At 38.4% G+C, this 72,089-nt stretch overlaps 1 protein-coding gene and 1 long non-coding RNA gene across 3 annotated transcripts; both read left to right on the top strand.

Moving 5' to 3' along the window:
- The first annotated feature begins 28,491 nt into the window (after positions 1-28,491).
- Positions 28,492-41,014, top strand: LOC132109649 (protocadherin-10-like). Of its 2 annotated transcripts, none has more exons than XM_059515908.1 (5): positions 28,492-31,496; positions 32,263-32,321; positions 32,499-32,605; positions 37,779-37,936; positions 39,688-41,014. In XM_059515908.1, the coding sequence occupies exons 1-5, from the start codon at positions 28,950-28,952 to the stop codon at positions 39,739-39,741; spliced, it is 2,925 nt and encodes a 974-aa protein (XP_059371891.1). In that variant the 5' UTR covers positions 28,492-28,949; the 3' UTR covers positions 39,742-41,014. The 2 variants fall into 2 exon arrangements, with proteins under 2 accessions (XP_059371891.1, XP_059371890.1); XM_059515907.1 differs by having other exon boundaries at positions 37,779-38,132.
- A 2,953-nt stretch (positions 41,015-43,967) lies between these two features.
- Positions 43,968-44,736, top strand: LOC132110129 (uncharacterized). The gene is made up of 2 exons (XR_009424593.1): positions 43,968-44,195; positions 44,505-44,736. It is a non-coding gene; the product is annotated as an uncharacterized LOC132110129 (long non-coding RNA).
- Positions 44,737-72,089: the final 27,353 nt, after the last annotated feature.

Below are 72,089 nucleotides of genomic sequence, written 5' to 3'. Positions count from 1 at the left end.
TCAGATGTGGCATGCGTTTTCAGCAGCATATGTCAATGTGCATATAGCCGATGCTGTTTAAAAAGAGTTCTGTGTTTATGTCTTCGTTCTCTGCCAGCCCGTCACCTCTTAAAGAAAAAGCTACGTCCCTGTGGACCAGAATACTGCATTATTGAACAAGCGATGGTGGGAGAAGTAAAACTTTGAATGAAAGATTTACTGGAAACAGAGCAAACAATGAGATACCCTAAAAGATCTGTGTAATTATGACTCAGAGAGAGATGAACATTTGACTGTAGAGTATCATTGTGTGAATCATCTCTCATAAACACATCTGATGAATGTTATTTGTTGAGCTCATCAAATGTGATTCAGCATCTGGTGTGAGAACAATTCTTCTTTCTAAGATAATAGGCAGATATGAAGAACTACGATCAGCAGACAGGAACTTTTCAGTCCTCCTCATAAATCTTTGTTCCTAACTCACTGAGCTATGGAATGGTTCTTTCTGGTTTCTGCACAAAACCAATAGTAGTGCATATATGATGTTTAATTGTGTTTTGTGTTATTAGCATTTAGCATGTTGCTACTCTAATGGAATACAATCAGAGATGTGTGTCATACTGAACTTCCAGAAATTCCAATTCCTGAATCTGAATTTGGTCACAAACAGCAAACAGAATTACTATTTTAATGTGAAAATAATAGATAGACCAATAGATAGATAGATAGATAGATAGATAGATAGATAGATAGATAGATAGATAGATAGATAGATTGGGTTTGGAACAGTTCACATGCAGTTCACTCGGTGACTAACATAATATTTTGCTGCTTGAAGCTTGATGTGTCTGTTGAAAATCCCCCGAGACTGCTGAACTATCTCTGTATAAACAAGTATATAGGCAAATAAACAGTGATAATGCCATTTCACAGCAGTGTCACTACACTCTGTGCTTACCAAACAGAAGACTGCAGGAAAAATCATGGCTGGGTGCCCTGCAGTTTGAGAATTTGCTGCCTCTTAATTTGGCCAAATTGTTTTTCTCTAGAGAAAGGTCATGGAAAGGTCACTAGAGATTCTGCACAGCGGTGTCAAGAAAGCTCATGATGACACTGGTACTTGATGATTTGCTTTGTTTATTTTTAAGATTTCAGCATTATCCTGACTGCAATGTGGATAAAAAGATGTTAAGAAAAGGGATAATGAGACATTTAATAGTATGAATGACCATTTGGGTAATTTTTTTTGTCTCCAAATGCAAGCCATAGCTGTTAACTTACTTGTATGTTACTGAATGCACTTCTGATGCACACTGATAAATTATTGGTGTGACTGTTTGCACTTATTTATATATATATACGACTGGCAACATACTGCAGATGTTTGCACAACAGAAGTCAGGTGGAGACAGACAAAATGCATATTTGACATCTGAGACATAGCCTGGAGGGTCGAGCTTGTGTTTCAATGTTTGTGCGGTGACACTTATGTGCAGGCGACCAGGCTTCCAATCCGGCTTGTGACATTTTCTGATCTCAACCCCTCCCACTCCTCTTCGTGCTGGTTCCTCCCTCCACTCCCACTGTCTGACTAAAATGGCAAAAAGTCCAAATGCTACAATGTTATGCATGTTACAATCAGGTTTTGACATTAACTTTTTTGCTCACCAGCCACCATGACTAGTGTTTTCCAATATTACTTGCCACTGGCCACAATTTTGTTGCTGGACAATCACAAGTTGATTATGAAAATATGACATGACTTATAATACATGATTTACAATTTGGTTACAGGTTTTCACAAAATCCAAATGTTTTATAAAATCTTGCTCCGTACAAATATGGGTTGCTTCTTGCAATTGTCTGAACAAAAGCAGCAGATGGGCTTATTGTAAATGTGCATTATTATTTTTTTTGTCAGTAGGTGGCATTTCTTAAACAGAAATATATAATGGCGTCCTTGCTAACTTTGTAATGTAGAGTTAGCCAGTGGCTTCATCTCGTTTTATTGTGTTAGTTTAGCTAAATCATCTGCTGAAGCCAATTGCAGATATAAATATCCATACATGCGTATAACTACGGTTAAAGATGCACTGTCAACTCGCTCTCAAGTGTTTACAGACTGGTTGTGACAGTTACAGTCATATGTTTTTGTAGGCTTTGTTTATTTGTGTGTGTGTTTCTCCTCTACTACAAATATTATAACTAGGGTTGTCAGATGCTTAAAAAATATATAATAATAATGAAAACATTTTTAGTTAATGTATTCAGTTCATTTTTAAGGAAATAAAACAATATGTTCTTTTATTTATTTATATGTTTTTTCCATAAATACATGTATAAAAGACACTGGCCAGCGGTAGAGTTTTGCAGCAGTGCTCTTCATCTTTCACACACTTTTTTTTCTTCTTCACAACACTCTCCTATTCATCTTCTGCTTCCATCACACTTCAGAAAGCTTCAGCCTGTGTTACTCTCATTTGTAATTGTCTTTGGATAAAAGCATCTGCTAAATGAATTGATGTAATGTAATGTAAATAAAGTTTAAAAATAACAACAAAGATTTATATATATATATATATATGTGTGTGTGTGTGTGTGTGTGTGTGTGTGTGTGTGTGTGCGTGCGTGTTTGTGCGTGTGTGTGTGTGTGCATTGTGTGCACACTGTACATTCTCTGTACATCTTCATAAATTTATTTGTGCTATTTTCTATTTGTTATGATGTATTTTACTAATGTATATTTATTATTAGTATGCATTTGTGTTGCATTTGTTATTATACACCAACTCTGCTGTCACCAGCGAATATCCAGCATTGCTTCTGACTGCGTTAATATGTCCTTCCTCGACAAATAACAATGCAAGATTCATAATTTGCTGTTTGCAACTGAGAGTGTGCTAGAAACGTGTTGAAGCATTTTATGTCACCGTGTTCAAATCACATCTGTACAGGATGTCATGAAGCTTCAGGGTGAAAAGTTTATGTTAAAATCTAGTAGATCAGTGTCTATAGCATCTACAGTGGGTCGATTTTACCTGCCAGCAGCACAGTATTATTACCATCCGGGTGCAAATAGCATTCTCCATTAATAATATGGACAAACTATAATGCGTAGCTGTATTTATGGGTGGAGAAAAAAGTACCCTGCTCTGTATCTTCTACATTTAGTTTCATGTACTATGGTTTAACGATGTCTGTAATCTTGTTTAATGTCAGTTATAATCAACCACAAATTGAGCAAATGCAATCTGTCATCCTTTTTAAGCCCTCATCCACACCACCTGAAGATCAAAGGTCAGACATGATGAATTACAATTTCCTACTTAAGATCAAGAGCAGGATACACATAATGACTCCTCTCGTAGACCCTCTCATCCCTCCCTCTGTTTTTCCCCTTTCGCCCTCTCCTTCTCTCTATATCTCCTACTAAACCATTTGATTAGTTTGAAAAGAAACCATACTTGAACAAATTGTGGCAAGAGCCTTTTGAATAATACACAAATAAGGCATATCACTTTACCTGCCAAGCTGTTATTCATCCAACAGGGCTTCATTCCTCATGTTTGGTCTACAAATAAAATCAGTAAACACTTTCTAGATACAGAACAAACATATTTTTGGAGCCATGATGGTGTAATTATGGTATCCACCACCAGGGGTTACCATACTATGCTAGCCTGTCAAACCTTGACCCCTTGGTACATAAGCAGGCCTGTACCTATGTTTAGAGCTGATGTCCAAAAGCATTGAGGCAAACACACAAGGTGTGTCCTTTCTGAATGGGTTGTGTGTGTGTGTGCGGCAGCCGCTGATGTTCACAGTAACAGTTTGCATCAGGTTAACTCAGTTGTGTGGCACACACAGATGACATCACAAATGTGATTAACGTAACCTAGGCCTTGAAGCAGGACAATTACCCCTCAAATCAGCCCCATCAGTCTGGGGATCACCTTCACATTACAGGCTTTCTCCCTATTAGCTGTTCTTGTGTTCTCACTTTCTCTGTATAACATGCAGTTGACTGTGATCAGCAAGGATTAACAGCTCCTGAATGCTGCTTGACAGCTATTAACATAGTGACCACGGTTAACGTTCTGTCACTGACCCTCTCATACTAACTCACACATAAACACACACAGAAATGTATACCTTCACACAGAAAATCTACATTGCCTTTACAGAAGACTCTCAGTCTAAAACTGAAGCAGGAGGCTGCATGTTTTTTAGAGGGTGGTGAGAAAGACAGGTGATGAAATATTCAACTGTGAGCTTCACTGATTTCAGTTTAATCAAGAAAAAAAGATACAGAGCAGAGGTGTGTGTGTGTGTGTGTGTGTGTGTTTCAGAGAGCTTTTCCCAGGATTTATACAGAAAATAAAAAGCCCTCCATATGTGTTGAAGTCATAAAGTCAATAAAATGGTAATGTTTAGATATAGTTGCAATTACAAGAAATATAATTCTCTATTAATTACTTTTTTTTCTCTTCCATATATTTTTAAAACAAATTAATAGTTTTATTCAGCAAAAATGCACTCAAATTGATCAAGTTACAGTAAAGCCATTTGTAATGTTGCCAAATATATTTCTAGTTTATTTTAGATAAATGCTGTTCTTTCTTATTAATCAAATAATCATGACAAAAAGTGTACTACAGTTTTTTATAAATATATATATATATATATATATATATATATATATATATATATATATATATATACACACATATATAGCAATCATGCGAATATACTGAAGAAAAAAAAAAATCGTATTTTTATCACCGTTGAAAACAATTGTGTAATATGTGTACATATGTATTTATTTATTTTTTTCAGAATATTAGCATGATTGCTTGGGTAATGGCTGCTGATAATTTAGCTTTGCCTTCACAGGAGTTCAGAAATATTTTACAATATTACTGTTTTTAATGCATTTTAATGAAATAAATGCAGTTTTGGTGATTGTTAGAGATTTAGAAGCATTTAAAAATCTTATCAAACTTTGATCAGAAGTGCATGCTTTTACATTGTGTTTCTCACAGCTAGGGGAAGTCGTGGCCTAATGGTTAGAGAGTCGGACTCCCAATCGAAAGGTTGTGAGTTTGAGTCCCGGGCTGGCAGGAATTGTGGGTGGGGGGAGTGCATGTACAGTTCTCTCTCTCCACCTTCAATACCACGACTTAGGTGCCCTTGAGCAAGGCATTGAACCCCCAACTGCTCCCCGGGCACCGCAGCATAAATGGCTGCCCACTGCTCCGGGTGTGTGCTCACAGTGTGTGTGTGTTCACTGCTCTGTGTGTGTGCATTTCGGATGGGTTAAATGCAGAGCATTAATTCTGAGTATGGGTCACCATACTTGGCTGAATGTCACTTCACTTCACTTCACTTAGCTTAATGTCACTCATTCCTTACATTGACTTTGTTTCATTCATTTGTTTTATGAGTTGTAGTTGCATGTCTACTTCATCAATATTCCCCACAGACCCTTATATTTATCTATATTCTTCACATTACACAGACTCACTCATCCTCACTGATCTCACTAATCATGTGAAGAGCGGCATATACAATCGATATCTACGCTGAGTGCACATAAGAGCACATCTAAAGCAGTGCTAATATGCCCCCAGCAGAGAGAGCGAGCGATCTTGATTCAAACATTATTCTTTGTGTGTGTGATTTGTATGAGTGGCAAACAAAGTCAGTAAATTCGTACTCTTTGCACAGAGTCGAGTTCATATAAATCTCATTTGTCACAACAATGGAATATTTCGGAACTATCAGAAGAAAATCAAGCATAACCATGCTCGGCCCTGTATTATTTATCTTATTTCCCTTCGTTGTCCCAGGAGGACAACTCTCAATCATATGCACACACAAATCCTTGAAAAGGCATTGTTCATGACAAACTGGGAGGTTTTACGACTGACATATCTGACAAAGCGTGAGTGCATTGCTTCTTCTTTTTTTTAGGATTTTTACAGTTGCAGGTTGAAAAGGTTTTTTTGTTTTTTGTTTTTATCTGCTTTTAACATATGCTTATTGGCATTTGAAATTCTCAAGTGCAAGATTATCTCACCCAGCCTTTCTTAACGAACAATGCTTTTTGTTTCATAAGGAACCACTGAGTTAATAACAATTTTCTTTTTCTTTTTTCACACATAGGACCCCTCCTAACATAGACACACTATGGTGAAATGACACCATTGTCCTGCAAGACATCACATATTCAAGACTTTGCTCTGTGGAAACAATTTGAAACAGTGAAAATGTGAAATCTAGTAGATGTCTAAAGTAGATCTAAAGACTACAAGCTTAAGTTTGAATCTGAGTAGGTGTTTTGGCTATCAGCATGCTTTTGCTATTTATTCTCTCTCTCTCTGTCTCTCTCTCTCTCTCTCTCTCTCTCTCTCTGTTTTGCTTTTGTACACATAATTGATGACTTATTTGTGCTGAGTCTTGTTATCACATGCACAAAAGTAAACATTTTATACCAATGGAAATGGAGCCCCAACACACTTTCCTCTGCCATCTTGTCCCCTGGTCCCTTTTATTGTTTCACAATCTATCTTGTTTATCTCTTACTTCACCTCCCAACTGCATCTATCTGCTCTCTCTCTCTTTCTCCATATATCTCTCTTTGTTTATCTCTGTGAGACTCTAGTCAATGAGGTTCTGATATATCCAAACAATTAGCTGGGGTAGAATGTTATTTGGCCAACAATGACTCTAATGCAGCTATAAGAAGAAAAGCAAATTACCATTACACTCGAGCCTCGTGTCATCTAAACCTCGGTCTCTTCCTCATTTTTATTATTTTGCTCACCCTCAAGTCCTCCCTCTTTCAGTCCATCGTATAAGATGGGACTAGCAGGTTTTTTTTTTTTACCCTTTGCTTGGGAATGAAAGTCTCTTTGCCTGGCAGAAAGCTGCAGTTAGTCTGACAGTAACACAATGCCTGTTCATACACATCATCAAGCACTGACTCCCTTCCTCACAACAGAGTCAGAGAGGGAGAGAGAGAGAGAGAGAGAGTGATGATTGGGTGGGTAATGGGAGATTGGAGCATTTTTCTGTGGACGTTAATGACCCGTTGTTTGTGGTGGTGGTGATGAGTTCACCTCATGGTGACAGAGTGTCTTATTGCGAAACACTCTGTGTGTGTTCCATGCTGCCACTGTAGTATACATTTTTTCAAGACAATTTTTTTTTTTTTTTAAGTAAGGGATGTTTAATTAATGGATAATTTACACCCCCACGTCATTCCGAACCTGTTTGACTAACTTTATTTTACAACAATACAATACAGATATTTTGAAGAATGTTGTTAAGCAAACACTTTGAAACACATGCACTATTTCAAGTTTTTGGAAGCCATACACTGCAGTTCAAAGGTAGGGGATGGTAAGATTATTTATTTATTTATTTATTTATTTATTTATTTATTTATTCTTTTATGCTCACCAAGGAAAATATCATTACAATTTAAAATAACTATTTTCTATTGTAAAACTGAGATTTTTAATCAGCCATTAATTCAGAGTCACATTATCTTTCATGAATCATTTTACTTTGCTGATGTTCTGTGCAATATATATATTGTATATATATATATATATATATATATATATATATATATATATATATATATATAAAACAATAAAATCTCAAATCAGTGTCAAAAGGAATTTTGTATTTTTTTTTTGTGACAACCATTTTTTTTTCTTTGATGAATAGAAAATTGAAAATAACAATGTAAAAGTTTGTTTACTGTCACTTTTGATGAATTTAATTTTGAATATATTGCTGAATAAAAGTATAAAAGTTATAAAAAAAATCTTACTGATGCACAACTGAATGGTAGTGATAGATTTGTCTAAGAAAGAGACAAAAAATGAAATTGTTATTCATGAAAAACTTGCTTGTCAGGTTTATGCTATAAACATATTTTGTGTGCTACAACTTTCTGAAAGTCTAAATAATTTAATAATTATAACATGACTGCGTGGTGAACCTATGAAACTAACATTAATCAAAATAAAACAACTCTTGTGTTGTTGCCCAGATAAAATGACAGAGAAAAGATAAACAAAACATTTTTGAGTCTCCTTCAAAAACTGCTCAATATTTTATTATTATTATTATTATTATTATTGTTGTTATTATTATTATTATTATTATTATTATTATTATTATTATTATTATATAATAATATAATAATACCCTCAATCCTTTTTATCTTTTTTTTTGTTTCTCTCTTTACCTGATGTAAAATTAAACATGCTGAACTTGAACATGCTGGTGACAAGGGATGGGGAAATGGAATTTAAAGCGATGAGATGTTTAATGCTCAGAGAAGTCCTCTATCTATAATAGTATTTTCTTCAGTAAAAAAAAGAAAAAAAAAATTATGTCTTCTGATTTAAGAGATAAATATGTACAGATCAAGCATCGTTTAAGCAGAAACAGTACAAAGCCGTTTTTAACAAATATGTAGGTGGACATTAAGGAATATGGATATTTTGGCCCAATATTGGGGATTTTTTTTGGAATCTCATTCAGACAAGTAATGCTAAATTTCTCCAGATCTGTTCTGATAAAAAAACAACTCATCTTCCTCTTGGATGGCCCAAGGGTGTATTTATTTAAAGTATTTATTATTAGCAGCATTAGTATTTAGTTTGACACTTAGTTGGGGATGCTGTAAAGCAGCTTTGACACAATTTGCATTGTATGAAGCACTATATAAATAAAGTTGATATATATATAGTTATTAATTTACTTACCTCAGACAAAGAGAAATTAATCTACTTGACGTTATGGGCTTGGGTGAAGTAGAGCTACTTCTTTCATTTTTGCTAAAGTAATTGCACTTAATTTCATAGTTTTCAGTCATATGACTAGCACAGAGACCTGAAGGGGAAACATCCACAAAACTGCACCACAGGCATCTCAATTTTCCTTATGTTTTATTTACGAACCACATACAACACCTGTCTCAGTATTAGAGTAGGACATTCTAAGACACGTCTAATGGAATACAATATTGAATGTGCCCTAATGTTCTAAGACAGAGATATAAAAATGATGAAAAATACATTGGTAACACATTGGTAATACATTGGTTTACATAAGGTAAATCTTATTGGTTAAGCATACTAGCTGATGTATCTAAAACATGAACACAACTGGGTTCATTTGCTTTCCTTTATAAATAAGGTGTATACTCATATTAGTCTTCCAGATTCACTGTCTCAATCCATTTAGCAATATTAAGCATTTTGTTTGTAATAGTTTTCAGCAAGTTAACGTGCTGAATTCTTATTCTGGATGCATCTGTGTCCATATATATTATACAGCAATGAGGTGTACTCAATTTGAATATTTTAATATCAAAATTTATGAGAGGAGAGTATTAAAATGAATCACGCAATAATTATTTACTAACGTTTGCACTGGTCAAATTACTGATATTTGAGCCTTTTTTCACTGGAACATGTTGAATAGATTCACTTATCAACTTTAAATCGTAACAAAAGCTTTATGTTTTTTAATCATGCTGACATTGCCAGCAATGTTTTGACAAAACTATTGTTGTACACTTGAAATATAGACAGCTTTGTTGATTACAATAAGAGATGTTTTGATTTGTTATGTCAGGTTGCTTGTTTGCAGCTCTTTTTTTTCCATAAAAGTATATGATTTTAAAACTGAAATGAGCTATAAGGATGATAAAACGCTCGTTTGTTTGTTTGTTTTGAAAGGACATCCAATTGAGCAAAAAAGATCATGTTTGCACAAAAATAATACGCAGCATTATAACAGAGAACTGTTTTCAGCATGATAATAATGAGAAATGTTTCTTGAGCATTAGAATGATTTCTGAAGGATCATGTGACACTGAAGAACTAAGAGCAACTGGAAATTCAGCTTTGCCATCACGGGGATGAATTACATTTCAAAATATATTCAAATAGAAAACATTAACTATTACTGTGTTTATTATTCATTTCATATATTATAATTCATATAATGTCATCAACTATGGCTTCCCAAAGGCATACTTAGTTTGAGGAAACAAGGAAGAGAGGCTGTGTCCAGTCCTCCTCTGTTAATATCTATAATTCATATAGGCTCCATGACATTTCAGTGGCTCGTCTATAAAGGTGTATACAGTTCTAAAACGCTACGTTAGTGCATGCCAAGTACATGTCTGTTTCTGTGTGGCACTTTTCTCTTGACATGCGCTGAAATTGACAGTGTGATTTGTGCTGCACCTTAGGGCTCACTCAGAACACAAAGGCCGTGTCTCTCACCGCTATTTCCAGCAGGCACTGGCAAGGTCAGCCGTCCTCCTTAATGCATGTCCAACAAAAGAGCCAATTTAGGAGCCATCAGGCCTCGGTCGGCCCCCAGGCTCTCTCCGCTTAACTGTTATGAATCCCGTCAACTCTGTAATGGGAATGAGCCTCCGATTAAAACACTGCTTTTCTTCATCCGAGCAGCAATAAGAGACCCATTTCCCGACACACGGAGAGAGACACACTCGCACAGTCACACAAACACAGACCAGGGAAAAAACACCCACATTTCTAAATGAAATTTTCATCCTGCACATTGAATTTGAGCAACGTCTCACACACAAACACACACACACACCTCACGTGTAAATTGTGAGCATGAGAACCCAGTGACTGAGCCTTGATGGAAATCTACAGCCCACACTCTAAAGCTTAACAGACATTCCCATTCAAACCTGTGAGAGCTTATTGACTGCCTCGGCATAGACACTGTCACCTGAGATTTCACTAAGCTGCTGTCAAAAACTCAAAAGGATTGTGTCACCTGTCATAAACCACAATGTGTTGGAGCACCAACTCTTACGGAAAAGTAAATATTTCGTTTTAGATTTCACAGATGTTACTTCATAAGGATCTCAAAAGCACACATTAATTCTGCTTGTCCGATCAGTCCTCATCTGAGGCGATGAAGATGCATGCTGCTTGGACACTCTGACATTATCGTGTCCAGAGGCTGATGAGAAGTGTGAGAGAAGCTGTGGAGTAGCCGAGGTTGAAGCTGTCAGGTTAGTTGATCAGATGTCAACTGCAGGCAACAGGAAGCTGTATTAAAGCTGAAGAAATTAAAAGTGACAGTGTGATGAATTTGTTGGTAATAAATATGACCTCACAGGAGTACATATCAGTTTATTTTTTTAAAGACTTGCTTGACATCTTCTAGTGGTGAATTTCCTTGTGAAACAGGAAGTTCAAACAGCAAACAACTTTAGTTTAGCGTGAACTGTGATTTGCTGCTTGTTAATTCTAGTTAGAGGCAGCTGGTATTAGTTGGTAGGCTCTAAACAGCTAACTATTTCTAGTCAATTTTTGGGGGAAAACACTACATTTTAATAATTGAATCTGATTAGACCATTATCATTTTGCTCAAAAATTACCAAAGAGTTTCTATATTTTTCCTATTAAAAACTTGACTCTTCTGTAGTTACCATGTACAAAGACCGACGAAAAATAGAAGTTGCAATTTTCTAGTCTGATATGACTACGAACTATACTCTCATTCTGGCCTAATAATTGGTGAAGTGAGTCTATGCCTGAAAATAGTCACCAGCAACTTTGATATTGCTGCAACTACACAAACTAACTGGGACTATTTTCAGGCGCTGCGTAATATCACTGCGCCTGCTGCACCCATGATACAGCAGCAAAGTACCTTGATTATTACGCCGGAATGAAAGTATAGTTCCTAGCCATATCAGCTTAGAAAATCACAACTTTTCATTTTCTGTCGGTCTTACAATGTAACTACAGGACAGTCAAGTTTTCAATAGGAAACATAGCGAAACTCTTTGGTCATTTTTGAGCGAGATGCTAACTGTCTAATCAGATTCAATGATCTATGCTAAGTTAAGCTTGAAAAGATTCAAAAACTGTAAAACTCAACTGTTTAACTCCAGGGGAGTAGCCTATTTTCAAAAAATATTGGAGTGTTCCTTTAAGCCTAAAATGTATTTTAATGTCACTATTGTTGACGACAGTATGATATTTGAATAATATCGGTCTTTAGCACAATAAAATATACTTTAGTATATCTTTAGTTGGACTTCAGCTCTACTTACGCACAGCTAAAGTGCATTAAGTACAAAATGAGTTGTTCAAATTTAACAGACTTTACATTTATCAGTTTAGTACACTAAAAGTTTATATATATATATATATATATATATATATATATATATATATATATGTATTTTTTTTTATTAAATACATAAATATGTAAATGTATTTTTAGCAAACTTGGCATGAAAGGATATTTGTCACTCATCAAGTTGATTTTGTGAGAGCTGTTATCAGATTGTAAACAAATTATCAACTTTGTATGCCAGAATAGATTTAAGTTTAGATGAAAGCCATCTTGTCAAGGTACACTGGTTTAAAATAATAATAATAAAATAAATAAATAAATCAAGTTATACAAACATCAGAAAGGCTTGGGGTACAAGAGTAAACAGGTTTTTCACATTTAATTTAACATGTCACTCATTATGTCTTTTAAATTACTTGTGAAACTTTACCTTTATCTTTTTGTTTTCTTTCCCTGAGTAAAAATCACAAAGTTATCATTTTGGGGGTACAATGAATGCATATAACTATAAATATGCACTATTGTTTTTGTTTTTTTTCTTCAGCAATTCACTATGATAATTAATGGTATATTTGTGGAGAGCATATTCGTGTACCCTGTCCATATTTGAGCCTAACAGGGGGTATGAATATCCACTCCCACTCATGACTTGCCAACAGTGCTCAAAGGTTGCCTCCCCTAAATAGAGACCAAGGTCAAACACAAATGTTATTGAAATTAGAGGTAGGCTGCAGTCAATCAGAGGTGTCCAGTGACTTTGCATTAGTATTTGACATTCAAACGCATGACTGAACAACATCCTAATGATGTGTGGTCATGGGTTTCACAGCCTAAGTAGTGTTCGAAGCAAGGTACTAGTACTTCATACATTTAAATGATAGGTGAGAAGAAACGTGAGAAGGAAGAACAGGAGGAAAATGACAAAGGGATTGTTAGTCAGTCAATCCCAGCAACGTATTGTCACCTATTGTCTTTTTGTTTGTTTATTTGTTTGTTGCTGTTGTTTTGTTGTCAGTACTGAGATGGTGATAAACAAGGTGAGGAGAGAAGAAGCTTCACTGGCACACACTTCATTGATATACAACACCCGTGCCGTGAGTCAGTTCACACGCTCTTCATGCAGACAGAGGTGAGTCAGTGAGTGACAGAGTCTCCCTGCCACTGCGCCTCCCTCTCCTCCTCAACACCTGTCAGTCACTCTAATGGCTGTCACACACCTCCCCACTGTCCGGCTCTCGCCTGTCATGAAACTGCCATGAGCACATACATGGAATGATGTTGGGAATGGGAATTTGACAAAGTGAATGCATCTAGCATGGTCATCCTAAGGTGTTTTTTTTTTTTTTTTTTTTTTTTTTGTGAGTGTGTGTATGTGAATGAAATCAAAATTGACCCTGTTTAAATGTAAAAATGTGCATTCATAGTCTTAAGATTGGATGATTAATCCATGTTTTTTTTTTTAATGTTGGTTTTTATAATCTCTCAACGAAATGAAATAATGAGCTTCCCCTAGAATCCACCTGGCTCCATTCTGGTAAATAAAAATCCATGCACTTTCAGACTCTATTCATTTCCTGATGGAATGGGAATTTGGTCAGAGTGAAACTGTATTTTGTATTTTGTATTTTGTCTTTTGCAAATAATAAAATTAATGATATTAATAATAATAATAATAATATAAAAGTATGTTAGCTTTCAGTTTGTGTGAGACAGAGAGAGAGAGCAAAGGTAGAGAACTGTGGACTTGGTGGCCCTAATGAGTTCTGTAGATCTCCAAAATACTTACCACTAGTATATTCACTTTATGAAAGGTTTAAAACCTACCCACACACACACACACACAAGCACATTCCTAACCTTCCATGGCCCCGCTATGTGGACGATTCATCAAATGTCACGTGCACTATTCAGACATTACTTCCTCTTTTACAGAGAAAACACAAAGACAGACACACTGCATCACCTTTTAATTAAAATGTACTCCCTGTCACCATGGCTGAAAGGATTTTTTGGACTGATGCAGAGTGAGAGGCAAATATTGACTTTCTGGTTGGGTTTTTCCACCTTGTCATGGAGCAGAGTTTTAAATGCCCTTCCAGAAGTTACAGTCGAGAGGGTCTCTGCTCTCTGTAGAGGCTTTGAGTGAAGGCCTTCATTTAGACCACGGACTTCTGCATCCAAAAATAATGTTCTCCTCTCAGAGTAAAGTAGCTTAGAGTCTCGCAGGGCCACCATCCCATGTGTGTTAACAGATGTGTGTGTGAACAAGTGTGGATGTGTAATTGGAGCAGAACCACCAAGCAGTTTAACTTGGGCCCCACCTGGACCCAACCTTCATTTTAAAAACCATCCCACTGGAGCTCCGGAGCCATCTACAGAGAAATACCTTTAAAATACTTCCACAATTAAAAAATAAAATATATGATGGGAGCAGCTTGGCAAGACGAAATCCCTTCTATGGAGGTAATAATTTCTGACCTTATTAAATTAATTAAACGCATGTTTCCTATTATGGCATAAGGCTTAAAAAAATGGAGATTACAAAGGCAGCCCTGGAGACAGGCACGGTGATGAGACGAGGGTAACGAACACACATACACACGCTAAACTCACTGGCTTATTAAATTTGTGTCTCTTTCCTTGGACGGCACATTAATTTTCGTACATGTCATTAAATTCAGCCTGGTTTTGCTACGCTTCACAGATACTTGCACTCACACGCACACACAAACTCTGCACATATTGAAGGACAGCTTGTGTATTTAGACAATTGGCAAGTTAATAGAAATGATTTTCCTCATTAATGTGGCTCTTTGCTCTGTATTTGGTAGCATGTTTATCTGTCAAACCTCTGTGTTTTATCCTCATTACACACACAACTCTCTAGTCAAGGAAAAAGAAACAAGGTCAAAGATAAAGATAAAAGATAAAAAAAGATAAAAACACTGTATCTGATGTTTATATTTAACATTAATGAAAAGTGGCTTACACAACAGCTCATTATTTATAATGTATTGCTCATGCATGTTTACATTTCTATTAAATGAGATAAAATGAGCTTTATTTAAAAGATGAACTGTGTAAATATTATTATTCTATTTTATTTTTTATTTTTTTTTCAAAGTTAAAATGCTTCAGTATATTCCAATTAATGTGCAGAAACAAACATAAAAAGCCATATGTGGATTGAATTCTCCATTGTTCAATCATGGTGCTTTCAAAACATTATGCTGTTTGTTTAAGCTGCCTGACAACAGCAACGATCGTTCAACCAATAAGGCGAGTTTGAGGCGGGGCTATACATCTCTCTGACCAATGAGGGGTTGTTTAGGGAAACCTGTTCAAAAACAGTCACTATTTGATGCTGACATTACACTTTAACTATAAATATTGGTGTTTGGAAAATAAAACCTCAGTATAGGTTAATATATATATATATATATATATATATATATATATATATATATATATATATATATATACAATTTGTGGCCAAAAGTTTTGAGAATTACATAAATATTAGTTTTCAAAAAGTTTGCTGCTAAACTGCTTTTAGATCTTTGTTTCAGTTGTTTCTGTGATGTACTGAAATATAATTACAAGCACTTCATACGTTTCAAAGGCTTTTATCGACAATTACATGACATTTATGCAAAGAGTCAGTATTTGCAATGTTGGCCCTTCTTTTTCAGGACCTCTGCAATTCGATTGGGCATGCTCTCAATCAACTTCTGGGCCAAATCCTGACTGATAGCAACCCATTATTTCTTAATCACTTCATGGAGTTTGTCAGAATTAGTGGGTTTTTGTTTGTCCACCCGCCTCTTGAGGATTGACCACAAGTTCTCAATGGGATTAAGATCTGGGGAGTTTCCAGGCCTTGGACCCAAAATTTCAACATTCTGGTCCCCGAGCCACTTAGTTATCACTTTTGCCTTATGGCACGGTGCTCCATCGTGCTGGAAAATGCATTGTTCTTCACCAAACTGTTGTTGGATTGTTGGAAGAAGTTGCTGTTGGAGGGTGTTTGGGTACCATTCTTTATTCATTGCTGTGTTTTTGGGCAGAATTGTGAGTGAGCCCACTCCCTTGGATGAGAAGCAACCCCACACATGAATGGTGTCAGGATGCTTTACTGTTGGCATGACACAGGACTGATGGTAGCGCTCACCTTTTCTTCTCCGGACAAGCCTTTTTCCAGATGCCCCAAACAATCGGAAAGGGGCTTCATCGGAGAATATGACTTTGCCCCAGTCCTCAGCAGTTCATTCACTATACTTTCTGCAGAAGATCCATCTGTCCCTGATTTTTTTTTGGAGAGAAGTGGCTTCTTTGCTGCCCTTCTTGACACCAGGCCATCTTCCAAAAGTCTTGGCCTCACTGTGCATGCAGATGCGCTCACACCTGCCTGCTGCCATTCCTGAGCAAGCTCTGCACTGGTGGCACTCCGATCCCGCAGCTGAATCCTCTTTAGGAGACGATCCTGGCGCTTGCTGGACTTTCTTGGATGCCCTGAAGCCTTCTTTACAAGAATTGAACCTCTTTCCTTAAAGTTCTTGATGATCCTATAAATTGTTGATTTAGGTGCAATCTTAGTAGCCACAATATCCTTGCCTGTGAAGCCATTTTTATGCAACGCAATGATGGCTGCACGCGTTGCTTTGCAGGTCACCATGGTTAACAATGGAAGAACAATGATTTCAAGCATCACCCTCCTTTTAACTTGTCAAGTCTGCCATTCTAACCCAATCAGCCTGACATAATGATCTCCAGCCTTGTGCTTGTCAACATTCTCACCTGAGTTAACAAGACGATTACTGAAATGATCTCAGCAGGTCCTTTAATGACAGCAATGAAATACAGTGGAAAGGTTTTTTGGGATTAAGTTAATTTTCATGGCAAAGAAGGACTATGCAATTCATCTGATCACTCTTCATAACATTCTGGAGTATATGCAAATTGCTATTATAAAAACTTAAGCAGCAACTTTTCCAATTTCCAATATTTATGTAATTCTCAAAACTTTTGGCCACGACTGTATGTATATATATATATATATATATATATATATATATATATAGATTCATCCCTATATATATAAAGATTCATTAGTGGAAACTGCGGAAGTATAAATGCAAATCTTAATTTTATGCAGAATAATTTATTCATATGCTATCTATACAATGAAATTATTCACTGAGTCGATTACGCACAGACATAAATGCAGTTCCTTCGTGACATTGGGGGTCTAATGATGGTTTGTAGTAAACAATAGTCCACAGCTCTCTCCATGCTCCTCATTAGCGCAGAGGAATTATAATTTTAGGTTAATTAAAAGAGTTAATTATCGTGAATACAACAATAATTAATTCTAAAAGTATATTTGAATTAATTATTGATTGAATTAATTAAGAAGAGGGATAATTAAGCTATATGCAGTGTGAGAAAGACAGACTCGACACAGAGGAACTCTGCGTGTGTGGGCAGAGATACATACTGACAGTATGACGCAGAATATCCTCGGCTGTGATGACAAACAACATTATGAGCAGAATGAACACTGGAGGTGGGGGGGGGGGGACAAAATGGAGTAATGAAAGAGCAAAACACAGACACACACATATAGAGAAAGAGAGTTAACTCAATTACCCAATACAATCTGCACCTCGTTCTGACACATGACACAGCGAGAGTATTTTGGGTCTACATGGGAAAGAGCGACTGACAGATTAGAGGATCCATCCAGCAGCATTCCATGCCCTGTAACAGCTGCTACATAATCTTTCTTTCTCCCAACCCAGGCTTTTTTGTCTTCATTCATCCCTGTCACAATTTGGCTGTGAAAAACACCACTATAATTTTGGTCTTATTCACACGCTGTCCTTAGCATTTTCAGACCTGAAAAGCACCTACCTGCTGAAGCAAATGCATATGTCGAAATGAAAAAGTGAATGTAGAGGAGACATCAGTGCCAGCCAGTGTCAAGCCTGCACACAGTCCCTCACTTTTTCATAGCTGCTGGAGACATTAGCTTTTAGTAGTCCACCTGCCATAGAAAATGACTTCAAGATGAAGGCTGGACTTTTAGCAACCTTGAGTGGTTTTATTTGTTAAAGACTGACAAACAGTGGTTTCTGTTAGCAAAATGACCTTATAGACTGTCTGCTGCCATAGATGTCTCATGGTCAATAAACAGTACTGAAAGAATAATAAAAAATATGCTTGTATAGTACAAATACAAGCTAATAATAGAATAATAATAATAAGTAATAATAGTAATAATACAAGCTGTGACACGTAATGACAAAAGTTGACATAAAAAAATGACAAAAGGTGGAGGTTGCGCTGATGCCCAATAAAAGTTTCTGCCAACAACCTGGACTAACAAAACATTTAAAAATATTGTAATATCAGTCTCCAACTTCTCAAGTGAAAAGATTGTTGATATCATTGTTTTGAGCAATATGCATTTCAATGCTCACCAAGGCTACATTTGATAAAACTGCAGATAAAAAAAAAATGTGTTACAATTTAATTTATTTCAATTTAAAATAACTGTTGTCTATTTCAATATATATGTAAAATGTAATTTATTCCTGTGTTAATTACTCAACCTTGTGTCGTTCCAAACCCGTAAGACCTTCGTTCATCTTCGAAACACAAATTAAGATATTTTTGATGAAATCCAAGAGCTTTCTGACCCTGCATAGACAGCAACACAATTCAAATGTTCCCAGAAGTAGAAACATTGTAAATACTATAAAACAGTCCATGCAATATCAGTGGTTCAATCGTAATTTTTTTTCACGAAGCTGAGAGAATATTTTTTGTGCACAAAGAAAACAAAAATAATGACTTTATTCAGCAATACTTCTCCTCCAAATCACGTCTTCTGCCGTAGTCAGTAGTTAGTAGTCATTATACAAAATTATTTGCCCATCCAGTTCTGCGATTGACCAATCAGAATCAAGTATTCAAGAAAGCCTTGTAATAAGGCCAAGTTACATAACCTCTAATAATGCATGAGGCCACAAACTTTCTGAACAAAAAAATTGGAATTAAAAAGGGAGTTTTACTTAAAAGATGAGACTGCTGTAACCCACTGGGGTACAATCATATGTGAATTACGTTGGAGCACTCTGTACGAAAGAAAACGTATGAGTCTAAAATGGGCCTCATGGGGTATAGAAAGGGGGGTGGATATCCGTCCTATTGCAGGCTTAAGAATTTCGCTCTTCAGTTATGTAATTGACCACACATTAAGGTGATTCATTGTGGCTTTCTTTGCTGATTCGAGTGTTTATATCAGGGGGCTGGAGAAATAGATCCTACCTGCTGCTCTCATAGGGTGGATATGTTAGCCTTTTTCTGGTCTATAAGATTTGAGTGCTTTAGCCTTTATACTGATGATCGGAGCTAGATCGCTCGGCTCTGACTCCTCTGTGTTATGGCTAATTGAGTTTGAAATGTGCTCCGTTTGTGGTTAGATTGGACATCCCACAGGATCCATATATTTTTCGGTCTCTGCCATTTCACAAGTGTGCAAAAGGACACCGACAGGAAGAAAGCAGGGAGCTGTATGCAAATTCTGTGCAGGTGAGTAGGTGGCAGAGTTTTCACCAGTCACTAGATGTTGTGAGTTTGTTATACTGTCATAGATCATGTTACAGGACAATCAGATTGGCTTTCATATAGTCACTTCTCAAAAATGAAGTAACAGGCAAACTTTAATCATCAATGCTCTCATTGTGTCTCAGACCTTCTCCAAATACAATTCATCACATTGGCAAAGGTTTTTTTCTTTTGTTATTACCAATAATCCCATATAATACAGAATCATCCTATTTTTAGGAGAACAGAGTTGCCTAACGTATTGAAAATCCATAAGATACTATAAATTTGTTATGTATTTTACCATCTTACTAACTGAATAGCCACAGTATGTATTGCATTTATATACAATTTGCATACAGTTGTCAATTTTTAAAATTGCAGATGAAAATGGGAAACAAATCATGAAAAATGGATATGAAACACCATGGATGTGGTGTCAGAGCATGAACGCTATCTTGACAGCGTGGGAAGGATCAGGGAGGATCAGGAAAGGGCAGCTACTACTAGCTAACTTTTATCTGTTGGCTTTTTGCACTTTTAGTTGCACTGTTCAGTTCAGAATGTCTTGTTTATGTGTAAATACGGAAATGTAAAACTAAACTTTCAATAAGATTTCAATCAGTGTCTTTAATGCATATTGTTCACTAAATTTGTTTTTAATTAAAGCTAATGTTGTCAACATTTAATCGCATCCAAAATAAAAGTTTTTGTTTACATAATATATGTATGTGTGCTGTGTATATTTATTATGTATATATAAATATAAAAAAAGGTTGTTTATATAATGATCTATAAATAAAGACGTAAATACATGCACATCTTTTCAAAATATATACTGTATGTGTGTGTATACACAGTACACACACTTATATTATGCAAACAAAAACTTAATTTGGATTGTGATTAATCACGATTAATTATTTGACATCACTAATTAAAGCAAAAAATAAATAAAAAATACAATTCACTTAATAGCTGAACTGTGAAACTGTTCATCTTGAAATATTAATATGTACAGTCAGGGGCGTCGGACTGGGGGGGTAAAGGGTACCGAGTACCCAGGGCCCGAGGCAGGGGGGGGGCCCTTAGACGTCAGTTTTCTATACATACATATACATGCACTAACATTTGTATAGCATTTATGTACAACTAAAAAAGTTCCTGTGCAAAACTAAACTTGTAGTTAGGCGCTGGTTTGGTATAAAAAAGTCATTTTCATGCTGTGCAGGGCCCCACACCCCTCTCGAATCAATGCAAATGGTACGACCCGCAGGCCAGGTGCTTCTGCTGCGGACCCGCGGTGATTGAATCAGTTGATGAGACAGGAGCTGGAGTGAGCCGTGAAGAGTCATGTCTCTCCTTAAGAAAGGAAAATCAGGGGCTCAAAAACGAAAAGAGAAGCAGAATAAAGAGAGAAGGGCAAATGAGGGCAAGCAGTTGCTCACAAATTTTTTTGAAAAGAGAGGTGAGCTCCAAATGCATCATCAAGCATTGACATTGTTTTAACATAAATATCTACTCCCGGTAGAATAGCATACATTTATGTTTGCATTTATGAATAATATACCAATACTTTATAGTATCACACCCTTCATAGCGAGCAAACAATGTTTCTGATTATTACATGGCTTGGCTGAATTCCAATGTAGAATGCGGTCTGTTATTTCTTGATAACAGACCGCTGCGAAGTATAACAGACCGTTGCCATGAAAAACAGCGCGTTGCTATGGACGCGGAACGGACTATTTTCTTTGGCGGAAGCAATACAATCGTTTTTAAATCAATAAACTCTTCTGCTGCAGTTCTCCCCACTCTCAGAGTCAGAAGTTTACATGAAAACACTGTATATTTCCCTCCATTGTCAAAATCTAACACCCGCGAAAACACAGATCGTTAGCGCCTATTTTACCGCATTGTTATGCAAATTAGCTCGCACACGCTCTTACATTAAGTACAGGATTGTTCTCAGTATAATAATGCACATCTTAATGATTGAAAAATGACTTATTTTAAAACATAATTCAAAGACTGAATGTCTAGTTTGGCGGTTAGTTTACCCTGTGATTCTATAGTCTAGTCTGCATTTATTTTAAACAGACAAATAATCATCAATTATCTTGTACTTAGCCTACACTTTAAAAAAAAGGTATTGTGACAATAAAGGATATTTTAGCAACCATTTGAAGCCATATATTTCAGTTTCAGAGTCAGACCCTGCAGCAGCAGGCCCCTCATCATGGCTAGGTGAAAGCAGTGACAGTGAGGTGGATGTGAGTGTGACAGTGAGACAAGGTGAGCTTTTTAACACTTAGTAATTAGTAATTAAGTGTTAAGAGGAAATAAGCAAAATTAGTACATTGTTATTGTACACATTTAAACTTTAAAGTGTAATTACTAATTACAGTTTAAAGTTTACAGTTTAAAGTTTAAATGTGTACAATAACAATGTACCCATTTTGTTTATTTCCTCTTGTAGCAGAGGCAGAAATAGAAGATGAGGTTGATATAAGTGATCAGAGGGAAAGTGAAGAATGTGATGAAGGTAGTCAGGAGCAGGAGGACAGAGCTGAAGAGGAAAGAGAAGAGAATGAGAGACTTAGGGATACTGGAGAGGGATTGTCAGAGGACCCAGGATTATGGTCAACAACTCTTACTGATAAGCACAGGAAAACTATTGTTCAAATGCTAGCAAAAAACTGGACTTTAAAGACCTGATCAGCAAATTTGCGCATGCAAAGACCCGTCAATGGGCATTTAGTAAAAACTGACATTATTTAGTTTGTGTTTCAGACCAAAGTTTTTCTCATTTGGTATGGTCATTTTCAGAACTGCTTTACAGTATATTTGATTTAGTCCAGGTTTGGACCTGCTAGACCTTTTGTCATCTCAGTAAGTAGTACTTTCGACAATAAAACAAAAATATATTAATCAGAGTGTGGCCTATTTTGTTTACATTTTAAGTGTTTTTATGATAAAAATGCAATACCTTACCCATTGGTATCACTATGGTATTGGGGGCCCAGCAAGATGGTTTGTACCCAGGGCCCAAAATTTGGTGCTACGCCCCTGTGTACAGTAGTCACGATTATCTAGTGATATAATATGCCTAGGTGAAAGCTAATTTGAAATCTGCACTAGACTACATAATGTTATGTGACACTTTAACATAACATTAAAAACAACCTTAAAGGAACAGAGATCATTCAAAAATGAAAAATTATGTCGTCATTTAGTTACTATGTCATTCCAATACTGTATATATGACTTTCTTTTTTTTTTTTTTCTGCAGAACACACCGAAGAAAGAAAGTCATATTTGTTTAGATATTCAGAAAATATTTTTTTTTTCTTTTTTGGGTGAAATAATACTGAAATACTGACAAAAAAAATGTGACTACCCCTTATTTTCCTAAAAAAAAAGGAAATCTGTCTTATTTTCCTCTGCTGATACTGATACACATATCCACTTCTCTTTATCGCTCTCTTACCATGTCTAAACACTCTATTAATTATGAATACTTAAAAAAAAGAGAGAGAATAATCAGTCATTTACAGCAATCTGATAACTGCTGCATAAACGTGTCACAAAAACTGATTTCTCACAAATTATTTAAAGATTCATACCTTTAATTCAAGTAATCTCACAGAGTAACACACACTGAATGCTTACTGGAACGATGTATTCGTGTTGTTGGATATACCTGTGTGTTGGAAAGGGCAGAACTTTATTACAGGTAATCATACCATTGCCAGCTGTGTATTGCTGAAGTGTTTTGCTTTGAGCTTCTTAATGGATTCTGTGTGTGTGTGTGTGTGTGTGTGTGTGTGTGTGTGTGTGTGTAAAGTCTTCTCGGCCTACATGAGATCAGCACACATTTCCATTTTTTCATCCTGCTGTATGCATCTCTTTTGATCCTGCATGGATCATGTTTCTCATCACAACCTGCTTGTGTGTGTGTGTGTGTGTGTGTGTGTGTGCACATGTGCGGGTGTTTCATTTTGGCACTGGATGTAATTTGCATGTCAAAGAGGAGACCTAGATGGGACGAATGTAGATCTGTTGTCATCCTTACAGCTCTGATATATGTTTCATATTGATTACTATGGCGTACTAGAATCAATAGTTGGAATATAGTGTGTGGTTGTGAGTGTGTGATCAAAGCAATAAGGAGTGGTTGGGTTAAATGAGGCACCTTCAAAGATCTCCTCACACATTTACAGACTTTATGAGAAGATTCTTTCATTGAATATTTAAAGTCCAAAGCTATTTCCGAATACCATTTGTGTTCTGGGGAATTTATTGAACTGGAATTATATTTTTCATAAACTTTCCCATAAAGCACAGTGAATACACTGACCTAAATATAAAACTGGATGATTATCTGCAAAACAATTTTGTATGGAAGATGAAAAGATGACTGATGTAATTTCTTTAAATATGATTTTATATCTCACAGTTGTAACTATATTTCTCATAATTGTGGCTTTAATAGTTTAAACGTTATCTATTTATCTAACTATTATTATTATTATTATTATTATTATACAGCAAAAAAAAGTATGCTACAAATGATTTCTATTTAGATTAAATGTTGTTTATTGTATTGATCAAACATTCCTGAAAAAAAAAAAAAACATACTAATAATAAATGTTGTACTGGGTTCACAAAAATATTAATATATTAAGCAGCACCACGGTTTTCAACATTCATAATTATAAGAAATGTTTTTTTTTGAACACAAAATCATCACATTAGAACAATTCCTGAAAGATCATGTGAAAAGTTTAGCTTTGCATTCACAGTAATACATTTTGTTTAAAATATATTAAAATAGTTCTAAATTGTAATTGTATTTCAAAATATTACTGTTTTACTGCATTTTGAACAAATATATGCAGCATTGTTGAGCATAAGATAGATCTTTAAAAGTATGTATAAAGGGACATGAGCAACAGCCTCAACTAAACTCTCTGAACTTGGGGAATTATATTTATAGATGAGATATAAAACAAAATTAAGCATTTTTGTTGACCCTCATTGCTATTGAATTATTGCAGCATCCTTTGTGAAAGCATATCAAACTCTGACTTATTTGGGTCATATACGCTGACATGCAGATATCTGGGTTTAAAGTTTCACATGAAACTCGAGTCGCAAAGGAGAACACTTCATAAAACCCTCTAACACAACTCAAATACCAAATACCACATTACATTTTCCTCATGACTGACCACGAGCACAGATTCAGACACACACTCGCCCTCACCCAGTCTCTGAGGGTCAGCTAAATTTTTAATAAGGCTTTTGGAGTGAAAACAATCCTCCTGTCAACCAGCACTCTCTGTCCCATCTCATCCTGTCACTGCAGTGTCAGTCCTGCACACACATCCATGTGCAGGCTGCAGATGAAAAGGTCTTCCGGGCCACAGACACACACCAGAGAGTTGCTCTGAAAGCAGCCAGACGTCCAGACACACACATAACCACACGCGGGGCTGATCGACAGACCGACGCCACATATGGCCATCAGATATTAAGATGTGAGAACAGACATCTTTTGTTATCTCTGAAAACTCAATTTTCGTTCGTTTTCTGTCTGTTTTCAGTGGGGGGAAAGGGAAGCAGGATTGGAGAACTGAGGCTATTTTCCTCTGATGTTCCAGATTTGAGATTCTGACATGGTGAAACTTAGTTAGAACTCAGAAGATGATTTGGTTTAAAGGCTCTGTCACTGTTCCTTGTCCATCACGCACCTAATGAGAGAATCTGATACCCGTTGTTTTCCAGACTTACCATGGCAGATCTAAATATGGCATCCTGAACTGTAAAAAACTCAAGCCAATAATCATGTTAACTGATCAAAATAAGCAATACAGCTGTATACAACCACACGAGCACCACATCGGACTGATTCCTGGATCAACACTCTTATAAAAACTATTTTCTTCCGCTTGTCATATAAAAAGTTGAGTTTAATGATAAAAAAGTTCCTAGTTCCTGAAGTCTTCATCTGTTTTGTTAACTGGAATGTTGTTATAAATGGCAGCCACACTTTTACAGTTACTAAATTGGTAAGCTAACAAAACTGAAGTCACCTTTATTTTTACAGTGCATTATTCAGATTAATAGATAGGAAAATAACAGAATCAATTATGGAAACGTCTTCTAACATGAGACAAGTTAAGCAGCTCCAAACAGACAACAGACAATCATTGTTCAGCCCAAGTCTATTTGGTGTTGATTAAATTAATCTGGATAACTGTGTTGCTGTTGCAAAATGTGTGTGTTATGATACATATGTGATTCAGCTGTAAATAAGCTTGATAGAAAACAATATTTCATCATTCAGCTTAATTCACTTCAGGTTTTGTTCTCATTTGACGTCGTCGGTGCCATCAAATCGATAACTTGACATAAACAAAGAACTACAGTATGCTTCGCAACTTTTGTGAACAGATGATGATTGTGAGTAAACAAGCCGTATTAACACAGTCGCATGAATTACTTTGCCAAAAAAACGAGTTTGTGCTTGGCAAATTTGGGGTTTATCCCGCTGTGCAAGAACGACCGCATGTTTATATTTTCTCCACAAATCTTTAACTGAGCATTTTCACACAGGTAATGGAATAAATTACTTATTCAGAATCTCAAAACATCACCTTTCCCTAAATCAGCTTTGCAGGAGTGACAACGAGAGAAAGCAAGAAAGAGAGCGCTCGGGTGCCAGTCATAATGGCAGCTCTCCTCGTGATGTAGAGGTATGCTCACATTATAAAACATGAGGGGAGATAATCTGATTCTCATATTCAAATCACTGTTTGTCCATAAATCTTGAAATATTCATGAAAACTCAAGTCTATTAAATCCCTCTGGCACCCTTGTGGGAATTAAAGCATAAAGTCGAGTGAGTGCGCCAGTGGCTCGCCAGAACTTGATTTAGAAAATCTCTTTTTGGAAGCGATTCATCTTTATACTCCACTGGTGTTAAGATTCTTTCTGGCACAGCACCGTTTCAGACACTCCTTCAAATGTGCTTTCTTGAGCGGACACTGAACTCAGCCATCAGTCCTTCATGGCTAGTGCCGCTGCGATGCGCAAGGGGGCGCTCCGACTGTTTCTTGTGTTTGCCACCGTGGATCCGGTGTTATTACGCCCTGATGAAAACTGTGACATTTGGTTGCTGGGAGCCGAGGAGCAGGTTAACTCCAACAGTTGGATAGACTGTCGTTTTCATCAGTATAGAGGTAAACGCACGGATGTAATGCACTAAAGCAGGCTAAAATGATTTGAGACAAGGGATTGGACTCTGAACTATCTAGAAACGATTTGCATGCCAATTATAACAAAGGCATTACCGTGCTGCATTTGAACTCAAAATGCAGACATAAATGATAATCAGTCAAAATCTGTTATGACAACGTTTTATTTGTAACATATTTGTAATTTTCATATATAATTTTATAGGCTACATATGGTTTTGATGTTTCACCACCCACAATTTGTTTTCAAACAGTAAGTTGAATGCCGATGCAATAACCTCTTTCTGTTGTTGTGACAGGCGAAATGCTTTGAATACAAAATGATAATTTAATAAGTTCTGTCAGACATTGTCTAAAAATAAAGATATTATAACTCGATTATTGCTAAGGGTAAATTTGTAAGAGGCAGTTACTTGGTCATATAGCCTAGCCCAATTCTCTCTCTCTCTCTCTCTCTCTCTCTCTCTCTCTCTCTCTCTCTCTCTCTCTCTCCTTACCCACTGCCCATTACAATTTATCCTAAACTAGTTTATGTTTTCGTCAAAAACAAACAAACAAATCATTAATATAACGCCCATATACTGACTGAGCAATATTCAGTCTAATTTTTCTAGTCACCAAATGAAAGAAAAGAAAAGAAAAACACTGATGTCCATTAGAATGGACACTGGGTCTAAATGGGTTAATTACTTAATCCAACATTTTAGTTGTGATCAACTGTGCCTTATTTAATAAAGAGGCATACTATGCAACTGCTGGACATTTCTGTGGAGTTGCCATGAGGAATCCCAGGCGCGTGACTAACAGCAGCGCAACAGATTCGTTTTGGCAGCTAGGAGGCGCATGTGGCTCGCGCTTGGGAACCAAACCGGAGAAAGCTCCAAAGACAACACACATTGCACGATGAAGACGGTAGAAGAGAATTTGCCTGGTTTATGTGCAGTCAAAATATTAAATGCATCATATACCAATATAAATTATACAATAATAATTGTAAAATATTTACAAAAATACCTTGTCTAAAGGAAAATACATTTGTTGTGCATTTGTTGCGAAGTGAAATGCAAATATAGTGGGTTTTTTTTATTCTACATTTCAAATAAAATCAAATACATTTTGTTGTCACATCACCATATGCGCAATTCAACAATAAAGTGATGTGCAGGTAAAGGATACAAAATTCCCTACTTATACAAATAATAATGAATGAAATTATGTATAGCTACACATATTTCAACATATGAAATGTCACCCAACCCCCCTTGATCAAACTTGATCGTTCTTCTCTCTTACTCATTCTCATACGAACTCATCAGCCATTCAATCATTATGACCAGAAATCCCGCAGCTCTGACCAGGGGCGTGTCCATCTGCTACTAAGAGGCTTGACTGACGTAGCGCAAATCCAATTAAGTTTAGCTCTGCTAGTGCCGGGTGCTCCCATTGGTTGGCGAGGGGAGGGTGCTGCGGGAAAACCGAACAGCTAAGCGTTGACGCTTCAGTACTGTGCCAGCGGACCCCGCAGGAGCGCACCAGATATACCGGGACTTTTCAGATATCAGACACTGCAGCTCTAATACAAAATGCATATGTTGAATTAACTCTGTGGATTATGATATTGTGTTTTATCACACGCCAGCTGATATATCTTAGTGTCAGTGACAGTCTAATGCTGTAATGTTCACTTGTGCCAGAAATCCGCTGCGACTCTAAAGCTTGTTCGTGGGGGGAATCGCCTTTGGAAATCGTTCCTGTGTAAACCATCACGCAGACAGAATGGTTTTTGGCTGACAGCCACCGTTTAAGGAAAAATATCGCCTACAACCAAAGCCTTACGCACGCCTGCACGCCTGGCCTTGGAGAAGAGGGTGATGGTTTTGCTGCGTGCTCCGCGGAGATAAAATATTCCAAGTGTCCTTTCCGGAGTGGAGATGTTTGTGTTTTTGCTCCTGCTGTGTCTCGCGGATGGGGTAGTTTCGCAGATACGTTACTCTGTGCCCGAGGAAGCGGAGCATGGCACATTTGTGGGGAATATCGCAGAGGATCTGGGACTGGACCTCACGAAACTTTCATCCCGCCGCTTTCAGGTTGTGCCCAGCTCGAGGACACCGTACCTGGAAGTAAACTTGGAGAACGGGGTGCTTTTCGTGAACGAGAAAATCGACCGGGAGCGCATCTGTAAGCAGAGCGCCAGCTGTTTGCTTCATCTGGAGGTGTTCCTGGAGAACCCACTCGAGCTCTTTCGCGTGGAGATCGAGGTGGTGGACATCAACGACAACCCGCCGAGCTTTCCGGAGACAGACATCACCGTGGAAATATCCGAGAGCGCGACCCCGGGTACGCGCTTCCCGTTGGAGAGCGCCTTTGATCCCGATGTCGGTAGTAACGCATTGCGCACTTACGACATTACCAGCAACAACTTTTTCTACCTAGATGTGCAAACACAGACCGACGGAAACAAATTCTCAGAGCTGGTTTTGGAAAAGCCACTTGATCGGGAACAGCAGGCGATGCACCGTTACGTCCTCACGGCCGTGGACGGCGGCCAGCCTCCTCGGACAGGTACAGCTCTGCTTGTGGTCAGAGTGCTCGACTCCAACGACAACGTCCCCGTGTTTGATCAGCCAGTTTACTCGGTCAACCTGGCCGAGAACGCGCCCGTGGGCTCGCTCGTCATCCAGCTGAACGCGACTGACTCAGACGAGGGCCCGAACGGAGAGGTCATTTACTCATTCAGCAACCACATCTCAGGCAATGTCAAGGAACTGTTCGATATCGACGCCCGAACTGGCCGTATAGAGGTCAGAGGTGAGGTGGACTTTGAGGAGAGCAGTCTGTATCAGATTTACGTGCAAGCGAAAGACATGGGACCTAATGCCGTGCCCGCGCACTGTAAAGTTTTGGTCAAAGTGACGGACGTAAACGACAACGCACCGGAGATCATCTTCAGCACCGTCACGGAGTCGGTGAGCGAGAACGCAGCCACTGGCACCGTCATCGCGCTGCTCAGCGTCACCGATAAAGACTCCGAAGACAACGGGCAGACGCATGTGGAGATTCTCGGAGATGTTCCTTTCAAACTCAAAACCTCTTTCAGAAATTATTACACTATTGTGACTGACGGTCCTCTCAACCGAGAGACTGTAGAGGCATACACAGTCACCGTTGTTGCGAGAGATAAAGGTATTCCATCTCTGGCTACTAGCAAATCAATCAAAGTGCACGTGTCTGACGAGAACGATAACGCGCCAACGTTTACGCAGCCCGTTTATGATGTGTATGTGACTGAAAACAACGTCCCCGGTGCTTACATATACGCTGTCAGTGCAGTCGATCCTGATGTCGGACAGAATGCTTATATAACTTACTCCATAGTGGAGTGTGAAATCCAGGGTATGTCTGTGGTCACCTATGTGTCCATCAACTCGGAGAATGGGTATCTGTACGCCCTCAGATCCTTTGATTATGAGCAACTAAAAGACTTCAGCTTCATGGTTCAAGCCAGGGACTCAGGCAGCCCCGAGCTGTGGTCCAACGCCACGGTGAACGTCATTATAGTGGATCAAAACGATAACGCGCCGTCTGTGATTGCGCCTCTTGGAAAAAATGGCACTGCGCGGGAGCCTTTGCCGCGCTCTGCCGAGCCAGGCTACCTAGTTACTCGTATTGTCGCCATGGATGCAGATGATGGGGAGAACGCGCGCTTGTCCTACAGTATACAGAGAGGCAACGAGAATGGGATGTTCCGAATGGACTGGCGCACCGGGGAATTGCGCACGGCCCGGCGGGTGTCAGTCAAACGAGACCCACAACAGCTGTATGAGCTGCTGATTGAGGTAAGGGATCATGGGCAGCCACCTATGTCGTGCAGCGCGGTGGTGCAGGTGACGCTCGTGGACAGTCTTGTGGAGGGCCACAGTGGAGAACGCGGCACGGCCAAGGCCAAAGACGCGTCTCTGGACTTGACGCTCATTCTCATCATTGCTCTCGGTTCCGTTTCTTTCATCTTCCTTCTGGCTATGATTGTGCTGGCCGTGCGCTGTCAGAAGGACAAAAAGCTGAACATTTACAGCACCTGCCTGGCGAGCGACTGCTGCTGCCTGGTAGGCTGCGGGTCGTGCGGGTCAGGCGGTTGCTGCGGTCGTCAGGCCCGGGCCGCCCGGAAAAAGAAGAAGCTGAGCAAGTCAGACATAATGCTGGTCCAGAGCACCAACACAGCCAACGTGAGCGTGGCGAGCGCCGTTCAGGTGCCCGTGGAGGAGTCAGGGAGCTTCGGCTCGCTCCATCAAAGTCAGAACTACTGCTACCAGGTCTGTCTGACTCCGGAATCCGCCAAAACGGACCTCATGTTCCTGAAGGCCTGCAGCCCGTCGCGCAGCAACGACACCGAGCACAACCCGTGCGGAGCAATAGTGACCGGCTACACAGACCAGCAGCAACCGGACATCATTTCTAACGGCAGCCTGCTCTCCAGTGAGGTATGGGCACTTACTCAAATAAAATAATTACTTGCCAAATCATTTTTAAAAAATTATTTTAAATATTCCTTTTTATTTATTTATTTACTTTTTGTTTGATTTTGATTTGCACTCGGAAAGCAAATCTAGCTCTTTTATTTAGGTATACTGTATCTCTACAGTATAGTCTCCAAGAATTCGTCATTATGTGGAATAGTCATAATTTTGAAATAGTTTTTTATTTTACATTTTAATTATCTGTTTTATATTTCGAATTAAATATGCATTCAGTGTGAATAACACAAAATAATCTTCCTCTCAAGAATAGTGAGCTCTGAAAAAAACAGGTTGATAACTGGTTGCTCGCAGACCGACATAAGCAACATTAATCTGTTCTACATTATTATTATTATTTTTTTTAATTATTATTTTGTTTTATATGGCCTATTCTGTGGAATTACCCACTTTAGAGTTTAAACATAGTGAGTCACTGAAATGTTAGATTTGCATGTTTGTGAAAAGCTCCCTGGGTTATAAGTCATTAGATATGCCAGTCACGGTGTTGCAGAGCCTCACAAGAACAAAGATCCGTCTATAGTTGAATTCTGCTGAATAGCAGCAGAGCCTAATGATTTTGCCTGCCCATAAAGTTCCTGCAATGCCCCCAGTGAGCAAAACCTGAATTCTGACCTGTGTTATTTATTTGTATTTTTTTTTAAATTAATATCATTGAATTATTATCATACATTGATGTTGGGCCTGTTTCATATCGATACCTCTCTTGCAGACGAAACACCAGAGAGCAGAGCTCAGTTATTTGGTAGACCGACCAAGGCGTGTTAACAGGTAAGCACTTAACAAACTTATTTCCCCCCATAAAGTTTTCAGAAGTTTTTTTTTTTAGTTTATGAACATCTGAATTAAAGCAAACTGAGAGACATATTCAAGGCTTAGCAGTAAATCTGTGTTTATATAAGAGTCATGTGGTATACTGGTTGACTCAAACCCTCTCTCCTCCCTCAGCTCTGCATTCCAGGAGGCAGATATCGTGAGCTCTAAAGACAGCGGCCATGGAGACAGCGAGCAGGGAGACAGTGACCATGATGCCATGCATCGCGGACATTCCTCTGGTAAGTTTAAGCAAGTCAATTTCTATTTTTCTCTTGTTTTGTATTGATTAACAGAAGAGCTTCTAGTCAGGCTAAGCTTGCAGAGATGTGGATAAACTGTCGGGATAGACATGCTGGATGAAAGATGGCAGTTTTGAAATAGTTTGATGGGGTTTCATCCTCACACATCTAGAACAAAAGCTCTGATCAAAGCATGTCATGGCTTTTCAGATCTGTCAGAAGCCTAGCAGAAATATTTTAGGCTAGCGAGCCTCTGGTTGTGGATCCGGGAGCACGTTTCGGGAACTACAGCCTTAGTGGAGAATATAATCCAATTGTTTATGAATGCTTCCTCATAATAGGGATTTACTTCAGTGGCACTATCGCCCTTTCACCCACGTCTCCAAAGACATGATGGAATTTAGATCAGTCCAGGCGGTCTGTCATCAACTCTGTGGGAATGAGACCGAATAGGTTCAGCGACAAACAAGCTAGCGATTAATTGACTGCATGCAACCCTCTCCCCAAACTCCCCTTCCACCCTAATCCCTCTGCACACATTCCACTGATGGAGGACACTACTTGTCCACACCCTCATAAGACCACATGTGGCGCTTTGGAAATGAGATTTGGCTGTATGCTGCGATGGACACGATGTTTTGTTGCTAAATGACACTTCGCTTGAAGTGCATTGCGAAGTTGACTGTGTAATGTAATTATGACATAGTTGGACACAAATGAATACAACTAAAAAGTTGCATCTTATTATCATTAATTTCTCTTTGCTTGAGCATATGTCCTCTGCTGTTATTCCAGAGCACCATATGCTGTGGCTGGACTGCTTCAGCTCTCATTTAGCCTATTTTTGCTCAGTTAAACATTAGATTAAAATCAAGATTTTTTCCCATATAAGGTCAGCTAGCCCATCTGCCTTTGTTGTCACAGGCCATCAAAGAACACTTGCCTTAAAGATACAGCCCTATAATGTAATGATAATAATAACAATAATAATATAATGTTGTGCTTTTTTCCCCCATTTGCGAGCATGTTGTCCCCACTAAAATTAATTGTTTTGCTGCATGCTATCTTCTTTAATTAAGATAACTGAAAGCGTCACTTGGAGAACGTTCAGAAGTGTGCATTGTTCATTCTAATGAGAATTCGCTAGAAACTGCCTTCCTCCTTTCAAATTTGTTTCAGACATTTTGTTTCTTAACCAGCTGCTGTTTTATGGGCTTTTTGAAACAGGAAATTTTAGACACCCAAATGCTTACAGTGTCTAGTCATCTCTGCTAGATTGAAAACAGCCCAACTTAAGCATCGCTTAATTTGTCTCTAATGCATAAAGATTCATCTGTAATACATAGTGGAGAATTTCAGAGCTTCTCTGATGAAATGACACACCTGAATCATTTCATTCCAGTTTCATTTCTTTTATCCCGAGGATCTGCCACGTTGCAACAGAATCCCTCATTTGGGTTGCGGGTCATGTTCAGAATTCAGAAACAGCTCACTGATCAGTAATTTATTTTCAGCCTGATGCATACCAATTAGCAAATGAAGGTTATTATCAGATCTAAAGCTTTGCACGGCTTCTGCTCAGAAAGCAGCAGAGCAGATATAGAAAGAAAAGGGAGTGTTTCAGTGGATCATTTCATTTACAGTCCATTGCTATAGCTTCTTTAATATATCATTGTTTTTATCTCGCTCTCTTTCTCTCACTTTGTCATGCACAGTGTAGAGCATCATGAAAAATTGATGGAGAGTTTCAAACTTGAGCATAATGACATATTTTGAGTGTTTTTCATTTTTTGGTGAAATTGCTTGTGTTCCTCTGGCCTTTTTGTTGCATAGAAACCCTTTTTTAGTCATTGTATTGCGATGCGTCTCTGGGTGATGTGGTCAATGCCTTTTTCATCTGATGCTTACATGCATCTCAAATGTGGATTCACTGAGCACTTATGATCAGATTTTGAGATTAGGGTCTCTGTTTTGTGACAACATAACCACTCATTATGTCAGCATGTAACTGCCAAGGTTTTATTGCAATTTAATAAAAAAATAAAATAATAAAAATAATAATAATAAAACAAAATTGTGCATTTCTCACAAACATACACTACCATTATTTGTTTTTTTTAAATAAATAAAAATAAAATAAAAGAATAGTTGTATTAAGCCAAACTGATCCAAAGTGACAAGAAATACTTTTACATTTTTACAAAACAATAAATAAATGAAAATAATTATTTAGTATTTATTTAGTATTATTTAGTATTAAGTATTTCAAATAAATGCTCTTCTTTTTAACCTTTTTTGTTTATCAAAGATTTCTGATGAATAGAAATAGAACTAAACACATTAAAATATAAAATGTTTGTTTTAGGTTGTAAATAATAATATTACTGTATTTTTATCAAATAAATTAAGCCTTGATAAGCATAATAGATTTAATTCAAAAACATAAAAAATCTAACCGCAGACTTTTTAATTGTATGTAGTGTTATAAATTACTTTCAAATATCGTTTTCATTTTAAGCTTATATATAATGTTTGAAATATAAAATGTTTTGAGCTGAATTCTAGAATAATTTAGCATAGTAGCCTACCTGCTTTAACTGGCAAATATTAAAACCCCTGTTCTTACAATAAGTCAATAAATATCAAAACATTAGGGACCCCATTTAAATTTGTATTCAGCATCGGCTTACCTGAAACTGAAATTAGTACAAGGTGTAAAAATAGCACATATTTTTTTCAACCAGAGAATCACATTTTCATCAGGTTTGACTCTTTCTTGCAATATTGAATCGCAAGTCAACAATATAATTACTTTTCCAGTTTTTCCACAAAAAAAAAAAGGTACACTGGGTGAGTACAGAGAGCAATTAATTCCAGAAAATGTCAAGAAATATCAAGATGTCTCTGTGCGATTACACAATGAGGAAGTGTCTTATCTCACACTCTCTAAATATCAAACTCTCTCTCTTGCTCGCTCTCTCACCTTCTTTGTATGTCAGAAATATACACAAAGAACCTTTGTTCACCGGCTCTTATAAAAATGAGACCTTTGAATATGGTCATAGATAGCCTTCAGATTTATTTTATGTCTGAACTACTTGTCGATGTTATACTTGGGTCTGTAATTAGGAGAGTCTTACCAAGCCCAGGCCTAAGTAGGTTGTTTGCATGTAGCTCAGAAGGATTCTAATCCTCTTTTAAAGCAGAAACCCAAAGTCTGTGTATGCTGACCTGTCTTCTGTCTGAAGGGCTAGTCTGAGGATTAGCAAAGAACACACCCCACCCCCCTACACACAGCACTGACTCCGCTCCATACCTTCAACATCTCTGCTTAGCGCTGCTTTGAAAATGGCACTTCATTAATCCTCCAGCTGTAATTACTGACTGTTTTAGACATGGGGTTTTTAGACACGGGAGCAGAAAGGGATTTAAAAATGCTCACCTCTCTCTTCTTCTCAGATGCGCATAGTCAAAATGGCACGGCTTGCACCTGCTGCGGAGACGACAGGCCTAAAAGGCATCGTGCAACTGTCACGCACAAACTAACAGGATATTGTCCCTAACGCTGGTTTTAGCTGTAACGCTCTTGTAGCGCTAGCTTCTCCGCTTTGTGATTTGTGACTTCATTGGATATTAGCAGTGGGCTGCTTGAATTGCATGCCGCTAATTATAATGCATTTTCAAAGAGGCTTGTGCTAAACCTGATGTGGTAAGCCCAATCATTAGTGCTGAAGCTTGGCTCCTAAGGTCTGGAAAACTGAAAAATTGTTAATTAGATTAGATACTTTATTGTCACTGTACAAAAATAAATCAAGACTCAATATATGAAAAATACATAAATACTTTTTTATCTATTTATCCGCACTCACATTCTAGATATCAAACATCCTCTGCATTCTTACTATACACTACTTGTCAACGTATACAGTTAATAATAGTTAAAATTGCATATTACAAACAAACCCCATAATAAACATAAATAAAGTGTTCATGTTATTTCACATAAATTGTTCTTGTGTCTCAAGGATGTATTGCAGTTGTAGGTTGTTTTCAGTTCAGAGTTCAGTATAGTGTTAGCTTTCGAAAACAACAACAACAAATGCAACAAAAAACATTAATGAATTTTGTGGTGTTATGTAGTATCTTTTTGTGGTTTCCTTATTTTTGTAGGTTCTTTATATGAGGTGAGAAAGACAAAAGAGTAAAGTGTGTTTTTTTTTTGCAGGCTTAAGCTAAACCTATGAGAAAGAGTAGACCTTAAGGGGCGGAGCTAGGTTCTTAAAGCCTGTTTCAAATAATGCATGGGAAATGACATATTTATTTATAGTAATTTAAACTGTTTAGACATATAAATATTTTATATGTATATTTTCCCCCAAATATGTTTCTTTTATATTACTTTGAAGCTCATTAAAACGTGTTTTATTTATTTATTTATTTATTTATTTTATTGTGTCCCTTATTCTTTTTGTTCCTTTAATTGAGACTGTGAGAAAGAAACAAAAGAGTAAAGGGGGTTTTGACCTTTATAATATATCCCTTCATCCGGTAGCTAGGCAGAAGAGGCGGAAAGAGAACAGAGGATCGGGTTTATCTGCAAGCTTGGTGTCTGAGAGAGTTTACCTTTGATGCCAAATAGAAAGAGAGAGGGAAAGAGAGACCTCAAGAAGAGATTACAGCATTGACTCCATCCACTCACTGTGTATGTTCTCCGCACATGCTTTGATCAGGGTAATTTGTAATTTAAAAGCCACAAAAAAAAAAAAAAAAAAGAGCACAACGCAATCTTTTCATGATTAGCACGTCAAGTGCCAAATATATTTCATGCATAGAGCTTCTAATGTTTTCAAAGTGAATGCCATGTATTACATTTCATTTGGATTTACATATTTATAAAGCTTGATTAAGTCTAAAAAAGATGCTGGATAGCTCATTGAATTGGTTGAATTAATGTGGAATGTGGCGGTTCGGTCTTTTATCTACGAGAGGAGATGTTGAGAGCGAGTTATATCGTACATGCACTGCATACACATGGTTTATTGTATTTATGTTTGTTTGGCTTGTTTTAATGCACTTACATGCTTAAAGTGCAACTGGGAGCAGATTCTCGCTGTCATCCTCCCACATGGACAATTTAACACAAGCTAACCCATCTCTCTGTTCTTTCTCATAGGAGCAGACCTCTTCTCCAACTGCACAGAGGAGTGCAAAGCCCTCGGCCACTCAGATCGCTGCTGGATGCCAAGTTTCGTGCCCACCGAGGCACGGCAGGGTGCAGATTACCGCAGCAACCTGCACGTGCCAGGCATGGACTCTGTGCCTGACTCTGAGGTATTTGAGGGCGAGACGTTGGCGGGCGATCAGTCATTCTCAACCTTTGGCAAAGAGACGCCACACCACCCCAACCAGATGCACCAACACCAACATCAACACCATCAACACCACCTCAATGCTTCCACGCTAGAGAGGAAAGAGTTCGATGCACTTCTGTGTAACTCTCGCATGCCTTACAAAGCCACCTGTCTGTGTGAGTATCTCAAAAGAGAGAGCTCTTTCCTCTCTCTTGATCTGACCCAAAAAACTTTCCAAATTCAAGGCCTCTAGCGTGAAGTGCTGCTGAATTCTCCTCTAAAAATTCGAAGCCCTCACACTTCTGCTTTGCAACCCATCAACATCTGTCCATCCTTCATTTGCTTTACATCTACTGTTTCCTGGTGTACACTCTTAAAAATAAATGCTCTTACAGAAGCAAAACATATAAGAGAGAACTTAAAAGTACCCTTTTACTTCCTCAAGTATTTTTATCCTCTAGTTCTTTAGAAAACCATCTATTGGTGCTTTAAAGCCCCCTGGAGGCCTTCACATTTTAAATGGAGGAATCAATATGCTGGTCTTAAGAACTTCTAATGTAGCATCAAGAACTATTTTCATCTTCAATGAACCAAATACAAAAGAACCTTCCAAGTGAACAAAATAGTTTTTATTGAAGAATTGAAGGACCTTTATTTTTAAGAGTGTATGATTAGCTTTTTCTTCATACATTTACTCACATCCAAACAATGTTATCAGGGTTGTAAAAAAGATAAATAAATAAATAAATAATTCAGAATTTAACAAGTGACCCACTTTTAATACATGAGTATGGTTTTAAATCTAATTTTCTGTACACACAATTTTTGGTAATTGGAATTGGCATTTAAATTGTCAATCTATCTATAAATATATATATATATATATATATATATATATATATATATATATATATATATATATATATATATATATGTTTTGTTTCATTAGTATTAATATCATGATGATGCTCCTTACATTAAAATTCAAATCAGTAATTTAAAAACCATTCTCAGTTGAATTCAGACTTTCCACAACCCTGATAATTTAATTACTTCAAACATTGCACATGCTTTGAAACATGAAATTGGTCTATGCATTCATTCAGTTGTTTATAAATGCAGGGAATTACAAAAGCCCTTGTGTGTAGTTGTGGGATCTTAATGCTATACAATGTTAGATCAAACATTAAAACATTCTCAGATATCTGACCATAGGCAAAAACCCACCAGAGAATGACAGAGATTGAAGCCTAAAATGAACCAGTAAAACACACAAAGATAAAAGAAAGGCTGAAACTCCCTATTGTTTTGTACACAGGCAGTAGACGTATTGAGGCAATGTTTGACTAGTCATACCAAACATCAGCTCAAAAGCTTGAAACAGACGCTCTCAAAAGGCCAAAGTTTATAAGGTTTAGACTGCCTACTACTGTTTGTTGTGTTAGAGGGGATGAAGGTGGTAGTGGGATTGATTGAAATATTATCGACTGCTCTTGTTCGGTTGAAACCTTCAGACGTCTGTCTCAGAAAGAGCGCTCCAAGGCTGTGTGGGTGGTGCGTTTAACTTTAATAGTAATAGTTTATGATTTAAGGCCTATAGTTCCACATCAAAGCTCCGCTTCTGAATGGACCATCCAAGGGTCTTTTAATGGCTTAGCACAACAGTTTATGTAGTTTGCCGCCTAAAGATATACACCTTTAATAAGCTTCCTTTCTTTTTCCCTTTTTTAGCGCGGAAAAGGATTTGCTAGCTCTTTCCGAGTGGACATACCAGAGACGGCGTGATTTTGCACAATCAGTAAAACTGATGGAAAAGCAAAGCGCATCAAAGTATTGAGACTCTATTTCCAGAGACGTCAGATGATTGTGTGTTCCCGAAGGCTTCCAGAGCCTCTAGGACCTGAACAAACTTGATGAAAGAGTCAGACTCGCAGAGCTAGATGCAACGCTGAGTGGCTGGACATAACGCGCTTCTCAGCAGGACTGAGACGGAGGACAAAACTAAACCGTTAAAATACATGGAGGATAGGAAGACAAGGAGAGAAACAAGAGGACAGCTATTCCTCTTGGCTTCTGTGTGTGCCTGTTTACAGCACTACTGTATATCGTTAAAAAACAAGACAAAAAAAGACAATGAGAACTATGACGAAAACCACCAACAAAAACTACAAAAATGGAGATATATTCACTGAGCCCTTTAGTTGTTTATGTACACACACACAAACCACTGAAAAGCCAATTGTACAGGAAATTCATTTGTGCATTACAAATGCAATATTGTTCTTTTAGACATGACTGTTTTTATATTCTGTGTGCGGCTGTGTGTGTGTGTGATAAGGTGTTTTGCCGAAATCTATTCCAACTCTTTGTCAAAAGAAAAAAAAAAAAAAAGAAAAAAAAAGCAACAGATTCCACGGAGGTCAGATTCCACAGAGTTTTTTTTTTTTTTTTTTCTGTCAGGGTTAAGTGTTTAACGTTGTGAGCAGAACAGCTGTGGCCTAAATCTTACTCTCTCAGACAATATAGGTTATATCACGTGTGAGAAGTCTTAACTGTACTCTTTTAAACTTCAAAATAAATATAAATCTATATCTATACTTCTATCTATATATACTTTTTCTGAAAGTGCGGTCTTCATTTGCGCCAATTTTATTTAATTTTTTTCAATGTAGTGTTTAAGGCTCCTCAAGGGAGCCATTAGCATCGCTAATCCACTTTACAGGGTTCTTATCACGACAAAAAGCCTTATCTCCAAACTTTTCATCCATTTCTTTTTACTTTTACTTTTGGATATTGAGATTCATGTCTATAAATAAAAAGGGTCGTAATATTCTAGATTTGAATAAATGGCAGTTGTGTATTACTGTAGCCAAACAGATCCATTTGGAAATTTGAAGTCAAATACGAAAGGTGCACATAGTGCAAATCACACATGCACACACACACACACACACACACACACACACACACACAGATATTGATATTTACACACTTAAGCATATAAACACAGACACCTTAATACCAGGAGGTGACAAATAAATTGAAAAATGTATACTTATGTCTTAGACTCCTGTGTTTTATTTTAAGACAACTTTAGCGGAACTAATATGAACAGACATTTTAACAATTAAGCCACATACCTTAATCTAATTCTACACAAAACATTATTTTCTAATGAAATATGCAATGGAAAACCAAGATAGAGCAGTCTGGTTTCGTTTTGTAGCTAAGGACAACTGGAAGTCTATTTTTGCACACATGGATGCAAACACTCAAATGAGCATTTAGTGCAACTGATTTGTTCAAAGAAGTGTTATTCAAGTTTTATTAACAATGACAGTTCAAAAACAAAAATGGAGGGAAACATGGACAAAGACATTTTGTTCACTTATCTGCAAAGAGAACAAAATGTAATATATATATATATATATATATATATATATATATATATATATATATATATATATATATATATATATATATTTCAGCAAAGTTCGATTTAAAGCCAGTCGCACAGAACTAAACTTAATGCAGCACGAAACAAAGGACAAAAGCAATGTGATCATATCTCATTTTCTTTAAAATTGACTCCATTATGTTTGACCTCCACTCACATTAATCTCTTTCACAAACCACAGGCTTTAATATCTGAACGGGAAAGCTGACAGAGGGAACCAAATACAGAAATCACTGGGTTATAATAAGAATAATTAAAGAAATCTAATAAATGTCTTCCCCAAACAAGTCATACATTTCCTGGAGACGTGCTTTGGAGCAACTTTTAAAGTCACTCAAAGATGTTCGGTTAACTTTTTCAAGCTCTACTGAATACAAATAGCTTCTTCTAACAGGATCTTATTTGTTGCAAACGTAAAATGTAAGAAGGTGGGCCTCAAATGATGATGTGAAGGTGGGTGTTGGGTGATGCTTTAAGCAGAGGCCACCGCTGACAGATAGATTGAAGTTGAACAGAATATCTGTCCTCATAAATATGCTAACAGCCCCAGCCCCTGTCAGATTCTTTCCTCTCACCTCCCTCACACCTTTCCTCCCTTCATCTCACCCCTCTTTTGCTTCCTCCTGCACACACCTCATCTCTTCTGACAGGTCAGCGCTCCATTTGTTCTTTCTGACTGATGACATCTATGAGGGCAACTTTTGTTCTTCTCCGAAGAGAGAGAAAAATAAGAGCATCTTCAGTGCTGGTTTGTCAAGGTGTTCCGCGTCTGTTCTCACTTCAAAATGCTTCTCTGTAGGGAATGTTTTGAAGATCTCTGCTGTGTGTGTGTGTGTGTGTGTGTGGTACTGCCAGATGTCTGATGTCTGAGGCGACAGTGAGATGTGGTGGAAGCTCATCGGACCCCTGGCAGTTCTCTGAGGGGCCTCTGGGGCCCCTGCTTAAGCGTCTGAAGCGTCAAGGCGCCGAAAAAGAGATAAGCGGAGCAGGACAGGAATGTGAGAGCAGGGAGGCCACAAATCCCAGGTGTGCTTTCTGTTACGCAGGAGCGGGAGGAGAGTCGGACAGCAGATAAGATGACCAAAGAACGACAGAGTCGGGAGTGCGATGGGAGGGGGGGGACCAAGCGAGAAAGGGGAAGAAAATGAGGGGTAGAGAGCCCCCATGAGCTGAGCTCTGTGTACACAGCTTTTCTGACATTTAGACCTTTCAACAGCTGTAGCCTCGCTATCAGACCTGTTAGTGACACGGCCCCGCTGAGACTTCGTGACAAAAAGGCTCTGAAAAGGCTTTTGAATGACAAATGTGCCATCTTAGGCTGTGAATTTGAACACATTTTCTCTAACTATGGACAATGGCTTACAGATTTTAATATCAGTGAAATTGTGACTCGATTAAACATAAGGTCCTAACTTCTGAGTGAGTTTCTTTTTTTTTACTTTCATTGAGCATCTGAGTGAAGAGGTGTTAGTCCACTTGACAGTAATTCTATTTAGTTCAGTGAATGAACGTTAATCTATATAATGTCTATAGTGCCTTTGGCCTATTTCTTTACTGTACTGTCTGCACACTTTACATACAAATCAAAGCATGTGTGTAAATCTTAGGCCAGTCATTTAGGCCCAGGCGATGTATAGCCCCTTTCACACTGCGATTCCTGAAAATACATGGGTAATGTGTCCCGGCAATTGTTCCCGGGTCACTAGATTTTGCCCCTTTCACACTGCCAGTGATTACCCGGAATATGTGCATGTGTTCACACACAACCCGTAAAGGTCCCGTAAAGACACGTGACATCAGGGTGTGTTGTGTAATGTACGAATCGAAAACGCTAGGCACACTTTCACGTAAGGTGGCGAAGGATCTCAGCGTCAGCGCAGACAGTGAGTAACTAACTGATCTCTGCTTCATTTCAGTTTGCATATATTTTTTTCATCGCGAACGTTGATCTGATCTAAAAAGACCGACAGTGTCCAGTCTATTCTCCTATATTTTACACCTCAGGAATTGAAGACAAAAAAATTACCTGAAGTCAACATTGGCATCCTATCTTTCAGAAACTCATATGCTCACATAGAGAAGTTTGTTTTTTTTGGTGTAACCTTCCTAAATGTTTTTTGAAGTTGGTGGAAAGAGCTCTTTTTTTCTCACTGAGAGCTCAGATTGTGTATTTCTTTTTTTTTATCCTTTTTTTATATACGGGGTGATGACACTGTTTCACAACTGCAGAGAGAATTTGTGAAAGGAGTATTTATGATGACACCTCTCTTTCCTTCTCTCTCTCTCAGACATTCCAGGCAGCCATACATTTCATCTTGTAACCTTTATAATAGTACAAATATGTTGTCCGCAGATTAAACAAACCAATCATGTCCTGCCTATTCAGATAGCTGTTGTATCCCACAGTGACAAACATGAACTATAAATGTTTATGAGTTCTCAAAAAAGTTCATTAAGCATTTCATTTCTATGTTCAAACATACAAACAAGAGTCTTATCTTGTTATTAGTAGCAGATAGATGAATATACAATTAAAATCATGTAATTTGTTTTATTTGCTTGACCTGGGTTTAACTGGTAAAATAAGGAAGTCGTGTCTATAAGCTGTATATGTGTGTTTGAGTGGACTGTAGGTGCCACCTGGGTACTAATGAGTGAGTAATTAGGCTCTGGCACATGCACAAACAGCCACACCTCGCTCCTTAGGACCCCAGCCACCATATGCTGCACCAGTTGGGAGCTAAACTTGCCAAGACCAAAAAGAAAGAGAAGAAAGAGAAAAGTAAGTGAAATAAAAACCTCAGCTGCTTCATAGCAGTACTCTTTCTACACATTCTGGCCTATGCCATAAAATTGCATGACCTTCTCAGATAGAAGCATTTAAAAATCACAGATAAGCAGAGTAAATACCGCAGGAGAGTGATGAAAGTAAACTCTGTAATTTACTAAGTGCCAGCTCTATTCATGCCAACGTAGCCTGATCTCAAACACATTCAGAACGCTAACAAAAGAAGGGGTGTGTCCTTAAAAAAAGGAAAGCTGGGCTGGGGCTAGCAGTCAAGGATTAAAGTGGTTGGATTTCTTTTTACAGGTGGTGAAAACTGACCCCAGCATAGCGAAGACATGGTGGAAATGTTTGATCTAAAGACTTTAGAGAAATCTTGGAGAGAAAGCCCTCTTTCAACCACTTTCAGGAGCGTGTAAAATCAGCATATGCCAGCCAAATGTTGGTGGGTCTATTTGTTTGTCAGCTTCTGAAATGTTGTCCCTCCCCACTGTGAAACGCGGTAACAAAGTCCCATCTAAAAGATACCATTTACATACCCTCAGCTCTTGACAAGTGCAAGTCATTTCTGGGTCACATTCGGGCCATTTGTGGGACAGAGAGAACACGCGCATACACAAATTTGCTTAACCATCTGCTCCTGGTGCCTGTCGTGGTGTAACATTACCTCAAGCAAACTTTCCTGGAAGGACAGCAATGGAGTCTACAATAATTTGGTCCATTTGATTTTACTAGTGGTGTTTACTTGAGTTACTGTATAAATACCTTAAAAAAAAACGCTTTTAATTTGACTTGAGTAAAAGTAAAATGTACCTGTTTAATGTACTTGCATAATTACATAATCTACAGATTAACAGACAATGGTTTATGCATTGACTTAATAAATTATGGCTTGTAATTTCATACGAACCTATATTGCACAAAATATCTATTTTGGGAATAAAGTCCTAGAGACAGATTTGGGATATTGCTATAAGTTTGAGCTCATGCTGACATTATTATAAATTATTATAAATCATCAGCTAGTTTTCAGCATTCCCAGCAGGCACAGTATGTCAATATAAAGGCAGGTTGATGTTGGACATGACGTCGGAAGTTGCATTTATGTTGAGAATAATGTTCTCAGCTCTAAGCCAAAAGCTCTAAAATACTGCCTTCGGAGGCAGCATTCCAAGGCGGGAGGGCATCAAGGTATGTCAAAATCCAAATTCTGCTTTACAGTACGTCCTGTGTCCGGAGGTACCTTCATCTGATCGAATTTTGAAGGTAGCAAAATGCTGCCTTTGCTGCCTTTGATATTCCACAATCGTGTTCAATTGATGGTTGAGCAAAAAAAAATTATAATAAAGTTTGAAAGTTTTTGAAATTGTGAAAGTTGCGTTTGGTGGTCAGTATGTGTGTAAATGAATATTTCTGACTAACTTTTTGCACTTTTGGTGTTACATCAAGGGAGAAATCAGTATTATAATAATTAAATATTCATTTAGTTTTCACCAAAACTCGTGCCTCAGAAGCCTGTCCGAAATCAATTTCGGGAGGTGCCTTCATGGGAAATTGCTGCCTGCAAAGTCATTGCCTGTTAAAGCAGCGAGGCAGCAAGTCAGCTGCCTTTTCGATGCAGTCTGAAAATGGAGTTGACATCAGTATTTAACATGAATGTAACATTGACTTTACATTGGATTTTGATAATACAACCTAAAAGCAACAAATATCAAAGTCACCTGACGTCTGTATTTGACAAAAAATTTACATTGACATTAGACGTTGAGTAGACATTGAAATTTGGTCACCTGACTTCGCAACTAAGATTATGATGTTGGGTCTCTGCCGGGTTCAAACAGTTCATACAATGAGCTAAACCTCCTGCACTTTTTCCAGTAGATTTAGTTCTCAAACAGCAACCGCTCCATACAGCACACTCAAGGATCAAATTACTTCTTGTTCGTGGCCCATTTTTGATTCTGAACAATCAGTAATTTCAGAAAGTGGAGACTCTTTGAACGGATCAATGAATCAGTGAACCGCTGATTCAAAAACAGCTCCAATTGGATCGCTACGATTCACTATTAAAAAAACAAAAAAAAAAAAAAACAGTTCAGTGCTGTTTGAGAACTGATTCAATGGGTTCATCGTTCATCAAAAGGAATAAGCTCAAAAGAATGATTCGTTATCAATTGTCAATCTCTTTAGCCTGAAATAGTGAACTGTTATTTTTTTATAACATGTTATAACAAGTAAAACATCAGACACTGTGCTTTTAAATGTAGTTAAGTAAAAGAAAAGAAAAGAAAAGAAAAGAAAAGAAAAGAAAAGAGAAAACATAAATGGAGCAAATCAGCATGTGAACCCCAATGACCACAAGCTCATGGGTCAGGCAGTACTGACATAATGATTTGATGCCTTGGGACCTTCCATGTCCCATATATATATATATATATATATATATATATATATATATATATATATATATATATATCAGGCAGTACTGATTTCTGTGTTAGCAGGTTAATCAATTTTATCGGCCATGGAAGGTCCCAAGCTGTCTTTGCCCCGGTCATTAGCCATACTGATTTGTGCAGCACGTTAAAAGTTGTTAAATATAGTCTCTATTGACATCTCTGCACATCCCTTTCACAGCATAATCTCAAACGGAGCTTCCATTCATCTTCAGCCTGGTACTTGTCCTCCAACTAAAAGGGGAGCAATATTTCTGCCAGCGTCTAGCAGGGTGAAACTGTGTCAAGTTTTTTATTCGGCTGCATCTGATAAGGAGAGTCCAAGTATAGGGCTGTATAAATCACACAATTAGAACGTTTCTGTCATTCATAACGTGAGAGAACGTTGTGTTCTCTTTAATTATGTTTAATAATGATCTATGGCCTGTAGGACAGTGACTCATAATTTAATCACACAGAAACTAAAAATTATGTATTTATTACAGAGGACGATATATATATATATATATATATATATATATATATATATATATACACATACACACACAAAGAGGCTATTTAAAGAACCTGTACTGGTTATTTCACAGCATACTGTATTTGTTACAGAATGGTGTGTGCTAACGAAGGACAAAAGTGCTAGAGGAGGATTGTGATCAAAATAAGGAGTTTACTGGATGACGAAGAAGATTAAGTTACATTTACATTCAGGATAGGTTACAATAGACATTCACAATACATTCAACAACGATTAACAATCACAGACGAGGAGGAACTGAACAGAACGGGTATTTATACACACAGAAGGTAATGAGGGAACTGGAGACAGGTGGGGAATAATCAATTAACTAAAACAAGAAAAGGAAGGTGACCAAATAAGGAAACAGAAAGTTCATAAAAGTGACAGTACTATCCTTAGATTCTGTAAAACAAATATAAAACAAATCTTGAAACGGCAACAATATAAAAGGTCATGTACAGACCTATTGTTTTTGCCAACTGATATTGTAATAAAACCATAATCAGAATCAGAATGAGCTTTATTGCCAGGTATGTTTACACATACGAGGAATTTGTTTTCGTGACAGAAGCTCCGCAGTACAACAGAATGACAGCGACAGAACATAAAACACATAATAAAAGACATAATATAACAACACATAATATAACATAATATAATATAAACACACATGTACAACTTTTAAAGTTCACAAACTTATGTAAATAAACTAAAAACATATTGTAACTTTTCAGACTATTTCAAGAGGTTCTTGAACTAGATGCTTAAAACCAATATACAAAACAATATAATAATAATAATAATAATAATAATAATAATAATAATAATAATAATAATAATAAATATATATATCTGCTCATCATGCCTGCATTTATTTGATCAAACATACAGAAAAAAATCTAATATTGTGATATTATTACAATTTAAAATAATTGTTTTTAAATGTATTATACTTTAAATTTTCATTTATTTCTGTGATGCAAAGCTGAATTTTTAGGATCATTATCACATGATCCTTTAGAAATCATTCTAATATGATGATTCATTATCAAAGTTGGAAACAGTTCTGCTGCTTAATATTTTTTCAGAACATGTGATACTTTTTTAGGATACTTTGATGAATAAAAAGTAAAAAAAAAAAAGAAAAGAAGAAGAAGCTATGTTTTTAAAATATAAATATTTTGTAATAACAATATACACTACTGGTCAGTAATTTTGGGTCAGTATTTTTTTTTTTTTTCTGTTTTTTTAAATAAAATCAATACTTTTATTCAGCAAGGATGTGTTAAATTGATAAAAAGTGATAGTAAAGAAAATATTTTATTAGAATATGTATCATAATTCATCAAATATATAAGACAGCAAAACTGTTTCCAACACTCATAATAAATCAGAATATTAGAATGGTTTCTAAATGATCATGTGATAGACTGGATGTTACATGTGACACTGAAGGCTGGAGTAATGATGCTGAAAATTCAGCTTTGCATCACAGGAATAAATTATTTTTTTTTAAGTATATTCAAATAGAAAACTATTATTTTAAGTTGTAATAATATTTCACAATATTACAGATTTTTCTGTATTTTTGATCAAATAAATGCAGGTTTGATGAGCAGAAGAAACTTCTTTCAAAAACATTAAAAATAATAATGTTTCCAAACTTTTGGTCTGTACTGTATATATATATATATATATATATATATATATATATATATATATATATATATATATATATATATATAGTATAGACCAAAAGTTTGGACACACCTTCTCATTCAAAGAGTTCCCTTTCAAGGGAACTTCGAACTGCGTCCTCTGAGGGGACACTATGGGGAACACCTCGTCGTGACCGGTGTCTGAAGCATACTTTGAAAAACGCCAACGTGTTGGCCGGCGACAGCCTCTGACGTCACTACCAGCGCGACTATAAGTACGCGCCCGTAGGACCCGTCACCATCTTCAACGTCTTCATTAACTGTTTTGTTTGAAGCGTGCATCTGAGAAACGACCAAAACGGTAAGAGCGATCTATTTTTGTTGTCAAGGCATCCACTAGCAGGCGTTTAAACAGTGTGTACATCCGTGTCAGTGTTATACGGCACACACACTCTTTTGCGTCTCTTGTTTGGGCGGAGAGCACGCGCGTGATGTCCTCGAGGGGGCAATCTGCGTGCACTGCGAGCGTTTTTCGGTGAAAAAGCTCCTCTCTCGTTTGCCTCTCTTTTCGAGGAAAGAGGGACAGCCATCTGGATCCCGCGGCTCAGGACCCACCGTTGCCGAGGCACGGAGGAGGATGAGCTCGGGGGGATTACAGGTGGATCTCGCTGAGGAGTGTAGAGAGGGACTTTTTTCCTTTCACACTCTCCGGCGGCAAACGAGAGTGAACTTCGGGAGGAAGATGCGTTGTCATTAACCCTTTCTTGTACTGAAGTTCGTGCTCTGCTGGGTTTTTTCCCAGGAAGAGCAGGAGATGTCTGAGAGTGGAGAAGAAGCTGAGGCTGAGCCTTTCTCAATCCTCCTGCCCTGCGTATGGGGAGCTGTTAGCTGCAGAAGTCGAAAGGGAATGGAAGAGGCCCTTTTTCTCTCACATCCATCGGTTTCAGCATACAAGTTATGCTGATATCGGGGGCATGCACGAAAGCGGCTATGAGAGGATGCCCCCTGTAGGGAGATGCTGGCTAGCTATCTCTCTGTGGGGGAAACGTCCTCTCTCAATTCCCCCTTTTTTAGATCCCGCTTAAATGGCAAAACATACGCAGCAGCAGGTCAGGCGGTGGCTTCGTTGCACACGATGGCAGTGCTTCAGGCTTACCAGGCTGGCCTGCTGAAGGTCCTGGATACCGTCGAAAGAAAGGAGTCCAGGTCCGAGCCCGAACAACACAGGGGTCCTGGCCCATCTCGATCTGAGGATCTTGGATGGGCGCAGAAGGCTAGTGTTGCGGCTCGCGCTCCTCCTCCGCCGACGGGCAGGGGCAAGAGGAACCGCGGGTCACGGTGTGGTAAGCAGGGCTGAGGGACGTGATTCAGACGAGGCTGCGTCCTCGCCCGGGTCAGAGTGGTAGGAAGACCTAGTAGCTCCGGATGTTTTAACCTCTGTTTTAACCTCTGTTTTTTGTCCTCCCCTGCCTAATTCCCCTGTAGCCACCAGCTTTCCACCTGATCGAGGTTAGGTGGACAGTCTCTCACATAACAGTCTCCTACCTGGACCGATGAAGTTTTTGGTTGGGTCTATGTTCATAGCAACCACCTTATTGACGGTCCGGACCAGAAGGGGGCGCCCCGTAAGCAGGACTCCAGTACAGGAGGGTGGGTGAGTACGTAATCCTTGCTCTACCTGTTTATGGACGTTATGTTGCTGGTGGTTATATGTCTACTAACAATCTCTGTGAGTTTCCTTTACAGTAGCTAGGTGGCCAAAGAATTGGCACAGCACTGCAGGGAATTCCATAGATGTCCGGCCAGGTCACCCTGAGGGGCCGCTTGGCGCATCCGGGGAGGTGGTGGTTACGGCAAGAAGCTCTGTATTTACTGCCTCAGGTGATGCTCCCCTTGCCTAGAAAAGAGGGTTGGAGCTCACTGCTCCCGTGCGATCCAGTGCCTCTGCGATGCTTGGGAACCTCTCTGTACAAACGCTTGCCTGTGTACTTTCTCAAAACCACATAGTGGTCAGTGTGCACGTTAACGCTTTGCGCACTGTCTGAAATCCACGTAAAGTGGTAAGTGTGCACGCAAGACTCTGCGCACTTTCTAAAATCCTGTACGGTAGGGGTTACGCGCTTCGCTTCATTCCCTTTCTTATGATGATTAGCCCTGGGTTCCATGGGCTTCATTCAACCAGTGTGTATTTGTTATACACCTCAAGCATCGCTTCCCTCAACATGAGGGGCTGGGTGGACTCCCACATATTGTGGTTATCAGGTGGTAGGCTTCATCAGGCCTCCCTGATGGTGAGCTCCCACATACTGTGGTTGCCAGGTAGTAGGCCTCACCAGGCCTCCCTGGAGATTTAGCTCCCACATACTATGCGTTTCCACGGGGTAGCATATTGTGGTTTTTTCAGATAGTAGGCTTCATCAGGTCTCTCTGAAGACGAGCTCCCACATACTGTGGTTGCCAGGTAGTAGGCCTCACCAGGCCTCCCTGGAGATTTAGCTCCCACATACTGTGCGTCTCCTCTATATAGCATATTGTGGTTTTCAGATAGTAGGCTTCACCAGGTCTCTCTGAAGGTTAGCTCCCACGTTCGGTGGTCGCCAGGTAGTAGGCCTCACCAGGCCTCCCTGGGGATTTAGCTCCCACATACTATGCATTTCCACGGAATAGCATGTTGTGGCTTTTTCAGATAGTAGGCTTCACCAGGTCTCTCTGAAGACGAGCTCCCACATACTGTGGTTGCCAGGTAGTAGGCCTCACCAGGCCTCCCTGGAGATTTAGCTCCCACATACTACGCGTTTCCACGGAATAGCATATTGTGGCTTTTTCAGATAGTAGGCTTCACCAGGTCTCTCTGAAGACGAGCTCCCACATACTGTGGTTGCCAGGTAGTAGGCCTCACCAGGCCTCCCTGGAGATTTAGCTCCCACATACTATGCGTTTCTACGGAATAGCACATTGTGGTTTTCAGATAGTAGGCTTCATCAGGTCTCTCTGAAGACGAGCTCCAACATACTGTGGTTGCCAGGTAGTAGGCCTCACCAGGCCTCCCTGGAGATTTAGCTCCCACATATTGTGCGTTCCACTAAATAGCACATTGTGGTTTTCAGATAGTAGGCTTCATCAGGTCTCTCTGAAGACGAGCTCCCACATACTGTGGTTGCCAAGTAGTAGGCCTCACCAGGCCTCCCTGGAGATTTAGCTCCCACATACTGTGCGTTTCCTAAAAAGCGAGCTCCCGCGATTTGTGGTTGTCAGGTAGTAGGCCTCACCAGGCCTCCCTGGAGTCGAGTTCCATATTGCTTTCAGTTTCCACTGAGGTGGTTATCTGGTAACAGATAGTAGGCCTCTCTGTAGGTGTACTCCCACATATTGTGGTTATCAGGTAGCAGGCTTCACAGGCCTCTCTGAATGTGAGCTCCCACATACGGTGGTTGTCAGGTACCTTTCAGTACACACGCTAGGCCTGTGTACTTTCTCAAATCCACATGGTGGTCAGTGTGCATGTAAACGCTTTGCGCACTGTCTGAAATCCACGTAAAGTGGTAAGTGTGCACGCAAGACTCTGCGCACTTTCTGAAATCCACGTAGAGTGGTAAGTGTGCACGCAAGACTCTGCGCACTTTCTAAAATCCTGTATGGTAAGGGTTACGCGCTCCGCTTCGTTCCCTTTCTTGGGATGATTTGCCCCGGTGTTCCTTGGGCTTCATCCAACCGGTGTGTACTGATTGTACACCCCAAGCCCCCTCAACTTGGGGGGGCTGTGTGGGCAATTCTCGGGTAGTTCAGCAGCGCTCCCCTTTTCTGAAAGGGTCACCTATGAGCATGCTGCTAGGAGCTCGGAGTCTTCCTCTCTTGGGAGACTGATTCCCGGTTCTTCAGAGCGCTCCAGTACCACATACTGTTTGAGACGCTCTGTGAGAGCAGAGGCCATTCTTCTATGAGCTGCTCTGACAGAGTTCCACAAGAGCCCCTCCTTAGAACAGTATTTGTAAATCCATGTTATGGTAAGTGTGCACGTGAAGTCTTTGCACACTTTCTGAAATCCACATTGTGGTAAGTTCGCACGCTAGTCTCTGCGTTCTTTCTAAAAACCCTAGATGGTAAGGGCTTCGGGCTGCTGCTTCGTGCCCTTTCTTGAGTTGGTTTAAGCCCCATTCATCTTGGGCACCACTCCACCTAGGTATCCTCGGATACCTATCTAGAACAGGGCGCCGCTACTAGAGTGCTGTGGGGACAGCCCTTTCGGCAAGTTTTGCGAAAGCTAGCAGTAGCCCCTGTGTGACAGGCAAAGACTTGGTAGAGGAAAGTGCCAGGCTCTTAGCCGTATCCCTTTAAAGGAATCTTTGTGATTCCAAGCCTTTAGCTCTACCCCAGGCCAGGGCCCTACAGGATAAGTTGGGTATGTAGCTTAGGCCTTTGGCCGTAAGGGATAATGTCATAAGGCAGCCGTCAGACCGTCCCAGGGGCGACTCCCGGTGAAGAGAAAAGCGGTAGAGTTGGTACTTAGTGTTTGCCATGATTCTGGTCTGCACTCCCCTCAGCATGGCGGCGTGGGTATACTGTTCCCCATAGTGTCCCCTCAGAGGACGCAGTGTCTCGTTCCCTCTCAGGGAACCATGGTTACATTCGTAACCTGAGACGTTTTCTTTATTTTCATGACTATGAAAATTGTAGATTCACACTGAAGGCATCAAAACTATGAATTAACACGTGGAATTATATATGGAATTATATACATAACAAAAAAGTGTGAAACAACTGAAAACATGTCATATTCTAGGTTCTTCAAAATAGCCACCTTTTGCTTTGATTACTGCTTTGCACACTCTTGGCATTCTCTTGATGAGCTTCAAGAGGTAGTCACCTGAAATGGTCTTCCAACAGTCTTGAAGGAGTTCCCCGAGAGATGCTTAGCACTTGTTGGCCCTTTTGCCTTCTGTCTGCAGTCCAGCTCACTCATAAACCATCTCGATTGGGTTCAGGTCCGGTGACTGTGGAGGCCAGGTCATCTGGTGCAGCACTCCATCACTCTCCTTCTTGGTCAAATAGCCCTTGATGCCTTCAGTGTGACTCTACAATTTTCATAGTCATGAAAATAAAGAAAACTCTTTGAATGAGAAGGTGTGTCCAAACTTTTGGTCTGTACTGTATATATATATATATATATATATATATATATATATATATATATATATGTAGAGAGAGAGAATAAGCTTTTGCAACTGGACTCCTTTTAGTTGAAGGTACAGCCACGTGACAATATTCTGTCTGACATATAGATCTCCGTATTGTCTGACTTTTGGTTGTGATAAATAATGAGTGATTCAGTATGCATGATTCTCTCCTTGCAATACAAAAAAATCTTCATGTGTCTCCTGTGAAAGAAACAGCTTCTTTAGTTCTTTTTTATTATTAATTGCAGCCTCATTCTCAATGCAGCATAAGTGTAAAAGCAAGCCAAAGCTTTTTAACAAAGCAACAGAGACTATTCAGTAAAGCGACTGGAAGACAAACCAACATATCTGAGTGTAAACACTCTGATTGCTTTGAGTCTTTGGAGCTCTAATTTTAGCATTCGACTTTTGTATTGACTCTTCAAAGTCTAACTCTGCCATCTGATTTTAACAGACCACCATTCCACTTATCAAGCTGACAGAAGGCGCATCCCTATCATGACAAATACATGAACCGACTCTTTTCTGGAGCAGGATATGATGGAGCTGAACAGAACCAAATGGTGGAACAGAAGGAGAGAACAGTGTAGCCCCCGGGAGATAACAGTGGCTGCCACAGTGGCTGAGATACTGATCTAAATGAAAACAAACAGAGATAAGAGGGAGATTGGAATCACACTGGCACACTCTGGAGTCCCTCTGTGTGTGTTTGTGTTTGCGCACGAGCCCATGTGTAAAGCCTCCACGCCAGCCCCATGGTAGCGACCACCCATCAGATAGATATCAGCTTGAACAATTAGAGTGACGCCTCCAGTCGCGCTAGATGAAGATTCTCAGTGGTGTAATTTCGGGGCACTTAATTTTTTACGAGGTATCAATGTGGAATCTTGAGTAGGAAATTTGCGCATGTGCTTTTTATGTCGCTCGAGGAACATCAATCCACATATCAGTGAGAACAGATGAAGAACTCAGTCTGTTGTGGCTGAAAGCGTGTCTCCCGGACACAGAGGTAATACTTCTGCTCTGAAGTCAGATGAAACAGAGATTCTGGTTTTGGGCCCAAAACCTCATTGGACATCACTCCATGCTTTCGCAGTTAATCTGGTGGATGCTCCCACTAAAGCTCTCATATTTTGTGATCACAAACCAAGGAGCAAGAACTGATCCAGTATTCTTATTTGATATCTCTATCAAAAACTCAGATGATACGCCACTAGGGAAATTTGCAAAGTTTGGTATCTGCAATTCGGGGGAGTTCAGATTGATAGCACGAAGAATGGCCGTTTATGCATTCTGCCTTTGCCCTTGAGCACCTGCTTCAGTCTGAATGACCATGAATGCAGCTTGACAGACATCATAATCCATAGTGAGCTGGGTTTTGTCAAACCAGGTCATCCTGAACAAAAAGTTAATTTAAACTGTTAAAGAGGTCTTGATTAGTTGAACTATTGAAATGGTTTCTGAAAAGGCTCGTCCTGAATCCATAATTAAATTTCCATTAGTTTAACATGAAAGAGTAGTGGCTTTACTTTGTGCAATAAATTAGGGCTAAAACACTGACTGCACTGGTATATTCGGTAGGGCCAGCTGCAAACATATTTAGAAATATTTGCGTGATTGTTTCAGTGGCAACAACATCTGTAACACCTCCTTAACCACTCTTTCTATTAAGAGTCTGCCAAGTCTTGAGTGTTAGATTGGTGTCTAATATTAATTCCACATCTTTTATGGAGACATGTATGCACTCACATAAAAAGAGTCTGATGGTCTGATTAATCCACTTCAGGAGAAACCATTATCACAAGAACAATTGGTGTGTCTATCCTTGTGGAGTGGCCATCCATCAATGTCACCGCTACTTATTATTCGCCGTTGCTTCAGGAGGTCCACATTTGGCCACTATGAAAACTCTTACAGTCATAATTTAGTTTTGCCCTGTAATTCTGGCATGCATTCATTGTCTTTTTTTTTTTCTTCCAGGGACTTATTATAATAAACCAAAATTTTTTTCTACAAGTACAAGTTGTTAGTTGCAGATCAAAGTAGAGTACTTTGGTTGTGTACGTCGGAGTGTGATTTTAAAACCCCCAACAGATGGATGTCGATGTCTGTATTTTCAGTGAGTTTTTGGTGGTTTCACATGTGCTTCATGGTGCTTCATAATTCTGAGGTCATCAGGCAGTGATTGCTGCCTACATGTGAAGTGACCGTCTGCACAAATGAGTCATCATTCACACTGAATACTGACAGTGTGGAGAACTCCGAGTTCTTTACAAATTCAAGGAAGACATCAAAAAAGCTAAAAACTTTTAAACTCTTTGCTAACAGTAAACACAATTGAGTTCTGAAGTGCTTGTCTAGCCCTGTCAGTGTCAACACAAATACATTAGTGCTTACCTCACTCTTGTGATGTTTCATTCGTTATCCATCCAACTTAATGTTTAATTTTAGCTATTTTCAGTTAAGCATGAGCTTAGTCACATACTCCCTCCCTCATGAGATGAACATACAAACAAGTGAAACACAATACATATAGTGTATGCTCACACAGCAGCAGCTCTCAGTCAGGTTTAGAATGCTAAATATGGATACATTCATTCATTGACTGTATTCAATATGCAAATAAGACTTTAGTGTGACTTTGTTCAAGCAACATCATTAGACCAGTAGATGGCAACAAGTGATTAATGACTGCGTCATTAAATAATATCTCAATATGCTTACCTTGTTACTATACGGTAAGTGAAAAACAGTACATGAATATAGTTTTTCGAATTCGGAGTTAACAGAGTAAAGTATGCGAAAAGTACCCTGACAGCCAACTGCTTCCTCCGAGATTATAAATTTAATTCTTACTACTTATATTCATGTTATTATTCAATGATTTAAAAAATAAAAAAATAAAATGTGTTCATTAATGAACCAAAAAGGTGAGTCTTTGAATCATTCCCTCAACTGATTTGTTCAACTAATCTGATTCATTCAGAAACTAAAGTAACTGCGTATGAGTGAGTCATTTAATAAATCACTTCACCTAAATTGACCAATTCAGAAATGTAACACCACAGTTGTGTTGCACAGATATAAGCAACAGTTGATTCTACTTTGGCTGAAACTAATTGTGTTGGCAAAGCAAAAATACACAAATCATCTGTGAATGAAACTGAAATTTAATACAAAATTTTGTTTACTAAATTGTTACATAAAATCTATACCACTCTAACTATTGTACTCAGCAAAGACTAGATCCTCTTATGATTCTGAAAGACAACACTATTGTGATATTGCTTAATTGTCGCTGTACTATGGTTACAGGTGTTGTTCATGATATTGTCCCATTCAAACAGCACTGAGTTGCTCATGTAAACTATTGCCTGAACAGGACAATTTGGGTAAAACCTGTTTATGAATACATCTGTCAAGCATATGACATTTCAGCAGCTGATTAAAAAGCGAGTATGGTACAATTCTTTATAAAATGTATATACTCACAATGGTTTTCACCAACTTGACATGGTGAACTCAATCATCAATAGTATTTTTAGTCTTTTCAGTGTCATTCACAGACTCCGAGTGGCTGTGATTACATGATGAGGTGTTATAATAAAGTAGTACTCATTTTTGTTAGTGATGGGCATGCATTGTTGTTTGAAATATGGACTCTCTGAAAATCCACAAACCTTGAAACTCCTACCGCTCAGTATTGTCATACACAGAGTTTTAGAGTTCATGTTTTTATTCTTCTACTGAGCTCAACAGAACATGCTACAGTACATGCTCATAATCAGCATTTATCTCTTCCATGAATAAGAGCTTGTTCAAAAATTAAGCTGTGGCTAAGAAAAAAAAAGTGGGTTTTGCGGCTGCAATTTCACATGAACTCATTATGTTCAAGGTGAATTAACAAGGCTTGGCATTCCAGTGCTGCTCTCTGTTAATCTTTAATAAGCTGAATGCTGTATCGGTCCTGACAAGTTGATTGTGGATATCCAAGCACACAGTCTCCACCAGTGTGAATTATCTTATTTTATCATAATGTAATAATATATATATATATATATATATATATATATATATATATATATATATATATATATATTTTTTTTTTTCTTTCTGATATTGACGTTCTTAAAGTACAAGAAGCATAAAAAGTAATAATGGTACAGGTAAGTCAAAAATAAATGATATGTAAGAACAATTTACCATAAAGTAGGGATGTGTATATTTTATTTTGTATATTTATGCACTACCCACCTAGCACCCTGTTATTTCTAACAGCACACCTCAGATGTGAGTAACCTGTTGTTCATGGAGCGATGCTTCATTTGAAGGACCATCCATAGATCACAGATCATAACAATCTATTAAGCACTAACTGCAGCACAGTTGCAAAGAATAAAGATGTTGACATTAGTTCTCAGGGGATGAAGCTGAGGCTAAACAGAGGCAGTTTTTAGAGTCATTTATCAGATGAATAAACATTTACGCTTTTGATGTATTAGCTTATGCCGCCCTGTAATGGAAAAGTGATCATCAAGCAGAAAGTTTGTGAGGGAGCACTATTTCGACTTCAAGTAATTATTTTTCTTTTTCTATTTTCCCTGCCCCTCCTACAGCTCTCCTTCCCATCTCTTCTTTCATAGTTTTCCTGCCAGAGCTGTGCAGAGGTTGAAGTGGATGATGAAGAGGCTGAGCAGGGGGTCTGGCAGCGCTGCATCCCACACAGACGCCTCTCTTGTTGGCATGCCGAGAGAGACATGCCCCCCCGGTTGGAAGGTTGCTGGCAGTCTAGAACTGGAACTGCAGAGGGAAAAGGCACATTCATTAATCTACCTTACCACCTTCTATGTACCTGTCTGTTTTCTCCCCTCATCCATTTCTCCATTTTTTTCACTCTTTCTTTACTCTAAATGTGTTTCTTAAGGGGATAGTTCACCACAAAATTAAAATTCAGTCATAACTCATTTCAAAGGCTGGCTTAATTTCTTCTTCTTCTTCTTCAAAAAAAAAACATTATTAAGAATGTACTGGTCTTTATTTTCATACAATCTTTAGTGAATGGTGACTGGAGCTTTATAAGCTTTTTAAAAGGGTCCTTATGAGTTTGAAAACTTTATTACTAGCTATAAAATAGCTTTGTGTGAGAAACAGAAAAGACAAATTTTTATGATTTTCTCTGAAAAAATTGACAACCACTCTAGCTTGAATGTTCCTGTTTAGTTCCTGTTTGCCCTTATTTGGTTTAGTTCCTGTTCTTGTTATTAGTTAATCATCGTTTATTCTGTTCACTTGTTATGTTTCATTATCCCTTTTGTCTACTCTCCATTTAAGCCCTGGCCTGAGTTCTTCTGAGTTTCTTTGTCTCGGACTGATGTTGTTTTCACTGGAACATGTGTGTTGATGCTAAATTCTCCAGCCATTTGTTTTGTAAGTTATAATTAAAATACTATTCATGTTTATGCCCTCATCGTGTGATTTATTACACCCACGTCCCATGACACTTGCTCTCTTTGGTCTCTTCATAGGAGTTTGTGAGAGTAACAGCATAACCCGATTTGTGAACAAATGGTGTGTTTTTTTTTTTTTTTTGGTTGATCTTTACTAAACCAGTCTGAATAATTAATTCACAAAGCAGACTGATCTGGTTCACAATTTCACCTCAGTGGTACAAAGATCTAAAATTTCATAAAAAAAGATAAATAAAATAAAAAAAGATGAATGGTTTTAGAATTACATGAGCACAAGTAAATGACGGCACTATTTCATTTATGGGTGAACTTTCCCTTTCAAATCCTATTTTTAAGGCTTTTTCTATAAAGTCACGCATCATTTTGTTTTGAAGTCATTCTTACCTAATAATTCTCTCCTTCTTTGCCTTTGGACTTTCTCCATGTGAGGGTGCACTGACAGATCCTGGGCTGAACGGAAATGAGCATGTCCATCCATCCTCACCTTTCTCACTCCCTCTTTCATCTCGTGTCTCTCTTCCCTCTCTCCTCTCTGTTTTTTTTTTCTTTCTTTTTTTTCAGGTGTGCTGGGCTCTTTGACATTTCTGCTTTCTTATCGCAGGAGGCAGGCAGGAGTCATGGGCAAACAACACGCATCATTACCTCTGTGAGTAAAGTGGTCGGGTCCTGGCACCTTCAACCGGTGTAGAATAACTAATGCTTTCTAGAACCTTCCATCCATCTCTGGATCAGCCCTGAGGTCATTTGGGGGTTTTACCCATCGCAGATAGCTCAGATAACTGGGCATTTATTTGCCCCCATAACTCCAAAAACATACAGCCTCAGGGTATGTCTAGAGAGCAGTCTTGAGACCCCCAGTAGCTCACCTATGCATTAATATCAAGGATGACTCTATAGGAATGAAAAATAATATAAAACTAAATCAAATCTGATTGGCTGATAAGAGTATGATATTAGAGTCAAACAGAACTCCAACAACTGTATTAATTTTAATATTAATTTCAAAAAATATTTTTGACTTCATTACCACATTCATCACATAAAATAGATGTAATGGAGGTCTCGGTTTTATTTAACTTATTTTAATGTTTGTTTTGACTCATTTTAAAGAATCTTGGCCATAAAGAATGTTGTGCAATGCAAAGTTGGGCTCTATTTTCAGTGTCATTATTTGGAAATGCTTTAAATAAAAAAAAAATCACTTGCCACTTTAATTTTCAGAACTTTTATCTTTTTAAACAATATAGAATCAAACATTTCAACAATTTCTAACTGTATTTTGCAGTACTGGGGTGTAACAGGACAAATCTGTAATTTAGAGCTACTAGCTCACATGCATTTATCATTCAAGGTGAAATGCATTTACTTTCAAATGCCAGTAACTCAATCACTCAGAAAATAGACACAGGACCACAATCTCACGCAGCGTTCACATGCAGACAAGATGCTAATTACAGAGCTAACGACACAACACACAGAGCTCCTCGCAGGTGTGGCTTCCAGTTTACCTCATCCACACACAGATACACCTTGAAGAACAAACAGTTTTGTGCAAAGATTGCACTTTAAAAGCTTTGAAAATGTAATGGATATCTCGGTTGAAAATATCTACTATATGACAGATCTTTCTCCTTAAATTGTTTAAAAAAAAAAGACATTATTATGGACACATAGTAAGAGTAATGAGTTCATATTGAATGCATGTCGCAAATATGAGCACAGCTTGATATATTTCAGGGATCTAAACTCCAGAAAGATTTCTCTCTTTCTCTCTCTCTCTCTCTCTCTCTCTCAGGAGAAACATTTGAGAAGCAGGAAACTTAGGTAACAGTGTCTGATCTTCATAACTGCAAAGCTGACATTTCTGCAGGTCATTGCAGTCAGAGGGTTTATAAGTTTCCTGAACGCAACGCCCTTTGCGTCTTTGAGCAAATTGGAGTACTTGGATGTTTGCTGCAGATTATACTTACAGTTTATTCTGATTTGAGAAAGATCTCTGCATCTCTGCAAACGGGCGGCTGTGCCAAATTGAGGATTAAGGAGTAACTGAGAGTGAAGTTGAGCAGAAAGAGTTGCGGTCGCCTGATGGGGAGTTTTAATTGCCTGACCTTTTTTTTTTTTCTCTCTCTGTCTGTAACCTTTTATAGCTCTAATTAGTCAACAGGTTCAATCTCATACTTGCTGTAATCACCTTTAAAGCCTGTCTCTGCCCACTCTTTTAACACTGTGATGTAACAGACAGCAAGTTAGAAAGCAGACTAGGGTCAACATGCGATGTGTATTGGTGTGTGTGTGGGTAAATCTGGCCAAATTTAGATTGACCACATATAATTCAGGGGGGGGGGGGGGGTGTCCTATTCAATTTTTAAAGGTGAAATGTAAGTTTAGTGCCACATGTATATCAACTATGCAAACTGATGATATGCCTGGCAGCCATTAACCTAATACAAAGACATTAGGGGTGACCAGACCTGTTTTCTGGTGATAGTCCACAATTGTTTTTTTTTTTTTTTTTTGGCTTTTGCCCAACTGGGGCTGATCTTGCAATTACATGTTTGTTTTATATGAAACATAATGCTATCTATATAGCATAGGCTTCTTTAGACAAACATCACATTATATTATCATCACTTACAGTATATATTATTGTTGCACTTCTCTGTTTGTTCTTAGGATGACAAAAGTTATAAAAGTAGAATTTTTAAACTGTTCTGCCTTAGCATTCTAGCAGTGCAAAATGTCAAAATGATTGAGAAGACATCAATATGGTCTTGAAAAATAATATTATATATATATATTATATATATAATATATAATATATTATATATATAATATATATATATATAATATATGTTATGCGTGTTATGCGTGTGATTTCATTTACCATTATGTAGATACTTTCACACAGGGATAAGGATATCCCAACACAACACCTAAAACATTTGTTCTCTCTAGCGTAAGTAATGTCCCTGGATTCAATTTCAGAAGTCTGGTCACTGTAGATTATGTTCCTCATTTGTGATGAGCAGATCGATTGGCTGATTTTGCTGTGTGTGCTGCAGGTTCAGCTCATTGGCTCAAAGTCATGCGCCACTGGTTGACACCACCCGGGGCATCATCAATTTAGCAGATTTGCTCATTTGTTAACTGAGAGAGACCTATAGATTGAGCGTAAAGAATTAGCATATGAGTTAATATTAGACCTTGAAATATTTAATGATGCCTAGAATAATGTAAAATTTAAAACGTCAAATCAGAATATTTTCACACTTGATCAGCATCATTATAGATAAAAATATGTATTTATGAACGTTTGTTTGTGTGTGTATACATTACTGAATGACCAGATTGGTGCATCATCATGCTTGTGCGGCTGAAGTAAATGCTTGCGATTTGTTGCATCAGCGTGTGTGTGTAGAGAGGGATCAGCTGGCAGTATCTTGCATTATGAACAGTAGGTCACATGGCGTTGGGTGGGTATCAGGTAGAGGATTTCCCTAAGGACATCATTAAGACAGCACCACCTAAACCAGCAGCCTAGTAACTTCCAGGAAACCCTCTCTAGAGCAGCAAAGATTTGCCAGGCCAAAAGATCTCTACAGTATCTCTGGGATGTTCCTCTAGGAAATCAGCACATCTGCTGAACATTGTGCTGGACAAATTTCATATTTTGCATCCACATTCTCTGATGACTAAAATATGCTAGAGCCAGCAATTTCTTTCTTTATTCATTTATTTATGATGATGATGATGATGATTATTATTATTATTATTATTATTAATTAGACTTCAATAACTGGACTGTAGTAAAGTGAATATCTTATGTTCAACAATATGGGAATAAACCAAATATTATATAGACTTCTAAATTACTTACATAAGTCAATATATATATATATTGTGTGTGTGTGTGTGTGTGTGTGTGTGTGATTTAAACTCAATACATTATTATTGCATATTGTTTTATAATGTACTACAATACTGTGAAAAAATGGGTCTACTGCTACTTTTACATAATGTAAATATAATCTATCTATAATGTATAATATACTATTTTCATTTAGTGAAAATAGATGTTTGTGTGTGTGTGTGTGTGTGTATACAAATATTGAAAAAAAAATGTGAATGGTTTACTTAAAAATGCTTGGAAACAATTTCACTAAGTGAAAAACCAGACCAAATTCAGTAGTGATACAGTGATTAAGACTATAAAAAAATTAGCATCACTGCCATACTTTTTGATAGAGGGATCGTATGTGCGTATGCTAAGACGTGATAGATCACCACTCTGTGATTCTATAAGTCTGACATTAAGTTGGAACATCTGACTCAGGGTTGGATGATAATTGGCCCACACGTTTCCCACCATGTTTTTCATTGCACTTACACAACAAGTCTTCAACCACCAAAGACTATGGAGCCAGTCTTACCAAAATGAACAGAAGTTTTAGTCTAGTTACATTCAGGCTGGGTGAGAACATCTCACAGTTTGATGAAAGCAAGCTGTAGTGAGTGAGAAACAGCAAATGAGAAAGCATCTTCCTACTACTTTGTGCCCATCACCCAAGTTCAGCCAAGAACTTGTTTTGCAGACAGTGCTGTCACCTGCCACGCCTGACGTAATTTACTTGAGTAAATAAGCCCAACCCACGCAAATAAAATGCAACACAATGTCATTCTAAATGGGTCACTGCAAACCATTTTCATGAGTTATTTACGTAAACTTGACTAATCAGGTTTTATAGAGCAGAGGGTGTAGGTTGTAGTTTTTTTTTTTTTTTTTGTCCATAGAAAGACAAAAAGGAAGAAAAAAAAGCTGGACATTTGTGAAGGCGAAGATGTGTTCCTCTTCAGGAACTCGCGCTGCGTCGAACAACACTTTGGGGAATGCATTTAGCGTGAGCAACTCTGAATATCGTGTGTAATCAGTCCAATGGAAGAGCGTGACGTCACAGGCGGGGTGACGTAAGCAACCAGGAAGCTATAAAAGCAGGTGCCGCGCAGCTGGCGTCAGCTTCGCGTCTTTCAGCAAGCGCTCTGTGTGTGAATGTCACTTGTTTGTCTTGTGAGTCTTATTTACTGTTGTCTGTCCAGTTAGAGCTCCAAGTCATGCCGAAGAGCAAGGCGAAATCCAAGCATTCTTATAGGTTGTGTGTTCCTCCCTGCCCGCGATATATAATGGGTGGGGATACACGTTATGCGTGGTTTGCCTGGGAGCGAAGCACGCTGAGTCGGCTCTCGAGGGGGCCGACTGTCCGCACTGTGAGCGTATGTCGGTGCGGCTGCTTAGTTCCCAGAGGGCCCTCTTCGAGGCAGAATGGCGGCTGCACTCGTGGGGTTCGCAAGTGGATTTGGTGGAGGGAATGGAGATGGGCCAGTCCCTATCTCCTTCCACTTCCGCCAGATCCGGTGCTGTACGCCCTGAGGTGGAAACTCTTCACCTCATGGTGCAGAGACTGCCAGTTAGACCCAGCAAACTGCCCAGTTGGTACAGTTCTGGAGTTCCTACAGGCCAGGCTCTCTGGAGGGTTGACCCACTCCACGCTGAAGGTTTAAGTGGCGGCCATTGCGGCCTACCACACCCTTCTTGATGGCCAGTCTTTGGGAAGACACCCCCTAGTTACACGTTTCCTCCGCGGTGCACTGAGGCTGAGACCTCCAGTACGGTCCCGTATTCCCCCGTGGGACTTGGTTGTGGTGTTAGAGGCAATGTGCAAACCCCCGTTTGAACCCAATCAAGATATATCAGACAGACATCTTACACTTAAAACCTCCTTTCTGTTGGCTATCACCTCTCTGCGGAGAGTAGGAGATCTTCAGGCCCTCTCTGTGGCCCCCACTTATCTTGAGTTTGCACCTGGCATTGACCAGAGCGTTCATATACCCTCGAGCGGGATATGTTCCTAAGGTTCCCTCTGTTACACCACGACCTGTAGTGCTGCAGGCCTTCTGTCCTCCTCACTTTCGGGAGCCTGACCAAGCGAAGCTAAATTGTATGTGTCCAGTTCGAGCGCTGTACACACACGTCCACAGAGCTGCCCTATGGAGAAAAACTGCCCAATTGCTTGTATGCTACGGTCCCCCCGAGAGGGGTTCTCCTGCTTCTAAGCAGACTATTTGTCATTGGATAGTCGAGGCTATCAACGCCACCTATGAGTCCTCTGGTCGTCCCCCGCTGTCGGGATCCAAGGCTCACTTTACTCGGGGTATGACGGCCTCCAAGGCCTTCCTAGCAGATGTATCCATGCTGGACATCTGCAATGCTGCGGGGTGTTCCACGCCTTCTACGTTTGTTAAATTCTATGGCCTAGAAATGCCAGTCACTCCAGGCACTTCTGTCCTCTCGTACTAAGCTGTGCTCTTCGGATACACACTAGGCAGGGGTTTGGTAGTCTGGCGGCGTTGGTACTCATTCCCCAAAGCGTTGTTCGACGCAGCTCGGGTTCCTGAAGAGGAACGTCTCTAGGTTACGTATGTAACCCTAGTTCCTCGAGGGAACGAGACGCTGCGTCTCGGAGCCATACCCCCGGTGCTTGCTGGTACTCGAAGCTGACGCCAGCTGCGCGGCACATGCTTTTATAGCTTCGTGGTCGCTTACGTCACCCCGCCTGTGACGTCACGCTCTTCCATTGGACTGATTACACACGATATTCAGAGTCGCTCACGCTAAGCGCGTTCCCCAAAGCGTTGTTTGACGCAGCGTCTCATTCCCTTTAGGAACTAGAGTTACATACGTAACCTAGAGATGGATTTATTTAAGGTCAAAAGCGCAGAGTGAGTTTAATGTGTTGTGTCGGGATGTCCTCATCCCAGTATACTTGTGTGCGGAAGCATGTTTGCACAAGAATCTATATGTTTCGACAGGACTGGGTTGAGTTCACACAAACACACACACAAAAATATTTGTGTGCTTTGATTCATCTTGCCTCCTCTCATCAACTGTTGCCAGCTTTAAAACACACCTGAGAGTAAAAATGGCTGCAGTCATAACAATAACAGCGTCAACGCGACAGCTCACACCAGCAACTCTGTTTGGCATCTGTTACAGCAAATTACATCAGCAATACCACACCATTACCTGAGCTCTTACCAGCTCATAACAACAGCCAGTAGCGAACTTGTGTGTGTGTCTTCCAACCCCTAGACACCTGCCACTCTGGCTCACAATCATAGCTTGCTACTGAAACTGCTGTTCCCAGTCATAGATGGAGCAAGTAAACCATTTTCACAGTATGTAAAGAGCTTGCTGTCGTTCATCAACACTCAACGACCAAAAATAGCATAAATTGTTTTCCATTCACATATACATAGGTTAGCATGCAAGATAATTTCCTCTTGCCTTTATTCTACGCCACACCAGCATTGTAGGGTCAAGGAGACAGAAAAAAAAAACCTGATGAGGGACACAAAAGGAAAAATAAAAACCTCTTATGGTTTGCTGCCTCAGTACACAACCTTTTTTTTGTAAAACCTTAAAGTCAGCACAGACGACTTCATCATACTAAAGCACAGACCTCATCAAGACAAAGTCAAGCTGAAGAACGTCCTTCACATAAGTTAACATGTACTTAGAAGTTCTAGAAGTACAGCTAGTAAATTATCTAGTCTAAATATAGTCAGCAGTCTCTGCTCAGAAAATGATGGCTTCTTTAAAATAAAAAATAAAAATTCACGTAAAAAAAAAAAAATCACAAGTGGGATTAAGTGTAAGCTTAAAAATAAATAGCACATTCGCTCAAAAAGTGGAAAGTGCCAATTTAATGAAATGCACTCTTTATGTTTTATATTGATGCTTATATATTGTACACACACACACATGATTTTTATATGAATAAAAATCATGTGTGTAAAAAAATGAAAATAAAAAATGAAATGAATGTACAAACTGTATTATCCCCTTACCCTAATTTAGTATGATTTATAAGATGATTTTGTCAAGGGGACAAAAAAAAAAGTCCCTACAAGGACAAGGATTGCAAAAAGATAGCTATCTTTTTGGGGACATTTTGTCTCCTTAACGTAGGGTATCTCTCTCTCTCTCTCTCTCTCTCTCTCTCTCTCTCTTTCACACACACACACACACACACACACACACACACACATTTCATGAGGATATTCCATAGGCATAATAGTTTTTATACAGTACAAGCTGCATTTTTTATTGCTCTAAACCAATATATTATTTTAATTATTGTTTTTATATTATTTTTAGGGTTGGTTTAGACCAATAAAAAATGCAGCTTGTACTGTATAAAAAAATAAATATATATATATATTAAAGAGCATTGTAAGCCAGAAGAACTGGAGGTCACTCTTGTTGACTGGATTGATGAACAATCTATTCATCACTTATTCACCTCTGACCCTCTTAATGAGCCAACATTGTACAGAAGCCAGACACAATGACATAGCAGACCAAGTGGGAATACAATCCAGTCTGACTCAATAGTCTGACTGAATACACAGGTCAGGATTTTTGGTTCTGTTTTAATGCAAAAGTGCAACCTCCAGCAGCACAATTAATTGTTGATGGTGGGTGTGGACGACTACTTCAGTAATGTACCAAAAACATATCAATCATCCCCACAGACCACTCCACTTCAGCATTCATTTTCAGTGCCCTTAAAAGACAATTTGTCAGAGTGAGTGAATAAAACAGAGAACTTTTACATCTGAAACTTTGCTTAAAACGATTTAATGGCAGCCCACTTGTCAAGTGTAAATGGAGCCTATATTTAAAAAGCATTAGTGGAAGAAAAACTGGCACTTTCATAAGACTACATAAAATCGATGGAATTTAAGATAACCAGTAATATGTAGAGGACCATGCTGTTCTGATATGACTTGTATGGCTGAATATATAATTTTATTGAAAAATTAATCGATTGGGTGTGATTTGTCATGGTAAAACTTATGCAAGGACGAGCCACTTTTCACAGTAAGTTACACAAAGTTTTTTCTGTTTTCTTTTACAACACGGTCAGTATTGCTGCACATTCAAAAAAATGCTGATCATAAACCTCAGGAGGTCAAATGTAAAAATGATATCAGCTGTTTTGATTTATTTTTCAATCAAATTCTAGTCTAAACAGTTTAAAATCAGTCAAAATTGACCTTGCTATTTAGAAGTTAAAATTAAAATAAATAATAATATATCTAAGTATAAATAAACAAATAAGTGGAAATATACTACAATTTTAATTATTACAGTGAAATTTCTAGATATTTTATTCACATTTATTACTTTCCTTATAGGTTTATCAGACATATCTAACATTTCTCACTTTCAAATAATGGATGTGCTTCTAAAAAGCATGGAAAGTGCGAATCATATTAATTACAGCGGTGTGTAATGATCATTTGCAATGATTTGCATTGGTTTAAGGGATCTGTGGTTATTTTAAAAATTTTGATGGAGAATATGGAACAAAGTGTGTTAAAAGCATTACTAAGCTCAAGAAAACAAGTATGTTTGTTTCATTGTGTGTGCGGCTCACATTTGTGAGCGTGAACAGGACAGTGATGAATTCCTCAAAACTGCACACATCTATTCAGCAGAATAGTATAAAAGAGAGAGAAAAAGAAGGAGCAGCCGTAAATGAGTCTACCGCTGCCAAAGAGGTTCACAGGAGTGCCAGTCACCATCACTCACCAACTCAACAATGCTATATCAAGCCTGTTCTCTAACTCTAACAAAAAAAAAAAAAAAACGTACAACTCGGTGAAACTTTTTTAGTAGTGCAAATGGAAGTAAAGCTCTCAGTCTGAGAGCATCCACTCAGGTTCATTAATGGACGTGTAATCCACCCTCTTAAAAGCAGACATACGGATGCCATGAGCTACAGTATGATTGAGTTTTATAGATCAAGGCACTGAATGACTCTCTGTAATCAGAAAATCAATGTTAATGTACTTCGGAGCATTGCTCTGTATTTATAGTGACCTCCTTTTGCTTTTCATTTATAGAACTTTTTACATTTTTTGCTTATGTTGCTGAGCAGTTCTGTCAGAGGAAAGGTTATTATTTGACAGCCTTCAAACGATTCAAGTCTCTTACGCAATCATTAATAAGAAAAGAAAGTGCTGAAGAGTTGGTGAAAAGTAAAACTCTCAGAGAATACGAAATAAAGAGTCAAGTGATTTAAAAGCCGGTTTGGAGAGACCTTTTTTTTTTTTTTTTCGTGCACGTTGAGGATCTTTTTTTCCCCTTCTGTTCCAATTGTGTGCCATCTATTATTAGTATTTTTATTAATTATCCTAAATTAACTGTCAGAATGGTTAATTAGCATAATTAATGTGGTGTGGCCAAGAAGCTGAGTGGTATTTGAAAAATGTAAAAGCAGCTGAGAGTGACTCAATAGTAAGTTGTCCAAAATACATAATTAGAGCAATGAATTAAATTCTGGCCCTGGCAATTTTAATGAAGTGACTGAGAAAGTTAGGAGAGTGGAGGCTTTTTGTTCTTTATTTGAACATATGCAGAATAGCTGTTTTATAGTTTTCTTCTTTGCAACACTGAGCTACTCGTTTAATGATTTCAGCAACCTGTAAATGGTTGTGCGTATGTGTTTGTGGTGGGGTTTCACTAATAAGAGTTTACTCCTCACCCTGAGTATTATATGACCCATGGGATCAAAGAGGCAGTAAAAGCTTTAAGCCTCTGTGATAAGCTCTGTTCACATCAGAATGGAATGGAGAAACACTTGGAAGTGAGCCGCACGGACGAGAGGGGGAAAGCAATGGAAAAACAACCAATGAAAAACAAATCAATCCATTCCTTAGAGACTAAAAAGGGAATTCTAAACTTCTTCAATCACAGCTCAGACAGAGTTAAGGCTTTTAAAAGAGGGGGATTCAAACATCATTATTTCATCTGAGAAGTCCAGAGATGGTGGTTCAGGGAGGTCTGAACTGCTTAAACCATAAAATCAAGAGTTTAATTTCAGCAGTATTGATTTTAAACCTCTAGGAAAGAATAAATTCACAGGGTCTGATTCTAATAAGGAAAGTAGCGATGATTCTGAAGGGGTAAGATGAAGATGATAACATCATTCATGATGGTGTTATATATTAGAGCACTTCATTGCATGTTCATGTTTTGGTATTTATGGCTCTGTTTATTAACAGTCCCCTCGGGTTGTTCGATCAGAATCGGACAGTGCTAAGTACAAGTCTAGACGTGGTCCGAAACATCTTGTGATTAGATTAGTCAGACCATTTGAAGGTAGTCAGAAACACATGAGCACATTTGTATTTGTAGTATGCTACTGTGTTATGACGTGTCCAAGACATTGAAAGAAGTTGTACTTCAGAAAGTAGTCTTGTCACTAGAGTAGTACCCTCAAAAGGGGGACACTAATGCACTCTTAGGGTACTAATATGTACCTTTTGGACACTAATGCACTGTTAAGGTACTAATACCTTTTGGACACTAATGCACTGATAAGCTACTAATATGAACCGATAAGACACTGAAAATACTTGCGTTTCCGATTAAATTAATTTGAAAAATAATCTCAGATTTACCCTTCCTTCAATCAAATCCAATCACAAGTAAACTGGTTATATTAGGTGGCCTTAACTAATATGTGTTTACATTTAAATTCATCATTTGGTACAATGCACTTATTGTGTAGATACATGTTTTTGCATTGTACATTGTACATTTATCACATAAGATAAATGTTAATACCAAGTGTAAACAGGGTTGTGTGAGCTTTGGATCACTCTTTTGTTCTCTAAACATTTACTGTATTTAAGTGATTACTGGCTATTTGAGCGTGTCAGTGACAAAACATATACAAACATTTATATACAAACACATGTGCAAACATATCCTTCTTGGATATCTTCCTCCTGTCACTTTTATTTCCATACTGGTCCCATATGAGGATTCATCTAATCATTCACAGCAGAAGGTGTTGTTCAGAGTGAAATTATCACAAACAAACTGTCCCTCGATGCTCTCTCTCTTTCTCCTCTCTCACTCCATATGATATACCTGTTTACACATTCATAATATCCAATGTCATTTAATGGGACATATGATCAAAGAAAAATCACTCTCCTGATCTACTTTTAAAACTCAAAACTCCCTCCACCAGTTCAAAAAGACCATTTATTAAAACAAAATTGCAAAAACATTTAAATCTCTGACTGAATGCTTTCCAGTTGTCCAGTTCCTGAATTTGAAATGATGCAGAAAAAAATAAAAAAATAAAACTGATATTTAAATGTAATTAAGCAGAATTGGTTATCTGAGATTCAAAGAAATGTAAAAGTATTATTATTTATTTTTCTGTGAGAAAAGGGGAAATTTAAATATTGTTTTTATACCTTACAGACAAATTTTTGGACCAGGGTGAAAAAGAGCTTAATTTCCCAGAATGCTTCCAAATTATAATTTCCTATTTGAATTGCAATTCAGCATATTTCAAATTTCAGTTCAATTTACAGTACTGTGCAATGGCCAATTCAGTTTATGTTTACACTAGAAATCAACTGAGATTTAGCACAATCCTGATATAGATATGAGTCAATTTAATTTAGTAAGCAGCTGTAATGCAGCTGTCGTAATCTCAGTCTACGGTTGCTGGTCCACCTGTCTTACAGTAAATA

The sequence above is a fragment of the Carassius carassius genome, chromosome 29 (genome assembly GCF_963082965.1).
Source record: "Carassius carassius chromosome 29, fCarCar2.1, whole genome shotgun sequence".
Taxonomy (NCBI): Eukaryota; Metazoa; Chordata; class Actinopteri; order Cypriniformes; family Cyprinidae; genus Carassius; species Carassius carassius.
This window is presented reverse-complemented; position numbering and strand designations above follow the sequence as displayed.

What these genes read in the sequence shown, in the direction of transcription:
- LOC132109649 (XM_059515907.1), top strand. Translation starts at nt 28,950, where the DNA reads ATGTTTGTGTTTTTGCTCCTGCTGTGTCTCGCGGATGGGGTAGTTTCG. An exon ending in GCATCGCGGACATTCCTCTG is followed by an intron (nt 32,606 to 37,778) that starts GTAAGTTTAAGC and finishes TCTTTCTCATAG; the next exon opens with GAGCAGACCTCTTCTCCAAC. An exon ending in TTACAAAGCCACCTGTCTGT is followed by an intron (nt 38,133 to 39,687) that starts GTGAGTATCTCA and finishes TCCCTTTTTTAG; the next exon opens with CGCGGAAAAGGATTTGCTAG.